Source organism: Rutidosis leptorrhynchoides, chromosome 10, assembly GCF_046630445.1.
Source record: "Rutidosis leptorrhynchoides isolate AG116_Rl617_1_P2 chromosome 10, CSIRO_AGI_Rlap_v1, whole genome shotgun sequence".
NCBI lineage: Eukaryota > Viridiplantae > Streptophyta > Magnoliopsida > Asterales > Asteraceae > Rutidosis > Rutidosis leptorrhynchoides.
This window is the reverse complement of record NC_092342.1, coordinates 263,970,558-264,042,646: the sequence shown is the minus strand read 5'-3', so window position 1 is coordinate 264,042,646 and position 72,089 is coordinate 263,970,558. Positions and strand designations below refer to the sequence as shown.

At 35.3% G+C, this 72,089-nt stretch overlaps 3 protein-coding genes across 21 annotated transcripts; 2 read left to right on the top strand and 1 right to left on the bottom strand.

Annotated features, from left to right (window-relative positions):
* The first annotated feature begins 10,739 nt into the window (after positions 1–10,739).
* LOC139872513 (rac-like GTP-binding protein ARAC3) lies at positions 10,740–13,564 on the top strand. The gene is made up of 7 exons (XM_071860404.1): positions 10,740–10,852; positions 11,488–11,575; positions 11,769–11,878; positions 12,468–12,535; positions 12,609–12,687; positions 12,807–12,872; positions 13,439–13,564. The coding sequence occupies exons 1-7, from the start codon at positions 10,754–10,756 to the stop codon at positions 13,541–13,543; spliced, it is 615 nt and encodes a 204-aa protein (XP_071716505.1). The 5' UTR covers positions 10,740–10,753; the 3' UTR covers positions 13,544–13,564.
* A 28,600-nt stretch (positions 13,565–42,164) lies between these two features.
* Positions 42,165–43,103, top strand: LOC139871015 (protein ALP1-like). The gene has a single exon (XM_071858767.1). The coding sequence runs from the start codon at positions 42,165–42,167 to the stop codon at positions 43,101–43,103; it is 939 nt and encodes a 312-aa protein (XP_071714868.1).
* A 1,632-nt stretch (positions 43,104–44,735) lies between these two features.
* On the bottom strand, positions 44,736–53,952 carry LOC139873565 (uncharacterized). 19 transcript variants are annotated; one of them, XM_071861498.1, is made up of 14 exons: positions 53,572–53,952; positions 53,356–53,500; positions 53,129–53,246; positions 52,869–52,919; positions 52,780–52,792; positions 52,606–52,681; positions 49,848–52,328; positions 48,506–48,571; positions 47,850–48,357; positions 46,676–46,808; positions 46,502–46,594; positions 45,802–45,969; positions 45,432–45,581; positions 44,736–45,113 (listed from the first exon to the last, which is right to left on the bottom strand). In XM_071861498.1, the coding sequence occupies exons 1-7, from the start codon at positions 53,589–53,591 to the stop codon at positions 52,314–52,316; spliced, it is 438 nt and encodes a 145-aa protein (XP_071717599.1). In that variant the 5' UTR covers positions 53,592–53,952; the 3' UTR covers positions 44,736–45,113; positions 45,432–45,581; positions 45,802–45,969; positions 46,502–46,594; positions 46,676–46,808; positions 47,850–48,357; positions 48,506–48,571; positions 49,848–52,313. The 19 variants fall into 19 exon arrangements, with proteins under 19 accessions (XP_071717599.1, XP_071717594.1, XP_071717589.1 ...); XM_071861493.1 differs by lacking the exon at positions 44,736–45,113 and having other exon boundaries at positions 45,336–45,581; positions 47,850–48,143; positions 48,248–48,357; XM_071861488.1 differs by lacking the exon at positions 44,736–45,113 and having other exon boundaries at positions 45,336–45,581; positions 49,848–49,909; positions 50,000–52,328.
* Positions 53,953–72,089: the final 18,137 nt, after the last annotated feature.

The window sequence follows — 72,089 nt, the reverse complement described above, 5'->3', positions numbered from 1 at the left end:
ATTCGGCGGTATGAAAAGGTGCCATAGGGATACGTGAAGGTAGTCTTTTCTTGATCCTTGGGGGAGATGGGAATTTGAAAGTATCCCGAAAAACCATCTAGAAAACAATAAAAGCTATTTCCTGCTAGTCTTTCTAACATTTGATCAATGAATGGTAGCGGAAAATGGTCTTTTCTTGTGGCATCGTTTAGCTTACGATAATCTATACAAACTCACCACCCCGTGACAGTTCGTGTTGTGATAAGCTTGTCTTTATCATTGGTGATAACAGTTATACCACCCTTTTTAGGAACACAATGGACCGGGCTTATCCATGGACTGTCTGAGATTGGATAGATTAGACCTGCATCTAGCAATTTAATGGTTTCCTTTTTGACAAAATATTGCATATGAGGATTTAGTCTCCTTTGACGTTGCACCACTGGTTTGGAATTTTCTTCCATCAAGATCTTGTGCGTGCAATAAGAAGGACTAATTCCTTTTATATCATGGATTTTCCATGCAATGGCCGGTTTGTGGGCCTGTAGCAAGGAAACAAGACGTTCTTTTTCATGTTTAGAAAGAAGTGAGGAAATAATTACCGGAAGCTTCGAATCTTCCTGAAGGAAAGCGTACTCAAGATGATCAGGGAGCGGCTTAAGCTTCAAAATTGGAGGTTCCTCAACTGAGGATTTACTCCGGTACTCGTTATCCTTGTTCAGTTGTTCTATCTCCTCCTCAGTTGGTTCATATCCATTTGCCATCAAAGTGGCCATCACATCCATTTCTTCAATGGGAAATTCTTCATCTCCACTCGCAAAATCGTATACACCTGTTTCATCCGATTCGGGAAATTCCTACAAGAACTCATAATGCGAATCTATGCTTTGCATAAAATAACAAGTATCATCTGAAGATTCGGGATATTTTAATGACTTGTCAATTGCAAAAGTCGCACTAGCTTCACCAATTCTAAGGGTCAACTGCTAGTCATAAACATCAATGACACATCTAGCAGTATTCAAAAATGGTCGACCCAAAATAATTAGTATTCTTTCATCAACTTCCATGTCTAAAACCACAAAGTCTGCCGGAAAAATTAGATTCCCGGTCTTAACTAACAAATTCTCTATTATTCCTCGAGGGAATTTTATAGAGTGATCGGCTAGTTGAATAGCCATTCGTGTGGTCTTGAGTTCCCCAGGGGCTAATTTAAGGTAAATCGAATAGGGCATTAAATTGATACTAGCCCCCAAATCGGCCAATGCCCTCATACAGTCGAGGTCACCCATTAGATATGAAATAGTAAAACAACCTGGATACTAAAGCTTTTTAGGAAGTGTGTTGGACACCAGCGTTGAACATCTAGCATTTAAAGTGACTGATGAAACGCATTCCATCTTTTTGCGGTTAGTAAGTAAGTCTTTTAAGAACTTAGCATACTTGGGCATACCTGAAATCACATCAATGAAAGGCATATTTATGTTAATTTGTTTAAACATATCTAGAAATTTTAACCTTTCGGCTTCGAGCCTTTCTTGTTGTTGCTTTCTTGGGTATGGGAGCGGTGGTTGATATGGCTTCACTACGGGTTTCTCCCGTTCTTCCTTCTCAACCACTTGTTCCGGCTCCTTAACTGGTTCATCATTTTTGTTCAACGGAACACTGAAATCAGAATCTTCGGGCATTTTTGGAACTTCGTATGCTAGACCACTCCGTGTGGTGATAATATTGGCGTGTTCATTTCGGGGGTTCTTATTATTATCCCCCGGTAAACTCCCTGGTTTTCTTTCGCTAAGTAAACTAGCTAAACCACTCATTTGCTTCTCCAGATTCTGAATTGCAGCTTGTTGGTTTTTAAATTGGTGTTCATTTTTCTCGTTTGTTTGGCTTATATTGGTGACAAGCTGGGTCTGAGATGAAATTAACTTCTCCAACAAACTCTCCATATTTGACTTTTTCTCTTCTTGTTGGGGTTTTTGATAAAAACCCGGAGTTTGTTGTTGGAACCCACTACTTGACCCTTGTTGGTAATTGGAATTTTGACCTTGAGGGTTGTAGGGGTTGTTGAAGTTTCGGTTAAATTGGGCTCTTCCTTGAAATTGATTATTATTTCTTTGGCTTATGAAAGCCACTTCTTCTTTTTGAGCCATTGTTAAACCGGCATCACAATCTTTTCTTAAATAGAGACCACCACAGTATTCACAACCTACTTTCATACTATGAATTTCCTTGGTGATTTTGTCCATGTTTCGAGCAACACCATCTATTTTCACACTTAGGGAACTAAGGTCATCATAAGCACCGGCGCTATGGACTTGAGCATTACGAGTAATTGGTCGTTCTTGATGCCACTCATGAGAATAATCGGCTTGCTTCTCGATTATCTCATAAGCCTCTTGCTCGGTTTTGTCCATGAGTGAACCTCCGGCCGCTTGATCAATGGAAATCCGGGTTGCAACATCATAACCCTTGTAAAAAATTTGAACTTGTTGGAAGGTATCCAGACCATGGTTTGGACAACCTCTTAGCATTTTGGAAAAACGATTCCATGCTTCATATAAGGTTTCCATCGGCTTTTGACAGAATTGGGAAATTTCTTGTTGGATTCTCGCGGACTTAGAAGCTGAAAAATATTTCTTAATAAATTTTTCCATCATACCATCCCAAGTTTCTATCGTAGCCTCGGCCAATGAATCTAACCAACTTCGTGCTTCCCCGTGGAGTGTCCATGGGAAAAGTCTTAAAAATATGGCTTGATCAGTGTCTGGTTTAAGTTTGAAAAGAATACATATCTCTTGAAAAAGACGAATATGTTCGTTTGCATCTTCATTCGGACCACCACCAAATTGACACATGTTGTTAATCATTTGGAGAATAGGTCCTTTTATTTCAAATTTTTCCTCACCTGTGGGTGGAGTAATGGCATTACCTTGTCCGGTTTGGGTTGTTTTCATCTTGGCCGCCATTGATTGTCTTGGTACCACCTGCCTTGCCTCTCCTTCCATTTCAAAATTTGGAGGATGAACGGTTTCACCAAATTCAGAGTATCTTGGCTTGGTTGTACTTGATTCTGAATCAAAAGTTTCTTGCTTTGATGAAGATTCAAAAAGTTCAAGTACTTCTTTTGGGATTCTACCAAGCTTTCTATCAGGTTCTGTAAGCGGTGTAAGTAATGGAGAATCTGAACTTCGGGTATGTGGCATATGCAACCCAAAATCTGTCAATCACACAACTAACAAAACTATTAAACACAAAGATTCTATAAGTTTAACAATCAAAGACTATTAATAATTTAAAATAATTAGAAGCTACTTAATCACAAATTAGTTAACAATTCTATTTTGACACAAAACTGTCCCCGGCAGCGGCGCCAAAAACTTGATGTGCAAAACGTGGTATATGATTTGTTGTATGAAATTATATGGAAAAATACCGATTAAAGATTGTTACACACTAACGGGCAGTGTACCCGATCGTGTAGTAGTATAAATAATGGTTTAGTTCCGTGTATCATTCCAAGGACAGTTGTATTAGTCAAACTATAATTAGAAACTATATTGTGATTAACTAAGTAAATCAAACTTAAATGTACAAGATATTATGTTTTTGTGGCTATTTAACGATTTAGCCAAATCAGAGAAGATTAAAAGTAAAAACAATATTTTTGGTCTTTTAAGTTTATATAATGAAAACAAGTGCAAAGAAAGCAAATAAAATAGTTTGATTAAGATCAAAGATACGAAATGTTCATCTAGATATTTTACCATCGGTATTGGATGTAAGTTATATAGTTAAGACCCGATTGAATGAATATGTGTGTAAGTTACCTAATAGATTTACCAAGAGTTCTCTTAGTAAACACGCAAACTCGATTACAAGATCAAGGGTTGCCTTTTCTCTATAGTTCTCGTGTTTGTAACCAAATAACTATGATATATATGCTAATCACCCAAATCGACTTGCCAAGAGTTCTCTTTAGCAAGTACTCAAACTAGAATTACTAAGTGGAGGGTTCCCTATCACCTAGACCTTTTCGTTTGTGACTAGTTGATTAGCTAGATCAAAGACTTGAATACCAATTGTCTTTTGCGTTCGCTCTACACAATTCATCCCTATACCGTCTAATCATTTTGATCTAATTTACCCCCTTGGTCCGGTTTAGTAAACAATCAATATAAGACAAGTTGATTGTAAATCAATATGATACATCAACAAGAGTTCTCTTTATCAACAACATATCAATTAACTAGATATAAATGATTTGACATCAATAAGCATGGTTCTTTAATTCAAGCTTTAATTTATCACACATAATACATTCAATCAATAAGATTACATCCAATACCTCAGTTATTAATATAGACAAACATTATAGAGTTTAGCCAATAATCATATTAACAAACAAAATAGCAATCAATTAATAAGTAAAATTCATTGTTAAGAACAAGAAATCAACCTAATAGAGAATGAATCTTGGATGGAGAAGGATTGGTTTCTTGATTCTTGGATGTTAGATCACTTGCAAGCACTTGGAGTTCTCCAAAAATGCTCCTAAAATCGTCTTCTAACTCCTCTGGTCCGTACCTGTAGTTTCTGATCGTATCTCCCTTTTTTAAAGTAGTTAAAGTTAGTCAAAAAGCAAAAGTAGACTGAAACCTACTTCTATCTGGACGCCGTCCAGTTGTGCTGAATTTTACTGTCTCGTTTTTTCCAAATCTCCCTTCATTTGGACGGCGTCCCAATCATTTTGGACGGCGTCCAACATATCTGCAGCCTCGTTTTATCATTTTAGAGCGCTAATTTGACCATAACTTGTATCGGAATCAACTATGATGAAATCACAACTTATAGAACGGTCATAATTCACCAAAACTCTTTATAAACCACTTTCCGATACACTTTACATAACTTTATGTATTACTTGTAGAAACCGCCTTAACTGTCCTTGATTCGAGAGTATTTCACACGATATTGCGAGATATATATATATGATGTATTTGAGCAATATCATATACCCTCTCTATTTTCTACACTACTCCTCACAAGAGTTATTATTGAACTCTTTCAAGTATGTGTTTTTGATATGAGATTTTGTGATGTGAAGAATGGGATGATTCAAATGAAGCTCCAAGCATTGCCTTTTATACTTGAGGTTAATCCATGTGAATGCAAGTGTAGCCTACCTTCATTTGTTCAAAAAACCATATTTTAAACAAAGCCATCAAACCAATAGTGTATGGCTCCTTTCTTTGACTTCAACTCTTGCAAGATAATTCAACCATGTGAATGGTAGGTGGCCAAACTTTAGAATTCAATTTGGAATTGAGTCACATGAATTACCGTCCAACAAAGCTCCACCTTGACGAACATTCCATTCCTTTGCTATCTGTTCTTAATCTCTGCTTCCTGTCAGCCCTCCCAGGCTCATTACTTTCTTTGAACGCCAACCAAGTCCAAACAATGTTCGAACTTGTTTGTAGTAACTGGCTTAGTCAACATATCTGCTGGATTATCTGATGTACTGATCTTTCTCACAATTATAACCCCTTTAGATATTACTTCACAAATAAAGTGATACCGTACATCAATGTGTTTGGTTCTCTCATGATACACTTGGTTTTTAGTCAAATGTATGGCACTCTGGCTATCACAATGCACCACAGTTTCATCCTATTGCAAACCCAGATCACCAACCAAACCCCTCAGCCACTTTACTTCTTTCACACCCTCAGTCAGAGCCATGTATTCCGCTTCAGTTGTCGACAAAGCAACAGTTGATTGTAATGTTGCTTTCCAACTAATAGCACATCTTCCGAGAGTAAAAACATACCCAGTCTGAGACCTTCTCCGATCCAAATCACCAGCATAGTCTGAATCAACGTATCCGGTAACATTAGTATTACCACCGCTATCAAATACTAAGCCAATATCAGTTGTCCCTCTGAGGTACTCGAAGAATCCATTGCCCCGCTTTCCAATGAGCTTTCCCTGGACAATCCATATATCTACTCACCACGCTTACCGCCTGTGCAATATCCAGCCTAGTACATACCATAGCATACATGATGCTACCCACAACACTAGCATATGGAACATGTAACATATGCTCCACCTCCTCCTCAGTTTCCGGTGACAACGCCGATGAAAGTTTGAAATGTGCAGCAAGTGGAGTACTAACCGGTTTGGAGTTATCCATCCCAAAACGCTGAAGAACCTTCTCAATATATTTCTTTTGTGACAAATACAATTTTCCTTCACGTCTATCTCTGATAATCTCCATTCCCAATACCTTCTTAGCTGTACCCAAATCTTTCATCTCAAACTCACTTTTGAGTTGAGATTTTAACTGATCGATCTCAGACATGTTTTTCGAAGCAATCAACATATCATCCACATATAATAGCAAATAAATGTACGAGCCATCAGGAAGCTTCTTGTGACATACACAACTATCATAATCACTCCGCGAGTAACATTTACTAGTCATGAATACGTCAAATCGCTTATACCATTGTCGAGGTGATTGCTTCAAGCCATATAATGACTTTTTCAGTAAACAAGCATAATCTTCCTTTCCTTTGACCACAAATTCCTCTGGCTGGCGCATAAAGATCCGTTCCTCCAACTCACCATGTAAGAATGCCGTCTTGACATCTAGTTGTTGCAGCTCCATATCAAGTAAAACAACCATGACAAGTAACACGCGAATAGATGTATGCTTTACGACCGGTGAGAAAACTTCATTAAAGTCAACTCCCTCTCTTTGATTAAAGCCTTTTGCTACAAGACGTGCTTTGAACCTTCCATCTTCTACACCCGGAATTCCATCCTTCTTCTTGAAGATCCATTTGCATCCAACAATCTTCTGACCTTTAGGCGGTTTCATTAGCTCCCACGTATGATTCTTATAAAGAGACTCCATCTCTTCATTCATAGCTACAGACCACTTTGCAGATTCTGGGCTACTAATAGCTTCACGATATGTAGCAGGTTCTTGGACCTCTATATCTTCTGCCATACTCAGGGCATAAGCTACCAAATCTGCATGCCCGAACCGTTGTGGTGGTTTTATTGCTCATCGTTCTCTATCTCTTGCTAGATTATAATTCTGTAGATCATGTTGCTCATCTGACTGATCTTCTGGTGTCATTTGATCAATACCAGAGTGATGTACGTTTTCTACAACGGGCTGGACAGGAGTATCTTGTACTACTCCTTGTGGAACTTCTATTTCTTGCTCCACCTGGTCTTCAACTTCACGATCTTTTCCAGCAACTACTTGTTCCTCCTCTGTCTTTTTCAACATAGCAGACACATCAAATGTCACATCCCTGCTGATAAGAAATCAGGATGATTTACCATCAGGGCACCACAATCTCTAACCCTTCACCCCATCTGCATACCCTAGAAATATGCATCTTTTGGCCCTCGGCTCAAGTTTACCATCTTTCACATGAGCATAAGCAGGACAACCAAATATCTTCAAATCACTGTAACTTGTAGGGGAACCTGACCATTTCTCCAAAGGAGTTTGACAATCAATTGTCGTTGATGGAGATCGATTTACCAAATAACAAGCTGTGTTGACAGCTTCAGCCCAAAACAAATTTGGTAATTTTGCATTTGAGAGCATACACCTCGCTCGCTCAAGGAGCGTTCTATTCATTCGTTCTGCAACGCCATTCTGTTGTGGTGTAAACCGCACTGTGTGGTGTCTCACAATGCCTTCGTTCTTACAGAACTCATTAAATTCGCCTTTGCAGAATTCCAGTCCATTTTCAGTTCTCAAGCGCTTGATGAACTTTCCAGTCTGCTTCTCTATCATCATCTTCCATTGCTTGAAATTGACAAAAACTTCATCCTTACGTTTAAGGATATAAACCCACACTCTTCTCGAATAATCATCAATAAAGGTTAACATGTATCTCGCACCACCTTTTGAAGGAACCGGAGATGGACCCCAAAGGTCTAAATGGATATAATCCAAAGTACCTTTCGTCCTATGAACAGCTGTGCCAAACTTTATTCGGCTTTGTTTTCCGAATACACAGTGTTCGCAGAATTCCAATCTTCCTATATTCTGCCCGCACAACAAACCTCGTTTACTAAGCTCCATCATTCCTCTCTCGCTCATGTGCCCAAGGCGCATGTGCCATAACTTGGTGGTATCTACATCTTTAGCCGATGAAGAAACTCCAGCCGCTCCAGTAACCGTTCTACCCTTTAATAAGTAAAGGCCATTACACCTTTCACCTTTCATCACGACAAATGCACCTCTAGAAACTTTTAATACTCCACCTCGAGCTCGATACTCGCAACCTTTGGAGTCCAGCGTACCTAAGGAAATAAGATTCTTCTTCAATTCTGGAACATGCCTGACATCTGTCAACGTCCTCACCGTGCCATCATACATCTTGATTTGGATCGTTCCTATGCCAACAACCTTACAAGCTACATCATTTCTCATAAGGACTTTACCACCATCTATTTGTTGATAGGTAGTAAACCAGTCCCTAATAGGACACATATGATAAGAACAACCCGAGTCAAGAATCCACTCATTACTTGAGCTGCCATCGGTAACACTAAGAACATTTGTACCATCAGAATCATTTTCTGCAACTGCGGCAACTTTATCGGCTCCCGCTGCATTCCAAGTCTCTCTTTTTCCTTTTAAGTCTGGACAGTCTCTACGCATGTGACCTTCCTTGTGACAATTGTAACACTTGATCTTTCTATATCTTGGTTTCGATCTAGAACGACGTTTGTTGTTACTACTTGATGCTCTATCATTACTTCTTCCGCTCACCACCAAACCATTTGCACTTTATTCCACACAATCCGTCGAGGATTTCTTCCTTAACTCAACAGAGTTCAAGGTAGATTTGACATCCTCCATGGAAATAGTATCTTTACTATATAGTAGAGTTGTAACCAAATGCTAGTATGATTTTGGCAAGGAACATAAGAAAATTAATGATTGATCTTCATCGTCAATTTTCACACCAATATTATTCAAGTCCAAAATTATTTTATTGAGCTCATCGATGTGATCATTTAATGAACCTTCTTTCATCCGAAGAGTATACAACCGTTGTTTCATATACAACCGGTTCATGAGACTCTTAGTCATGTATAGAGATTCTAGCTGTTTTCAAAGTCCAGCCGGTGTGATTTCTGCCGCAACTTCTCTAAGCACACAATCGGCAAGATTTAGAATAATCATGCCGTGTGCCTTTTCCAGAAGTTCATCCTTCTCTTCATCTGTCAACTTTTCGGGTAGATGTTCTCTCCCTTTCAAAGCCAACAAATAACCTTGTTGGCTCAGTAGAGCCCGCATCTTCATTCGCCAAAGGCCAAAATCGTTCTGGCCATTAAATTTCTCTACGTCGGACCTTATTATTGTCATCTTGAATATTTAATCACAGCTACGCTCTGATACCAGTTTGTTGTGATTTAGCGCACTTTCAAGACCCGGGAAATTAATAGAACAATTAAGCAGTAAATAAAGACACAAGTATTTACGTGATTCGGCGTGAGGCCTAGTCCACGGGCGGAAGCAGAGATGGATTTTACTAGCAAATATGGCAAACCCGAGGTTACAATGTATCACTCTAATCTAGGCTCCGAAAATACTAACAAAGTATTTGGACCACTCACTAGATTATAACACTTCTCTCGTAACTCACTCGTATAGAATTTTATTTAACAATTCTATACTCTCTCTATTTTCTACACTACTCCTCACAAGAGTTATTATTGAACTCTTTCAAGTATGTGTTTTTTATATGAGATTTTGTGATGTGAAGAATGAGATGATTCAAATGAAGCTCCAAGCATTGCCTTTTATACTTGAGGTTAATCCATGTGAATACAAGTGTAGCCTACCTTCATTTGTTCAAAAAAATCATGTTTTAAACAAAGACATCAAACCAATAGTGTATGGCTTCTTTCTTTGACTTCAACTCTTGCAAGATAATTCAACCATGCCAATGGTAGGTGGCCAAACTTTAGAATTCAATTTGAAATTGAGTCACATGTATTACCGTCCAATATGTTCGCAGTTCTGTTGGAACTTTGAAGTAAAGTAGTAAAGTATGATTCAGTGTTCATGTGTATAGGTGGATTAATAATAAGAATAAGGAAAATGAATTAAAAAAAAAACATAAAAGGCTAGATTTCAGCAAAACCGACATCCAAATTCCACGCTCGGCCCGAAACGCTGGTGAAACGAAGTCAGTTGTGGCTGAACGTCGATAACCCGACTTTCGGTGTTGAACGACAGAAAAAATCAATCACTCCCGCGGTGCTCTTACTGTAAAAAGTGAAGCTAGTAAATAATTTTTATATATTTAATCAATTTTAACGCATTTTCTAAATCAAAACTTAAAATTAGACAAATAGTAGTCACTCCGTAACAATTAAACAATAAATAATAAAAATAAACTATTAGCTACAGCCTACAGATATACCTACAAGTACAGCTATACCTGTCCCCCAACCAAAACAAACCTACTCTCTTTCTCTCTCTACTTGCAGAGTTGATGAGGTGCTTCCTTCATTCACAATTGAAATCATAGTTTGCATCTGTACAAGAATGCATCGATTCTAATTCGATTTTTCTTTCCTTGTGCAGTTTTATCCATTCTAGGGTTTTCAATTTTGGGGGAAAAACTTGAAAACCATTTGACTTGAAAATTTGAACTAAAAACAATAAGGGTTTCATTTTTAAAAGTCAAAATTGAAACTCCGGTGACCGGAATTGATTAAAATGAGTGCATCAAGGTTTATAAAGTGTGTGACAGTTGGTGATGGAGCTGTTGGCAAGACTTGTATGCTCATTTCTTACACCAGCAACACTTTCCCCACTGTAATAAATCATTACTCAACTCTCATTTTATTACTTTCATTTTTTTTTTATAATTTTGAATTATTGTTATGTTGTATTATTGTATTATATAGTTATATTGACATTTTCTTGTAATAAAGATTCTGTCTTTTGTGGATTAATCAACTCTTGAATTTGATATTCTTATCAATGTGATTTAAGTATATTTATATTTATAATTTTTTTTTTATTTTTCTCATGTTCTTCCCCAAATTTAATTTGTAATTAACTTTTATCTTATTGGAAAATAAAAAGATAGTGGGTGTCATTTTTGTCTCCTTTCTATATGCAAATCTTTGTAACTAAGGTTCTTTTTTTTTTTTTTAAATCTCAGTAAAGCTATTTACTTGATCAAAACAGGAATATTTTGGTTTTCAAATTTTTTTACTAGCTTTTTTATTTTACTTGATTTAAAATGCTGTTTGTATTTTCATTTGTTTTTCTTGAAATCTGATTTCTTTTATACACTTTTGATTTGGTAGTGTATTCTATGAATTAAATATTAAGGTTTACATCTTATCCAGTTTTGTTTTCAATTCTGTAATCTGTAGAATGTGTTGAGATTTTGTTTACACCTACTCCTAATACTTTGTTGAATGTGTACTTTATGTTGACAGGACTACGTACCAACTGTTTTTGACAATTTTAGTGCAAATGTAGTAGTTGATGGGAGCACTGTTAATCTAGGATTGTGGGATACTGCAGGTTAGTTTGTGTAAACGATTAGTAGTTATTGCACGAGTTTTAGCTATCAATCACTTGTATTCGTTGTTAAACAACACCATGTGAATTTTACTCCAAAAATTCGTGCAACGGTTGCTTACGGTATTTTATTCGTCTAGTCTTTCATCTTCTTGTTGTTGTTGATGGGCTAAAGTTGTGTTATTGGTTGGAACAGGGCAAGAAGATTACAATAGATTAAGACCTTTGAGTTATCGTGGTGCCGATGTTTTCATACTTGCTTTTTCTCTCATTAGCAAGGCCAGCTATGAAAACGTCTCTAAAAAGGTAATTCAGTTTTTCACTAATGCATCAATCTTTTATATTCGATTTTTAAACAATTCTATGACCAATTCTTGACTCGAATGTGGCAAGAATACAAGACTAGTGATTTAAAGATAAGTTTCTATAATGTTATCTCCCTGAATTCCAATAAAAGAGATGTTAGTGTAACTAACTTTTTGAGTTAATGTGTAACCTTCGTATCTCAATTGATATCACTTTGGTTATCAATACATCTTTAACGATATTTTAGCCAAAGTTTTTGTTTCGAGGTTGTATGTGGATATCGACTTTTAATAAAATTACTTAGTCATAGATGCTATGTGTTAGTGTTGGCAGTTTAACGTTGTCATATTGCGTCTCAATGTATTGAGAAGATAACAATATGTGAATTTGCTTGGGTCTTTGTGGGTCTTGTTTTACTTGACCTGAAAAAGAATGGTTCATGGAGGAACATTATAATATGAATGATTTCATATTGTGTTTAAAGTTAGAACTAGATCACTTCGACTAAAAAAATTCAAACTTTTTTAGTTCTCACTACTTAGTGATGTACTAAGCAAAGCACTCGTTTAATGTTTGTTGCATTGTGCAGTGGATTCCTGAATTGAGGCATTACGCACCTGGGGTTCCAATTATCCTTGTTGGAACTAAACTAGGTTAGATTCTTACGCACGATTAATTGAAATTATGGTATTTGATACTCTTTTATTCATTGTAAATGACAATTAAATACTTTTTCTTTTGTAGATCTTCGTGATGATAAGCAGTTTTTTACAGACCATCCTGGTGCAGTGCCAATTACAACGGCTCAGGTGAACCCTATAGCCCATCTTATATCCTTATTAGTTATAATTATGCATGAATTTCATATATAAACGTTAATCTTTATTTTCACTGAAAGATTCAACTAATGTGTTATATTTCTCAATAGGGTGAGGAGTTGAAGAAGCTAATTGGTGCGCCTGCTTACATCGAGTGTAGCTCAAAAACACAGCAGGTGACGTAATACTTCTCATATTTTGGCTTCTATTTACTCCATATATTCTAATTTATAGGTTCCTAGGTTAAGTACGTTTTATTCTGTCAATTCGTTTTATTATCCTTTGACCGATTGTTTCTTATTCATTGTTATCATATGTTTAGATAGTGAAAGTTGATAGATGACCTTAAAAATTTGATTGTTGTACTTTAAAGTTCTCAACCATGATCATCTTTAGTAAAAAGTGAAGACCCGAGTAACTTTTTAGTATGGGTCGCGTTAGGCTTAGTGGCTTACCTCTAACCACTTTTTACCTGTATTTTAATTATAGCTAATCTGATCTGTATCGTTAGTGATAAAGTATAATCAAGATCAACGTACTAGTGGCTTCCCTATATCCACTTTTTCTCTGTATTATATTAGAGTAATAGCTAATTGTTAAATTTGATTATTATGAAACTTTAATATTAAAAAATTTAATGTGCTACCGTTAGCGATAAAGTGTAACCAAGATCATCCTATTTGTATGTATGGTTGCCACCTCTAGTTATATTTTAGCTAAAACTTTGCTATTGCATCTACAGAATGTGAAGGCCGTTTTCGATGCAGCCATTAAAGTGGTTTTGCAGCCACCAAAGCAAAAGAAGAAAAAGAAGCGAAAGGGTCAAAAGGCGTGCTCGATATTGTGATTTTGCAGGTGATTTTAGCCTACTTGAGGGAAGTGAAAAATCAACCATGCCGTGCTAATTTCCCTTCTACCCTTTTTAAAGTATCTGATAAAATGCTCACTTTTCCTTTCTGTCTCAAGAAACCAACATGTGTAATGACAAATATGCAAGTAGATTGGAGGTGTTTGTAATGTATATTGTTTTCTCTCTTTAACACCAAAAATAGTTGAGGCTATTTTGGGTATTTTGATATTAATTTGGTTTGGTACTTGTAGCCCTAATTATATGTTTAATGTTGGTAGTTATCATGTTCTATTTAAACTATTAGTTATTTTACATAAACACCATTACTCAAATCCAACCAACCCTCAGTACATAAAGTTTCAAGGTTTTTTCCTATTCAGGGTTATCTGAGAGGGCTCCTACCGTTCTCTTGCCACCACAAGATTCGATCTTTAGACCTTTTGCAATGATATGAGAGCCTTAACCATTGGCTACCTTGTGATGGTTTTCCTTTCGCCGATTCGTGCGCGCTAGCATGTCTTTAAACGGAATACTACAACGAAATGATATAAACGATGCATGTACTTGACTTGGTGTAGACAAAATTACTGAAACTGGTAAATTTTATCATTTGTAGTTGTGCTTGATTGACATGTGTAATGGCAGATAATAAACTCGTGTGAGCATGTTTAACTAAAAACCATAATAGTCGCGGTCTACTTACATGTGATGAACACGAGTTTATTCTTTGTCATAACTAGGGGTGTGCATGGTTCGGGTAGAACCGAAAAAAAAAAAACTGAGAACTGAAGAGGAACCGACCCAAAACCGAAGTACCCGAAGTTATTTGGTCCGGTCCTTGGTCCATAAATTTCTATTTTTTCAGGTATCGGTCCGGTCCGGGCCAAAGCCGAAAAACCCATGGTTTTGGACCGAACCGGATGATGTAAATATATGTGTGATATTCTTTGGTGATTTGAAGAATAATATCCATGTTAGGCATTGCACATAGCCACATACCATATTACATTTAATCTAGAGACTACATTTATACGTATTACGTATACTTGGATAAAAAAGAAACTAGATAACTTTAAAAAGTATTTTAATATTTAAGATGAAGTTAACGATAAACTTTCAATCTTTAATCAATAAATATGCTTGCTTATTTTTAGTATGTATATAACTAATAGTCAAAGTGATTATAATTGATAAATAATACAAACCTCTTATTTAGCGATATGTCGATAGTCTAATAATACAGAACTAGTTTTCGAACCCTCGTTTCTCGTCGGGGGTTCGGTTCTCAATGTATTTTATTACGTTTAGTTTGTAAAATTATTTCGTGGCTAACGATAATGTCGTTGAAGCCCAACTCGAGTCAAACTAAAAGGTATAACCCGTGAAAGATTTAAATGTTATCTTAAATTAACAATATATGTGCATCTCCGCGTTTCGCTATGGAATTGTCGACTTTTAAAAATTTAATGCAAAATCAACGTGTATAAAAAGTACCCCAAATATTTAGCGTTTTTAAAAAGAACCCGTTTTACGTATAGTTAGTGACGTTGTGTTCTTAAAATTAGTTCGAGTTTAACGATAATGCCAGAAAAATTTAACTCGTTGGATATGACCTGTTGAATATTTGGGTGGAGTATATTTAAGATTTTTTTATGAAAATATTGTTTTGGCACTTTATCCCCCTGTTTGGGGGACCTGTTTTAATGTTTGAACAGGAGGAGGAGGAGGAGGAGGAGGAGGAGGAGGAGGGGGAGATATTTGGCAAAGTAGAAGTAAAAAATAAAAATAAAAAAAAAATACCTCTGATGCTATTGATAAATAGTGCTACGTGGTTTTGTCTAATAGATAGTATATTAATATTAATTTGTATACAGTGAGAAATTGAGCGAATTATTTAGTCAATATTTATTATTTGATATGTATTCTTATTGGTCATCATCTTCACTATTAAGTTTTACTTTAATATGATCAACTCCATGGTAATTCATAATTTATTACTCATTAACATTTTCAATTTGTTTTATTTATGCATTTCTATCATTTGAAGTCATGATTACTACTTTGTTTTTTAATTAGAATTAATTTGATTAATTTTTTCATGTATGCATATTACTCTATATATATATAAAAGGCATAGTACAAATGAATAGTGACCTTAACACAATGTAAAAGTTCATTGGGCAAAGTCACAAGTGAAATTACAAAGGTCTGGGTAAATAGCAGAGAATCAACAACCTATAAATGAGAGGTCAAGTTCTTTATTTATAGTTTCCAGAATATTCGCGGTGTGCGGATTGTCTAATCATCCGCGCTGATTTAGCGGAAGTAATTTGCAGTCTTTTATTAACGCGCCATATTACCGCTATCTTAACTTTTAACGGATATGAAAAGTCCTTTAGATATTATTCGCGTAACTTCTGTTTTAAGGCCTTAGCAATTAAAATATACATATACAATGCTATGTATATGATCAGCCAATAAATCGACGCTTGCTATCGACTCAATAACTAGTTTTGAACTGACAATATGAATACTAAACAATATAATTGAGACGAGCCTAAATATGAGTAAAAGATTAATTTGTTTCTTACTTTGTAAGCCCTAAACTATTAGACCACCTTTAACGGTGGCGTGTTGCCACCGGTGTTGGCCAACACGAGGTGTAATGGTACCGTGTTCCACCATCTTTTGTCGGCGTGCTTCAAGTTTGCATCGAAGCCTTCGTACGCGTGTTGGAGTTTTGGTCTACGTGTCTGCTTCCCAACCGTATACAATGCAACGGTTCTTTTATTTTTATTTTTTATTTTTATTTATTTCTCAAGTATATTTTTTTTTGGTGGAACGGTTTATGGAGGTTTGCCTGATGAGGATGACGATAACGTGGTATAAATGATTGATATCGCGGATGATAACGTGAACGTGCTTTTAGGTGATGATCCGATTGAAAGGCCGATGGAAAGGAATCGAGCAAAGAAGGTTGCTAGGACTTCCGCATCTTCCGACGAAACGCAAAGCTCTCGTTCAACAAACTCTTCAAAGTTTGAAGAGTTATGTGTAAAAGTTAACGAGTATAGGTCCGAAGTTGCACAGAAAAAGCTTGAACAAATGGACGCAATCACCAAAGCGGAACGTATGAAAGCCGCACTCGAAGCCGAAAAATTTCTGTCGAACTTGGACATTAATAACATCGCGAACCCGAGAGAGAGAAAGCGTTGCATGAAGATGAAGAAGAACTTGCTCCAAGAGTACGGCGACTTGATTCAGTTTTCGGATGAAGACGACGAGTAGTAGTTTAAATTTTTAGGACTTTTTAAAAAAAAAAATAAAGTAACTTTAGGTCATCTTTTTATTTATTGTAATTTTCTATTTTTAGGATTGTAATCGTATTTTTAATATTAATTTTAGTGTGTTTTATTAAATTAATTTGTTATTATAATTACAAAATAATAATATAAACTAATTAAACAAAATAAATTAAATGTTAGAAAAATGAAAAATAAAAATAAAAAATACCCCAACACGCCACTCAGCACGACACCCATTACCCAGCAGTCTGGCAGCACGCTCATCAAGCACCCCACTCCACCGAGCAACACGCCCATCATCCCCTTCAGGGATAAAGATGGTCTTAGTATGCCATTTAGGTTTCTATATTTGGACATCCTTTTACTCCGTATTTCTTTATTTACAAAATAGATTTTTTACATTAAGTATCAAACGGGTTATCGTGATCACAATCTTTGATTGCATGTCTTAGACCAATTTTAACGCGGCGTCAGAGGGGTTCCGTCAGACCTGCTGGCATCGGGTGACGCCCCCTGACGCCTCTAGTGGGGCGTCACCGGTGACGAAACCGGGGCGTTAGTCAAGTTTTTCACGGAAGAGAGATGAAGCGTCAGGGATACGTGTCAGATGGGTATTGGTGTGTTCATTTCTATCAATTATATCATACAATTTATATAATTTCATGGCATCATATTTACTTAGTAACGATTCCGATTCGGAAGACGAGCGTATTATTGCACCAATTCAACATTTAGAAGATGAGGATGACGAAGTCGAATCTGAGCTTGTTCCAAGATCCCTAATTTATATTGTGATGCCCCGTACAAAACTATCGTGTACGAATCATCAACAACAGGATCATTACAAGGTTAAGTACTATATGCTGTAATAAAAGAAGTTGCATTCACGATAAAAAGATGACGTCATAACCGACGTCAATTGTTTTACACCAACAGTATGCTTCTACGAATAGCAAGCATGAATAAATGTATGTGACCCTTAGGTCGTTACAAAACATAGTTCAAAAGTATTAAAGTTTGAATGCAAGATAAACAGTTCATGCGGTGATAACACTATAGCAGCGGGTGTCTACGGCAAGACTAGCACGACAGCGGAAGCAAATAACCTTAAGCACTTGAGAAAAATATGCTTAAAAACGTCAACACAAAGGTTGTTGAGCTATAGTTTAAGTATAACAGTAAGTAAGGTAGGCCACGAGATTTCAGTGCTACAAAGAGCGTTTCAAAATAGTATGATAAAGTATATGTTAACCATGGGCACTTGGTAACTAACTTAACGTTTATACCCCCTGAAAGTACACTTGGCAAGTGCGTATGTCTACGAAGTATTAAACACTCATTAAATGCTAGCGCGACTAGCCCGAGTGGGGATGTCAAACCCTATGGATCCATATCTAAGATTCGCGTTCACGGTTCAAAAACCAATGATTAAACGTTACCGAGCTAAAGGGAATGTTTATGCCGTTGTATAACCCACACATATATAAGTTTAAGTACTCGTGCCTAGTATGTAAAACATAAAATTCGCATGTATTCTCAGTTCCCAAAATAAGTTAAGGTAAAAAGGGAATGCTATAACTCACAATGATAAAGTGGCGGTAAAGTATGACTCGGAAAGTAAGCAAGTAATGAAGGTCGTCCAAACGGGTCCTCAACCTAAGTCAAATAGTACTAAGTCAGTAAATCGTCCGAATATGTTTAAAAGTATGTAAATAAGGTCTTAAGGGTCATCATCATTCATCATCAAACAAAAGGCGTAAAATAAGTTTCGTTTATGAAAGTAGTTTAAAACAAGGGCTGACTTTGATCAGTCACCACGGCCTCTACCCTTACTGAATTAAGGTGAGACCAGTCGTCATGGCTCTGTATATGAGTCCTTTAAGTGTGGTAAAATTTACAGAAGCAAAATCGTCTTCGTTTGACCGTGGCGACGGTCTAAGTGCGAGTAGGTCAGAAATTTCTGCACATCGTTAAAAGGACATAGTGACGATCGGAGGGCCATAAATCCTAAACCGTAACTCGGATTAAGACGAGTCCTATATGAAAAGTTATCTACTCGAACAGAACTATTTGAAAATCATAATCACAACAGCCCAGGTCTTACTGATCAGACCCAGAATACAGAAAACAGACAAGTCAGTAGGTTCCGGTGGTTCTTGGTGTTCGATGCTTATCACGGTTCTCATCCTTGATGCATGTAGCTTCAAGTGTACAACTCGTTGATGTGTTTACCTCATATTGACCAAGTTTTGACCATCATAACTCTTGTGTAAGTCTAAGACATGAAGCACAACTCACTTAAGAGTTGTATGTAGTTTGATGAACCAAAGTTACATCAAAGTCTTAGGCTTGTCACATACATGAACTATAAAAGTAATATTAACCAAGTTTTGACTATTATGACACAAGTGCAGGTCTAAGACATGTAGCACAACTCACTTAAGAGTTATATGAAGTTTGATGAACCAAAGTTACATCAAAGTCTTAGATCTAACACATACATGAACTTTAAAACTAATAATAAGTTACAAACTTGAAAGTAAACTTATGAAATCAAGATCTTGAGTTGTAGAACATAGTTCTTTAGTTTGATCTTGAAGATCCAAGACTCAAAGGTCTAGATCTAACATAAGTGTACAAAGTTATAATTAAAGAAATCTTACTTACATGTTCTTGAACTATTAAAGTTAACTTTTAGTTCAAGATTAATGAGATCAATGTTAACTAGTAACACTTGACCAACAAGAACATAAATCATGAAATTAAAGTGCAAGTAAATGAAGTAAATAAGCTAAGTAAACAAGTAACTAGTAACTAGTTCATGGGTTGTTCATACTTTAAAGATTCAAACCAAAGTTTGATCTTTAAGAAAGTAAACTTTAAAGTTTACTAACATGAATTACAAGTATGATTTACAACACATGAACTTTAAATCTTTTGAAACAATAAATGTAGAATCATAAACTAGTAAGTTTATATTCTTGTGTTCTTGAAAATACAAGATATTATGAAGAATCAAACTAAAGAGTTGATTCTTGAAACTAATAAAGAACAATAACAACAACTAGTAATTAATTAACAAATAACAACATGAACCAAGTAACAACAAACAACAAAGAATGATGATGATAAAGGGTGTCTTGGTTTCGGTTTTACAAGAGAAAAAGGAAGGAGATTAAGTTTTGTTACTTACAATTTTAGAGAGAAAAGAGAGAAAAAGTTTGAAGTGAGATGAAGTGTGTGAAGAGTGAATGAAGATACAAGTGAACAAGTAAACAAAATTTGAAAGCAAACACTCCCTTGTGAGCCTCCTAGCCGATGGTCTGCAGTCCACAAGGGGGAAGGGAAGAATTTGTTGGTCACTAGCATGAAAAGCTCTTTAAAGTTGGTTATTAGGTGTTAGTTCATGGGGATTATGTGCAAGTAACATGGTAACTAGATTCCATACAAGTTAAGTCATCTAGTTAAGTCTTAGGAGTAATACTTACATACAAAAATGGGCTAACTAATTCCTTTAAGATGTAGGGTGGGCTTATAAGCCCATGTTCAAGAGTCCATAACATTAATCAAGCCCAAGTTCAAGTAGTTTAACAAATAAATCCAATTAAAGCCCAAATAACTAACTAATCACCATAGTTAATTAAAATGATTAATAAAATCAATCATGAATGTAAATAATACTCTAAAAATATTATTCGTGAAAGTTTCGTGTGTCACAAAGACGTTTCGAGCAATTAAAGTCAAGTTCGGGCAATCATGGCAACATGTAAATTTAATAACATACATTCGTTTTATCACACATATTAATAATAACAATTATTAATAAATAAACGTTGGATAATCCAGGGTTGTTACATTACCCACCTGTTAAATAAAATTTCGTCCCGAAATTTAAGCTGAGGTAGATGGAGGAGTCGGGAAAAGGTGAGGATACTTCCGCGTCATTTGATCCTCTCGCTCCCAAGTAAACTCAGGTCCTCGTTTGGCATTCCATCGTACTCGGATGATCGGAAGCTTGTTGCGTTTCAAAGTTTTGATCTCACGATCCATAATTTCAACAGGTTCTTCCACAAAGTGAAGTTTGTCGTCAATCGTAAGTTCTTCCAGTGGTATGATAAGTTCCGGTGCCGCAAGGCACTTCTTCAAGTTTGACACGTGGAAGGTAGGATGAACTGAGCTCAATTGTGCTGGTAGATCCAAACGGTAAGCAACGGGTCCAACACGTTCCAAGATTTCAAAAGGACCAATGTATCGTGGGTTTAACTTTCCACGTTTTCCAAAACGGATCACACCTTTCCAAGGTGCAACCTTCAACATTACACGATCACCAACGTTGAATTCAAAGTCTTTACGTTTGAGGTCTGCATAACTCTTTTGAAGATCGCGAGCAGTCTTAAGTCTAGCTTGAATCTGAGCAATCTTCTCCGTGGTTTCGTGGACTACCTCGGGTCCGGTGATTTGCTTTTCGCCTACTTCAGCCCAACAAATGGGAGATCGGCACTTGCGGCCATACAACGCTTCAAAAGGTGCAGCATTAATGCTCGAGTGATAACTGTTGTTGTAAGAAAATTCGGCGAGTGGCAAATGCCTTTCTCAGGCCTTTCCGAAATCGATAACACATGCACGCAACATGTCTTCCAAGGTCTGAATCGTTCGTTCACTTTGGCCGTCATTCTGAGGGTGATAAGCAGTACTCATGTCAAGAAGAGTTCCCATGGCTTCTTACAAAGAACGCCAAAATCTAGAAGCAAAACGGGGATCGCGATCTGAGATGATCGATAAAGGTACACCATGACGAGATACAACCTCCTTGATGTATAATTGAGCAAGTCTCTCCATCGTATCCGTTTTTCAAGTAAACACGGTCGAAGTCCAGACTCACTAATGCATCCTAACAAGCTCGATAAGACACACTAATGCAAAATTCTGGTTCTCTAAGACCAACGCTCTGATACCAACTGAAATGTCCCGTTCTTATTGATTAAAAACGTTCCATATTAATTGATTTCGTTGCGAGGTTTTGACCTCTATATGAGACGTTTTTCAAAGACTGCATTCATTTTAAAACAAACCATAACCTTTATTTCATCAATAAAGGTTTAAAAAGCTTTACGTAGATTATCAAATAATGATAATCTAAAATATCCTGTTTACACACGACCATTACATAATGGTTTACAATACAAATATGTTACAACAAAATAAGTTTCTTGAATGCAGTTTTTACACAATATCATACAAGCATGGACTCCAAATCTCGTCCTTATTTAAGTATGCGACAGCGGAAGCTCTTAATAATCACCTGAGAATAAACATGCTTAAAACGTCAACAAAAATATTGGTGAGTTATAGGTTTAACCTATATATATCAAATCATAATAATAGACCACAAGATTTCATATTTCAATACACATCCCATACATAGAGATAAAAATCATTCATATGGTGAACACCTGGTAACCGACATTAACAAGTTGCATATATAAGAATATCCCCATCATTCCGGGACACCCTTCGGATATGATATAAATTTCGAAGTACTAAAGCATCCGGTACTTTGGATGGAGTTTGTTAAGCCCAATAGATCTATCTTTAGGATTCGCGTCAATTAGGGTGTCTGTTCCCTAATTCTTAGATTACCAGACTTAATAAAAAGGGGCATATTCGATTTCGATAATTCAACCATAGAATGTAGTTTCACGTACTTGTGTCTATTTTGTAAATCATTTATAAAACCTGTATGTATTCTCATCCCAAAAATATTAGATTTTAAAAGTGGGACTATAACTCACTTTCACAGATTTTTACTTCGTCGGGAAGTAAGACTTGGCCACTGGTTGATTCACGAACCTATAACAATATATACATATATATCAAAGTATGTTCAAAATATATTTACAACACTTTTAATATATTTTGATGTTTTAAGTTTATTAAGTCAGCTGTCCTCGTTAGTATCCTACAACTAGTTGTCCACAGTTAGATGTACAGAAATAAATCGATAAATATTATCTTGAATCAATCCACGACCCAGTGTATACGTATCTCAGTATTGATCACAACTCAAACTATATATATTTTGTAATCAACCTCAACCCTGTATAGCTAACTCCAACATTCACATATAGAGTGTCTATGGTTGTTCCGAAATATATATAGATGTGTCGACATGATAGGTTGAAACATTGTATACGTGTCTATGGTATCTCAAGATTACATAATATACAATACAAGTTGATTAAGTTATGGTTGGAATAGATTTGTTACCAATTTTCACGTAGCTAAAATGAGAAAAATTATCCAATCTTGTTTTAGTTATATCTTCTTCATTTTAAATCCGTTTTGAGTGAATAAAATTGCTATGGTTTCATATTGAACTCTATTTTATGAATCTAAACAGAAAAGTATAGGTTTATAGTTGGAAAAATAAGTTACAAGTCGTTTTTGTAAAGGTAGTCATTTCAGTCGAACGAACGACGTCTAGATGACCATTTTAGAAAACATACTTCCACTTTGAGTTTAACCATAATTTTTGGATATAGTTTCATGTTCATAATAAAAATCATTTTCTCAGAATAACAACTTTTAAATCAAAGTTTATCATAGTTTTTAATTAACTAACCCAAAACAGCCCGCGGTGTTACTACGACGGCGTAAATCCGATTTTACGGTATTTTTCGTGTTTCCGGGTTTTAAATCATTAAGTTAGCATATCATATAGATATAGAACATGTGTTTAGTTGATTTTAAAAGTCAAGTTAGAAGGATTAACTTTTGTTTGCGAACAAGTTTAGAATTAACTAAACTATGTTCTATTGATTACAAGTTTAAACCTCCGAATAAGATAGCTTTATATATATGAATCGAATGATGTTATGAACATCATTACTACCTTAAGTTCCTTGGACAAACCTACTGGAAAAGAGAAAAATGGATCTAGCTTCAACGGATCCTTGGATGGCTCGAAGTTCTTGAAGCAGAATCATGACACGAAAACAAGTTCAAGTAAGATCATCACTTGAAATAAGATTGTTATAGTTATAGAAATTGAACCAAAGTTTGAATATGATTATTACCTTGTATTAGAATGATAATCTACTGTAAGAAACAAAGATTTCTTGAGGTTGGATGATCACCTTACAAGATTGAAAGTGAGCTAGCAAACTTGAAAGTATTCTTGATTTTATGTAACTAGAACTTGTAGAATATATGAAGAACACTTAGAACTTGAAGATAGAACTTGAGAGAGATCAATTAGATGAAGAAAATTGAAGAATGAAAGTGTTTGTAGGTGTTTTTGGTCGTTGGTGTATGGATTAGATATAAAGGATATGTAATTTTGTTTTCATGTAAATAAGTCATGAATGATTACTCATATTTTTGTAATTTTATGAGATATTTCATGCTAGTTGCCAAATGATGGTTCCTACATGTGTTAGGTGACTCACATGGGCTGCTAAGAGCTGATCATTAGAGTGTATATACCAATAGTACATACATCTAAAAGCTGTGTATTGTACGAGTACGAATACGGGTGCATACGAGTAGAATTGTTGATGAAACTGAACGAGGATGTAATTGTAAGCATTTTTGTTAAGTAGAAGTATTTTGATAAGTGTCTTGAAGTCTTTCAAAAGTGTATGAATACATATTAAAACACTACATGTATATACATTTTAACTGAGTCGTTAAGTCGTCGTTAGTCGTTACATGTAAATGTTGTTTTGAAACCTTTAGGTTAACGATCTTGTTGAATGTTGTTAACCCATTATTTATTATAACAAATGAGATGTTAAATTGTTATATTATCATGATATTATGATATATAATATATCTTAGTATGATATATATACAGTTAAATGTCGTTACAACGATAATCGTTACATATATGTCTCGTTTCGAAATCAATAAGTTAGTAGTCTTATTTTACATATGTATTTCATTGTTAATACACTTAATAATATATTTACTTATCATTTAACATAATTAACCAAGTGTATCAATATCTTAATATGATTCATATGTACCTAGTAAGACGTTGTTATAACGATAATCGTTATATATATCGTTTTCGAGTTTCTTAAATTAATAGTCTCATTTTTATGTATACAACTCATTGTTAAAATACCTAATGAGATACATACTTATAATAAAATCATGTTAACTATATATATAACCATATATATGTCATCGTATAGTTTTTACAAGTTTTAACGTTCGTGAATCACCGGTCAACTTAGGTGGTCAATTGTCTATATGAAACATATTTCAATTAATCAAGTCTTAACAAGTTTGATTGCTTAACATGTTGGAAACATTTAATCATGTAAATATCAATCTCAATTAATATATATAAACATGGAAAATTTCGGGTCACTACAGTACCTACCCGTTAAATAAATTTCGTCCCGAAATTTTAAGCTGTTGAAGGTGTTGACGAATCTTCTGGAAATAGATGCGGGTATTTCTTCTTCATCTGATCTTCACGCTCCCAGGTGAACTCGGGTCCTCTACGAGCATTCCATCGAACCTTAACAATTGGTATCTTGTTTTGCTTAAGTCTTTTAACCTCACGATCCATTATTTCGACGGGTTCTTCGATGAATTGAAGTTTTTCGTTGATTTGGATTTCATCTAATGGAATAGTGAGATCTTCTTTAGCAAAACATTTCTTCAAATTCAAGACGTGGAAAGTGTTATGTACAGCCGCGAGTTGTTGAGGTAACTCAAGTCGGTAAGCTACTGGTCCGACACGATCAATAATCTTGAATGGTCCAATATACCTTGGATTTAATTTCCCTCGTTTACCAAATCGAACAACGCCTTTCCAAGGTGCAACTTTAAGCATGACCATCTCTCCAATTTCAAATTCTATATCTTTTCTTTTAATGTCAGCGTAGCTCTTTTGTCGACTTTGGGCGGTTTTCAACCGTTGTTGAATTTGGATGATCTTCTCGGTAGTTTCTTGTATAATCTCCGGACCCGTAATCTGTCTATCCCCCACTTCACTCCAACAAATCAGAGACCTGCACTTTCTACCATAAAGTGCTTCAAACGGCGCCATCTCAATGCTTGAATGGTAGCTGTTGTTGTAGGAAAATTCTGCTAACGGTAGATGTCGATCCCAACTGTTTCCGAAATCAATAACACATGCTCGTATCATGTCTTCAAGCGTTTGTATCGTCCTTTCGCTCTGCCCATCAGTTTGTGGATGATAGGTAGTACTCATGTCTAGACGAGTTCCTAATGCTTGCTGTAATGTCTGCCAGAATCTTGAAATAAATCTGCCATCCCTATCAGAGATAATAGAGATTGGTATTCCATGTCTGGAGACGACTTCCTTCAAATACAGTCGTGCTAACTTCTCCATCTTGTCATCTTCTCTTATTGGCAGGAAGTGTGCTGATTTGGTGAGACGATCAACTATTACCCAAATAGTATCAAAACCACTTGCAGTCCTTGGCAATTTAGTGATGAAATCCATGGTAATGTTTTCCCATTTCCATTCCGAGATTTCGGGTTGTTGAAGTAGACCTGATGGTTTCTGATGCTCAGCTTTGACCTTAGAACACGTCAAACATTCTCCTACGTATTTAGCAACATCGGCTTTCATACCCGTCCACCAAAAATGTTTCTTGAGATCCTTGTACATCTTCCCCGTTCCAGGATGTATTGAGTATCTGGTTTTATGAGCTTCTCTAAGTACCATTTCTCTCATATCTCCAAATTTTGGTACCCAAATCCTTTCAGCCCTATACCGGGTTCCGTCTTCCCGAATATTAAGATGCTTCTCCGATCCTTTGGGTATTTCATCCTTTAAATTTCCCTCTTTTAAAACTCCTTGTTGCGCCTCCTTTATTTGAGTAGTAAGGTTATTATGAATCATTATATTCATAGATTTTACTCGAATGGGTTCTCTGTCCTTCCTGCTCAAGGCATCGGCTACCACATTTGCCTTCCCCGGGTGGTAACGAATCTCAAAGTCGTAATCATTCAATAATTCAATCCACCTACGCTGCCTCATATTCAGTTGTTTCTGATTAAATATGTGTTGAAGACTTTTGTGGTCGGTATATATAATACTTTTGACCCCATATAAGTAGTGCCTCCAAGTCTTTAATGCAAAAACAACCGCGCCTAATTCCAAATCATGCGTCGTATAATTTTGTTCGTGAATCTTCAATTGTCTAGACGCATAAGCAATCACCTTCGTTCGTTGCATTAATACACAACCGAGACCTTGCTTTGATGCATCACAATAATTCACAAAATCATCATTCCCTTCAGGCAATGACAATATAGGTGCCGTAGTTAGCTTTTTCTTCAATAACTGAAACGCTTTCTCTTGTTCATCATTCCATTCAAATTTCTTCCCTTTATGCGTTAATACAGTCAAGGGTTTTGCTATTCTGGAAAAGTCTTGGATGAACCTTCTATAGTAACCAGCTAGTCCTAAAAACTGGCGTATGTGTTTCGGAGTTTTTGGGGTTTCCCACTTTTCAACAGTTTCTATCTTTGCCGGATCCACCTTAATACCTTCTTTGTTCACTATGTGACCTAGGAATTGAACTTCTTCCAACCAAAATGCACACTTTGAAAACTTAGCGTACAATTCTTCCTTCCTCAATACTTCTAACACCTTTCTCAAATGTTCACCGTGTTCTTGGTCATTCTTTGAGTAAATAAGTATGTCATCAATGAAAACAATGACAAACTTGTCAAGGTATGGTCCACACACTCGGTTCATAAGGTCCATAAACACAGCTGGTGCATTAGTTAAACCAAACGGCATGACCATAAACTCGTAATGACCGTAACGTGTTCTGAAAGCAGTCTTTGGAATATCATCTTCTTTCACCCGCATTTGATGATACCCGGAACGTAAGTCAATCTTTGAATAAACAGACGAGCCTTGTAGTTGATCAAATAAGTCGTCGATTCTCGGTAGTGGGTAGCGGTTCTTGATGGTAAGTTTGTTCAACTCTCGGTAGTCGATACACAACCTGAATGTACCATCTTTCTTCTTGACAAACAAAACAGGAGCTCCCCACGGTGATGTGCTTGGTCGAATGAAACCAAGCTCTAAAAGTTCTTGTAATTGGCTTTGCAGTTCTTTCATCTCGCTGGGTGCGAGTCTGTAAGGAGCACGAGCTATTGGTGCAGCTCCTGGTACAAGATCTATTTGAAATTCAACGGATCGATGTGGGGGTAATCCCGGTAATTCTTTCGGAAATACATCGGGAAATTCTTTTGCAATGGGAACATCATTGATGCTCTTTTCTTCAGTTTGTACTTTCTCGACGTGTGCTAGAACAGCATAGCAACCTTTTCTTATTAGTTTTTGTGCCTTCAAATTACTAATAAGATGTAGCTTCGTGTTGCCCTTTTCTCCGTACACCATTAAGGGTTTTCCTTTTTCTCGTATAATGCGAATTGCATTTTTGTAACAAACGATCTCTGCTTTCACTTCTTTCAACCAGTCCATACAGATTATCACATCAAAACTCCCTAACTCTACTGGTATCAAATCAATCTTAAATGTTTCGCTAACCAGTTTAATTTCTCGATTTCGACATATATTATCTGCTGAAATTAATTTACCATTTGCTAATTCGAGTAAAAATTTACTATCCAAAGGCGTCAATGGACAACTTAATTTAGCACAAAAATCTCTACTCATATAGCTTCTATCCGCACCCGAATCAAATAAAACGTAAGCAGATTTATTGTCAATAAGAAACGTACCCGTAACAAGCTCCGGGTCTTCCTGTGCCTCTGCCGCATTAATATTGAAAACTCTTCCGCGGCCTTATCCATTCGTGTTCTCCTGGTTCGGGCAATTTCTAATAATGTGGCCCGGTTTTCCACATTTATAACAAACTACATTGGCATAACTTGCTCCGACACTACTTGCTCCGCCATTACTCGTTCCGACACCATTTGTTCCTTTCATTCTATTAACCCCTGGTCCGTAGACCTCACACTTCGCCGCGCTATGACCATTTCTTTTACACTTGTTGCAAAATTTGGTGCAGAACCCCGAGTGATACTTTTCACACCTTTGGCATAGCTGCTTCTGATTGTTGTTGTTGTTGCGGTTATTATTGTTGTTGGGATGATTGTTGTAGTTGCTGTTGTTGTTGTTGTTGTTGGGCCGTTTGTTGTAGTTGCGATTGATGTTGCGATTGTTGGGATAATTGTTGCGATTATTGTTGTAATTGCTGTTGTTGTTGTATTGGTGATTCTTATCACCGTTTTCCTCCCACTTTCTTTTGACTTGCTTCACATTGGCCTCTTTAGCAGTCTGTTCTTTAATTCTTTCTTCAATCTGGTTCACTAGTTTGTGAGCCATTCTACATGACTGTTGTATGAAGGCGGGCTCGTGTGAACTTATATCTTCTTGGATTCTTTCCGGTAATCCTTTCACAAACGCGTCGATCTTCTCTTCCTCATCTTCGAATGCTCCCGGACACAATAGGCACAATTCTGTGAATCGTCTTTCGTACGTGGTAATATCAAATCCTTGGGTTCGTAACCCTCTAAGTTCTGTCTTGAGCTTATTGACCTCGGTTCTGGGACGGTACTTCTCGTTCATCAAGTGCTTGAATGCTGACCACGGTAGTGCGTACGCATCGTCTTGTCCCACTTGCTCTAGATAGGTATTTCACCATGTTAACGCAGAACCTGTGAAGGTATGTGTAGCGTACTTCACTTTGTCCTTTTCACTACACTTACTTATGGCAAACACCAATTCGACCTTCTCGGTCCACCGTTTAAATCCGATCGGTCCTTCGGTTCCATCAAATTCCAAAGGTTTGCAGGCAGTGAATTCTTTGTAGGTGCATCATACACGATTTCCTGTACTGCTAGATCCAAGGTTATTGTTGGTATGTAGCGCAGCCTGTACTGCGGCTATGTTTGAAGCTAGAAAAGTACGGAATTCCTCTTCATTCATATTCACGGTGTGTCGGGTAGTCGGTGCCATTTTCTTCAAAATAGTCAAATGGAACAAGTTAATTATACAGAATATTAAGAGTAGTTAATAGTATTTCGTAGCATAATATGAACTCATTTATAAAAGCTTTTTCTTCATATTAGCGTTTTATAAGTTTAAATTCGGGTAGTACCTACCCGTTAAGTTCATACTTAGTAGCTAATATACAATTCAACTACTACAATTCTATATGAAAAACTGATTATAATAATATTTCGCGTTCAAACTTTTACACAATATTTTACAAACTTACAATACCGCTTATTTTACATATAGCATGAAATATAGCACACAATAAATTTGATACAAGATGGTTGTGAAGATAATTCTAGCTAGTACACAAGTCGTTCAGCAAAGGCAATAAAGACACGTAATTCATACGTCCAGAAACAAGTCATGCATTCTGGTTTTACTAGGATTACTTCCCATCCTTGGTCTTGTGAAACATAACCGTTATGGCCGTTGATAAGACAGCGTGTTGTAACGTCGTCAAAGGGACGAGGGTTACGTAATGTCCAACAGTCCCGTAACAATCTAAAAACCTCATTTCTTACCCCAATTACCGACTCCGTCACTTGTGGGAACGTTTTGTTTAATAGTTGTAGCCCGATGTTCTTGTTCTCACTTTGGTGAGAAGCGAACATTACTAATCCGTAAGCATAACATGCTTCTTTATGTTGCATGTTAGCCGCTTTTTCTAAATCACGAAGTCCAATATTCGGATATATTGAGTCAAAATAATTTCTTAACCCATTGCGTAAAATAGCATTTGGGTTCCCCGCAATATATGCGTCAAAGTAAACACATCGTAACTTATGGATTTCCCAATGTGATATCCCCCATCTTTTGAACGAAAGCCTTTTATAAACCAAGGCATTCTAGGAACGTTCTTCGAATGTCTTACAAACTGATCTCGCCTTAAATAGTTGTGCCGAAGAATTCTGACCGACTCTAGACAAGATTTCATCAATCATGTCTCCGGGTAGGTCTCTTAAAATATTGGGTTGTCTATCCATTTTGTGTTTTTATACTGTAAAATAGACAAGAGTTAGATTCATAAAAAAATACTTATTAATACAAGCAATTTTTACATATATCATAAAGCATAAGCACACTATATTACATATATTACACCACACGAATACAACTATCTTATTCCGACTCGCTTGTTTCTTCTTCTTCGGTTTTGGTTCGTTTTGCCAAGTTTCTAGGGATATATGATGTTCCCTTAATACGAGCTGTCGTTTTCCACATTGGTTTAGAAAAACCTGGTGGTTTAGAGGTTCCCGGGTCATTGTTACAACTTAAGGACTTCGGGGGTTGACGATACATATAAAGTTCATCGGGGTTGGAATTAGATTTCTCTATTTTTATGCCCTTTCCCTTATTATTTTCTTTTGCCTTTTTAAATTCAGTTGGGGTAATTTCTATAACATCATCGGAATTCTCGTCGGAATCCGATTCATCGGAGAATTGGTAATCCTCCCAATATTTTGCTTCCTTGGCGGAAACACCATTGACCATAATTAACCTTGGTCGGTTGGTTGAGGATTTTCTTTTACTTAACCGTTTTATTATTTCCCCCACCGGTTCTATTTCTTCATCCGGTTCCGATTCTTCTTCCGGTTCCGACTCTTCTTCCGGTTCCGACTCTTCTTCCGGTTCCTCTTCGAGAACTTGTGAATCAGTCCACGAATCATTCCAATTTACATTTGACTCTTCATTATTATTAGGTGAGTCAATGAGACTTGTTCTAGAGGTAGACATCTATCACATAATATCAAACGCGTTAAGAGATTAATATATCACATAATATTCACATGTTAAAAATATATAGTTTCCAACAAAATTTGTTAAGCAATCATTTTTCAAGTAAACACGGTCGAAGTCCAGACTCACTAATGCATCCTAACAATCTCGATAAGACACACTAATGCAAAATTCTGGTTCTCTAAGACCAACGCTCTGATACCAACTGAAATGTCCCATTCTTATTGATTAAAAACGTTCCATATTAATTGATTTTGTTGCGAGGTTTTGACCTCTATATGAGACGTTTTTCAAAGACTGCATTCATTTTAAAACAAACCATAACCTTTATTTCATCAATAAAGGTTTAAAAAGCTTTACGTAGATTATCAAATAATGATAATCTAAAATATCCTGTTTACACACGACCATTACATAATGGTTTACAATACAAATATGTTACAACAAAATAAGTTTCTTGAATGCAGTTTTTACACAATATCATACAAGCATGGACTCCAAATCTCGTCCTTATTTAAGTATGCGACAGCGGAAGCTCTTAATAATCACCTGAGAATAAACATGCTTAAAACGTCAACAAAAATGTTGGTGAGTTATAGGTTTAACCTATATATATCAAATCATAATAATAGACCACAAGATTTCATATTTCAATACACATCCCATACATAGAGATAAAAATCATTCATATGGTGAACACCTGGTAACCGACATTAACAAGTTGCATATATAAGAATATCCCCATCATTCCGGGACACCCTTCGGATATGATATAAATTTCGAAGTACTAAAGCATCCGGTACTTTGGATGGAGTTTGTTAAGCCCAATAGATCTATCTTTAGGATTCGCGTCAATTAGGGTGTCTGTTCCCTAATTCTTAGATTACCAGACTTAATAAAAAGGGGCATATTCGATTTCGATAATTCAACCATAGAATGTAGTTTCACGTACTTGTGTCTATTTTGTAAATCATTTATAAAACCTGTATGTATTCTCATCCCAAAAATATTAGATTTTAAAAGTGGGACTATAACTCACTTTCACAGATTTTTACTTCGTCGGGAAGTAAGACTTGGCCACTGGTTGATTCACGAACCTATAACAATATATACATATATATCAAAGTATGTTCAAAATATATTTACAACACTTTTAATATATTTTGATGTTTTAAGTTTATTAAGTCAGCTGTCCTCGTTAGTATCCTACAACTAGTTGTCCACAGTTAGATGTACAGAAATAAATCGATAAATATTATCTTGAATCAATCCACGACCCAGTGTATACGTATCTCAGTATTGATCACAACTCAAACTATATATATTTTGGAATCAACCTCAACCCTGTATAGCTAACTCCAACATTCACATATAGAGTGTCTATGGTTGTTCCGAAATATATATAGATGTGTCGACATGATAGGTCGAAACATTGTATACGTGTCTATGGTATCTCAAGATTACATAATATACAATACAAGTTGATTAAGTTATGGTTGGAATAGATTTGTTACCAATTTTCACGTAGCTAAAATGAGAAAAATTATCCAATCTTGTTTTAGTTATATCTTCTTCATTTTAAATCCTTTTTGAGTGAATCAAATTGCTATGGTTTCATATTGAACTCTATTTTATGAATCTAAACAGAAAAGTATAGGTTTATAGTCGGAAAAATAAGTTACAAGTCATTTTTGTAAAGGTAGTCATTTCAGTCGAACGAACGACGTCTAGATGACCATTTTAGAAAACATACTTCCACTTTGAGTTTAACCATAATTTTTGGATATAGTTTCATGTTCATAATAAAAATCATTTTCTCAGAATAACAACTTTTAAATCAAAGTTTATCATAGTTTTTAATTAACTAACCCAAAACAGCCCGCGGTGTTACTACGACGGCGTAAATCCGATTTTACGGTGTTTTTCGTGTTTCCGGGTTTTAAATCATTAAGTTAGCATATCATATAGATATAGAACATGTGTTTAGTTGATTTTAAAAGTCAAGTTAGAAGGATTAACTTTTGTTTGCGAACAAGTTTAGAATTAACTAAACTATGTTCTAGTGATTACAAGTTTAAACCTCCGAATAAGATAGCTTTATATATATGAATCGAATGATGTTATGAACATCATTACTACCTTAAGTCATGAATGAAAGTTTTTGTAGGTGTTTTTGGTCGTTGGTGTATGGATTAGATATAAATGATATGTAATTTTGTTTTCATGTAAATAAGTCATGAATGATTACTCATATTTTTGTAATTTTATGAGATATTTCATGCTAGTTGCCAAATGATGGTTCCCACATGTGTTAGGTGACTCACATGGGCTGCTAAGAGCTGATCATTGGAGTGTATATACCAATAGTACATACATCTAAAAGCTGTGTATTGTACGAGTACGAATACGGGTGCATACGAGTAGAATTGTTGATGAAACTGAACGAGGATGTAATTGTAAGCATTTTTGTTAAGTAGAAGTATTTTGATAAGTGTCTTGAAGTCTTTCAAAAGTGTATGAATACATATTAAAATACTACATGTATATACATTTTAACTGAGTCGTTAAGTCATCGTTAGTCGTTACATGTAAATGTTGTTTTGAAACCTTTAGGTTAACGATCTTGTTGAATGTTGTTAACCCATTGTTTATTATAACAAATGAGATGTTAAATTGTTATATTATCATGATATTATGATATATAATATATCTTAGTATGATATATATACAGTTAAATGTCGTTACAACGATAATCGTTACATATATGTCTCGTTTCGAAATCAATAAGTTAGTAGTCTTATTTTTACATATGTATTTCATTGTTAATACACTTAATAATATATTTACTTATCATTTAACATAATTAACCAAGTGTATCAATATCTTAATATGATTCATATGTACCTAGTAAGACGTTGTTATAACGATAATCGTTATATATATCTTTTTCGAGTTTCTTAAATTAATAGTCTCATTTTTATGTATACAACTCATTGTTAAAATACCTAATGAGATACATACTTATAATAAAATCATGTTAACTTTATATATAACCATATATATGTCATCGTATAGGGTTTACAAGTTTTAACGTTCGTGAATCACCGGTCAACTTAGGTGGTCAATTGTCTATATGAAACATATTTCAATTAATCAAGTCTTAACAAGTTTGATTGCTTAACATGTTGGAAACATTTAATCATGTAAATATCAATCTCAATTAATATATATAAACATGGAAAAGTTCGGGTCACTACAGAAGTAACCCAGAAGGTCTCTGATGCTCGGCTTTAACCTTCGAGCAAGTCAAACACTTCCCAACATAAGTTGCAACGTCCTTCTTAAGATTCGGCCACCAATACTGTTCTTTAAGGTCGTGGTACATTTTGCCCGCTCCGGGGTGAATCGAATATCTTGACTTGTGGGCTTCATCAAGTATAAGGTTCCGTAGATCTCCATAAAGAGGTACCCAAATTCTTCCGGCATAACATCGGAGTCCAGACTCCCTAACCTCGAATCGAGAGACAAGTATGTTCAAATGTTCATGAGTTATATTCTCCTTCTTGAGAGCCTCATCTTAGGCTACTCTGATCTGGCTGTTGAGGTTCGAATGGATGGTGATGTTCAGAGCCATAACACGAAGAGGTGCCGTCCTCTCCTTTCGGCTTAAAGCGTCAGCTACAACATTAGCCTTGCCAGGATGATAACGGAGTTCACAATCGTAGTCGTTGAGCATCTCGATCCATCGACGCTATCTCATATTTAGTTGCTTCTGATCAAAGATATGTTGGAGACTCTTGTGATCGGTGAAGATAGTGCTCTTAGTTCCATACAAATAGTGTCTCCATAATTTGAGCACAAAGACAACGGCTCCAAGTTCAAGATCGTGAGTAGTGTAGTTCCGCTCTTGTATCTTCAATTGATGGGAGGCGTAAGCGATAACCTTTGATCTTTGCATCAGTACACAACCAAAACCACACTTCGATGCATCACAATAAACAACAAAGTCGTCACTGCCCTCGGGAAGTGATAGGATAGGTGCGGAGGTTAACTTCTTCTTCAAAGTTTGGAATGCTGATTCGTGTGTGGGTTCCCAAATGAACTTTTTGCCCTTGTGAGTCAGTGCGGTCAAAGGACGCGCAATCAGAGAAAATCCTTCAATAAACCTTCGGTAGTAACCGGCGAGACCTAGGAATTGGTGAATATGCGTCGGAGTAGTGGGGGTTTCCCACTTACTGATAGCTTCAATCTTGGTGAGGTCAACTTTGATACCCTGGTCGCTCACAACATGACCCAGAAATTGAACTTCCTTCAACCAAAATTCACACTTGGAGAATTTGGCGTAAAGTTGCTCTTGTCTCAAGAGTTCAAGCACTAGTCGGAGGTGTTGCTCATGTTCTTCTTCGCTCTTAGAGTAGATGAGGATATCATCTATGAAGACGATAACAAACTTATCCAAGTACGGCTTGCAGACACGATTCATGAGGTCCATGAACACGGCAGGTGCATTTGTCAACCCGAATGGCATCACAAGAAACTCATAATGACCATAACGAGTTCTGAACGCAGTTTTCATCACGTCACTTTCCTTCACCCTCAACTGGTGATAACCAGATCGCAAATCGATCTTTGAGTAGACACTCGATCCTTGTATTTGATCAAAAAGATCGTCAATTCTGGGAAGGGGATACCGATTCTTGATAGTCAATTTGTTGAGTTCACGGTAGTCGATACACATACGGAAGGATCCATCCTTCTTCTTCACAAACAACACAGGTGCACCCCAAGGCGAGAAACTTGGTTGGATAAATCCTCGATCAAGTAGTTCTTGTAGTTGGCTTTGTAATTCTTGCATCTCGGAAGGTGCGAGTCTATAAGGTGCGCGAGCTACAGGTGCAGCTCCTGGCACTAAATCAATCTGAAACTCTACTGCTCTCTACGGCGGCAATCCAAGCAATTCCTCTGGGAAGACATTGGAAAATTCATTCATAATTCGAACGTCGTTCACGCTCTTCACCTCAGTTTATACCGCTTTCACATGTGCTAGGACAGCAAAACGTCCCTTCTTCATAATCTTTTGCGCTTTCACGCAACTAATGAGGTTCAACTTCGAGGTACATCTCTCTCCATAGATGATCAGTGGCTCACCATCTCCTTGCGGTATACGAAGTGCTTTATCTCCGCAGATAATATCGGCTCTTATCTTGCTCAACCAATCCATACCGACTATCACGTCAAAACTTCCCAGTTTGATGGGTATCAAATCTATTTCGAAATATGTACCAGCTATGTTGATAATAGCTCCACGACTAATATGGTCAACCTTTTCAAGTTTTCCATTGGCGACCTTGACAAGCATACTCTCTTTTAACGGGACTAATGACCAATTAATCTTATCGCAAAAATGTCTACATACATAACTTCTATCCGCACCAGTATCAAACAAGACAGAAGCTAAAAGATTGTTGATTTTGAATATACCTGTCACCAAGTCGGGATTCTCGCGTGCATCCCTTGCATTAACGTTGAAGGCTCTACCTCGGGGTGGTCCGCCGTCTTTTAGCTTATTTGGACACGCATTTATGAAATGGCCTGTCTGCCCACATTCGTAACACTTCCTTGGCCCTGTGAGGTTCGGCTTCCCATTCAAAGTGGTGACATTGCAGTCTTTTCCAACATGCCCAGACCGTTGACACTTCTCGCAGACAACATTGCAATACCCAGTGTGGTGTTTGTAACACCTCTTGCATTGAGGTAGGGTTCCCTTGTATTTCGGGTTGGAGTTGGTGTTGTTGTTAGGGTTGGGGTTTCCACCGTTGTTGTTTCCTCTGAAACCCTCATGTCGTTTCGCCGGGTTCTGTTCATAGTTTCTTCCCCTGTTGTTGTTGTTGTTGTTGTGGTTATCCCATGGCGTAGCATACGCCTCATCAATGTCTTGTGCATGTGCCATCGTGTTCCACCACGTGAGCGCGCCGTCAGACAGCGTGCAAAAAGCAAATTTGGTTTTGTTATCCTCCGAACAGTTGCTAACTCGGAATACTGATTCAAGTTTCTCGAACCATCTGGTGAGACCAACTGGTCCCTCAGTGCCGCTAAAGTTATGTGGTTTACAGCTCTGGAATTCCTTGTAAGTATACCCATTTCGAACGGGTTGAATAACCGGTGGTGGTGGCGGTGGCGGTGGAGCTTGGGGTTGCATTTCCGCAATGGCTGCGGCTACACGTTCTTGGATCATCTCTTCAATTTGAGCAGCAGTAGGTGTGGATCGACCGTTAGCCATGGTGTTCTATACAAACATTTTGACTCAAGTCAAAATCCAGCATTCAATATATAATAATATAGTATATAACAACCAACATGTAAACAGCACAACACATGTTAATTAAGTAACGCAAGTTGATACAAGTACCGCAAAACACCATACAGTAACGTAAATAGAACACTTGTGCAAAAAGTAACATCACTAAGTTTCCATTCATTAATAATAAGTTTCATACATTATGATAGATTAGTACAATACATAAGTGAAATATGAAACTACAACTAGATTACATCATGAAATCTAATACAAAAGGTCCTACGGTGAAGGTGGGTGTAGGATGTCTAAAACCTGAGCCAACTGCTCCTCGAGCTCAGTAACCCGAGCTCGGAGGATTCCCACCCCCCTTGTCAATTCCTCGACAGTGGGAGATGATGGGGCAGGTGGTGCTGGTGGTGCAGGTGGTGCCGGTGGTGCCGGTGGTGCGGGTGGTGCAGACCGCACGAAACGGGGAGCAGACGTTCCGGCTCCAGAAATAATCAGTACGTAACGGGGTGTCTTACGCACTTGTGGGTCGGCAGGGTACGACACAATCCGCTTACGAGCAGTAACCCTACGACGTCGACCAAACGCGTCAGTGAAGGCTCGTCCTCTGTTGATCCCCGGAATGATGGTACCGTCGAAGCGATACCGCTTCTTCGGCGGGGTGGAGGGTGGCTGAATAGGTATATCAGCAGGGTCCTCATCATCACTGGAGTCGTCTGAGGAAGAGTCATCTGATGAAGAATCGGCGGATGATGAGTCATCCGAATCATGTGGTGGTGGCACTGGTGGCTGGTCTGGCAGTCCGTGGGCGGCCATCATCTATCTGTATCTGCCTGGCGGAATTGGCACTAAACGTCCATTAGGAGTGCGTCGGCACGGCATGCGCATATGGTTACGGAATGGCCCTTCCCCGAACTCCGCGGGAATCACAACACCGCCGATGCGGGCCTGTTGCTCGGAGGGTCCGGGAGCAGACGGAGCTGGAATCTCCGTAGGGTCCACGTGTCTGTAAATAGTAGCCACTGGTGCCGGCGCACTACTACTAGCTCCGGAAGACGAAGCGCCGGGGTCACTCGTGGGTAGCGGGATCGGTGTGTCGGCAGCAGCAGCAGGTGGGGTGGCTGACGAGTCTAAACTGCCCAAAACGATAGCAGGTGGAACATCCGACATCTGAACAAGGAAGAATAAATTTTCCATGTCAGTAAGTCATAAAGCAAGCACGTATTAGGCCAACAGTTTAAATCATGTATAACAATAAGTAGCATGGCAATAATAACGAATCGTACAGAAGTAGCATGCAATCGAAAGCAAGTAATATCATACAGTAGTGAAATCATGTAATATCATACGGCATATAGCAGTAAAAGTAAGCAGCAGCATGCAGTAAGTTCAGCGGAAACAAGTAAACTAGCAAGTTGTAGATTAGTCCTATTAGTGAATCCTACTCGGGTCAGTCTTAGACTCACTAATGCAACCTAATTCCCTACAACCAATGCTCTGATACCAAATGTGATGCCCCGTACAAAACCATCGTGTACGAATCATCAACAACAGGATCATTACAAGGTTAAGTACTATATGTTGTAATAAAAGAAGTTGCATTCACGATAAAAAGATGACGTCATAACCGACGTCAATTGTTTTACACCAACAGTATGCTTCTACGAATAGCAAGCATGAATAAATGTATGTGACCCTTAGGTCGTTACAAAACATAGTTCAAAAGTATTAAAGTTTGAATGCAAGATAAACAGTTCATGCGGTGATAACACTAGAGCAGCTGGTGTCTACGTCAAGACTAGCACGACAGCGGAAGCAAATAACCTTAAGCACCTGAGAAAAACATGCTTAAAAACGTCAACACAAAGGTTGGTGAGCTATAGTTTAAGTATAACAGTAAGTAAGGTAGGCCACGAGATTTCAGTGCTACAAAGAGCGTTTCAAAATAGTATGATAAAGTATATGTTAACCGTGGGCACTTGGTAACTAACTTAACGTTTATACCCCTTGAAAGTACACTTGGCAAGTGCGTATGTATACGAAGTATTAAACACTCGTTAAATGCTAGCGCGACTAGCCCGAGTGGGGATGTCAAACCCTATGGATCCATATCTAAGATTCGCGTTCACGGTTCAAAAACCAATGATTAAACGTTAGCGAGCTAAAGGGAATGTTTATGCCGTTGTATAACCCACACATATATAAGTTTAAGTACTCGTGCCTAGTATGTAAAACATAAAATTCACATGTATTCTCAGTTCCTAAAATAAGTTAAGGTAAAAAGGGAATGCTATAACTTACAATGATAAAGTGGCGGTAAAGTATGACTCGGAAAGTAAGCAAGTAATGAAAATCGTCCAAATGGGTCCTCAACCTAAGTCAAATAGTACTAAGTCAGTAAATCTTTCGAATAGGTTTAAAAGTATGTAAATAAGGTCTTAAGGGTCATCATCATTCATCATCAAACAAAAGGCGTAAAGTAAGTTTCGTTTATGAAAGTAGTTTAAAACAAGGGCTGACTTTGATCAGTCACCACGGCCTCTACCCTTAATGAATTAAGGTGAGACCAGTGGACATGGCTATGTATATGAGTCCTTTAAGTGTGGTAAAATTTACAGAAGCAAACTCGTCTTCGTTTGACCGTGGCGACGGTCTAAGTGCGAGTAGGTCAGAAATTTCTGCACATCGTTAAAAGGACATAGTGACGATCGGAGGGCCATAAATCCTAAACCGTAACTCGGATTAAGACGAGTCCTATATGAAAAGTTATCTACTCGAACATAAGTGTACAAAGTTATAATTAAAGAAATCTTACTTACATGTTCTTGAACTATTAAAGTTAACTTTTAGTTCAAGATTAATGAGATCAATGTTAACTAGTAACACTTGACCAACAAGAACATAAATCATGAAATTAAAGTGCAAGTAAATGAAGTAAATAAGCTAAGTAAACAAGTAACTAGTAACTAGTTCATGGGTTGTTCATACTTTAAAGATTCAAACCAAAGTTTGATCTTTAAGAAAGTAAACTTTAAAGTTTACTAACATGAATTACAAGTATGATTTACAACACATGAACCTTAAATCTTTTGAAACAATAAATGTAGAATCATAAACTAGTAAGTTTATGTTCTTGTGTTCTTGAAAATACAAGATATTATGAAGAATCAAACTAAAGAGTTGATTCTTGAAACTAATAAAGAACAATAACAACAACTAGTAATTAAGTAACAAACAACAACATGAACCAAGTAACAACAAACAACAAAGAATGATGATGATAAAGGGTGTCTTGGTTTCGGTTTTACAAGAGAAAAAGGAAGGAGATTAAGTTTTGTTACTTACAATTTTAGAGAGAAAAGAGAGAAAAAGTTTGAAGTGAGATGAAGTGTGTGAAGAGTGAATGAAGATACAAGTGAACAAGTAAACAAAATTTGAAAGCAAACACTCCCTTGGGAGCCTCCCAGCCGACGGTCCGCAGTCCACAAGGGGGAAGGGAAGAATTTGTTGGTCACTAGCATGAAAAGCTCTTTAAAGTTGGTTATTAGGTGTTAGTTCATGGGGATTATGTGCAAGTAACATGGTAACTAGATTCCATACAAGTTAAGTCATCTAGTTAAGTCTTAGGAGTAATACTTACATACAAAAATGGGCTAACTAATTCCTTTAAGATGTAGGGTGGGCTTATAAGCCCATGTTCAAGAGTCCATAACATTAATCAAGCCCAAGTTCAAGTAGTTTAACAAATAAATCCAATTAAAGCCCAAGTAACTAACTAATCACCATAGTTAATTAAAATGATTAATAAAATCAATCATGAATGTAAATAATACTCTAAAAATATTATTCGTGAAAGTTTCGTGTGTCACAAAGACGTTTCGGGCAATTAAAGTCAAATTCGGGCAATCATGACAACATGTAAATGTAATAACATACATTCGTTTTATCACACATATTAATAATAACAATTATTAATAAATAAACGTTGGAAAATCCAGGGTTGTTACATATATTCCAAGAAATCGTGAGGAAGCCGGAGAAAACTTATGGAAGGATTATTTTAGTGACACACCCGTGTTTCCGCCATATAAATTTAAAAGGCGTTTTCGTATGCGGATTGAACTATTTCTCCGAATATCGCAAGGTATTTCTAATTTCGATTATCATGATATTCCCGAGCATTTTAGATTTTTTAGGGAACGTTTCGATGCTATCGGTCGGCCGACTTTTACAATATTGCAAAAAATGACTTCGGCTCTACGCCAATTGGCGTATGGAACTGCCGCCGATATGTTTGAAGAATATTTAAAAATGAGTGAGCAAACCTCAATACATTGTTTAGATAACTTTTGTAAATGTATTATTACATTATACAAAGAACGTTACATGAGATATCCCAATGCATACGATGTTCAACGATTATATAGTAAACATGAGGAGAAACATGGTTTTAAGGGTATGCTCGGGAGTATTGATTGTATGCATTGGGAGTGGAAGAATTGTCGCGTTGCTTTGAAGGGACAATACACTAGGGGTGATCACAAGAAACCTACCATTATGCTTGAAGCAGTTGCTTCGTATGACTTGTGGATTTGGCATGCATTTTTTGGAATGATGGGTTCCAACAATGATATAAATGTTTTGAATCAATCCTATGTTTTTTATAAACTTAAAAAGGGAACATCTCCACTAGCATCATTTGAGGTAAACGGTAATCAGTACACAAAAGGCTATTACCTAGCTGACGGTATATATCCTGACTGGGCTACTCTAGTCAAAGGTTTTGTGTGTCCGACAGATGATCCAAGGATTAAGTTTACTAGGTTTCAAGCTAGTGCCCGAAAGAATGTAGAGAGGGCATTTGGGGTTCTTCAAGGTCGATTTCATATTTTAAGGTTAGCAGCACGCACTATGTCGGTAAACAAGATGCGGAGAATTATGGACTGTTGTATCATATTACATAATATGATTTTGGAAGATCAAGGATTTGCGTTAAGTGATTGGGAGGAAGAGTTCATTACCGAAGATATGGAGAATCGTCCAGAACGGATACCGAATAGAGGACGGGATCGAGACATTATCATTCGAGAAATAAGAGATAGGACGGTGCACGACCAACTAACCGATGATCTAGTTGAGCATATTTGGAACCTTCCGTCCACATTCCGCACCATGAATGGTTAAATTTATGTAATGGTTAAATTTTATGTAATGGTTAAATTTTATGTAATGGTTAATTTTTATATGTTTTTAATTATATGTAATATAATTTGTATTGAAAATAAAATAAAAAATAAAAAGAAAAAATAAAACTGTGGGACCTATTTGACACTGGAGGGGCGTCAGGGTTATTTTGGTGTCAAAGGCTGACACTGCCACGTCACAGGCAGATTGCATTTTTTGGCCAAAAAGTGAACAATCTGCCTGTGACGTCACATGGTTATTCATGGTCTTACGATCATGAGTATTGCGAACGTGTCAAGCATATGTAGGCTTTTACAAGCAAAGGATTGTGGTCAAGATCAACATACGATCTGATCATGATATACTAGTCCAATTTTCCTTTAGTTAATTTTGATTGGGAACATTTTCCTTGTAATGTTTTCATATATTAATATAACTAGATTTTGAGCCCGCGCGATGCACGGCTACTCAAAAACTTCATGTACATAGATTTTGATTACGTCGATTTCATATAGACCTGCTAATTTGAATAACTACATGTTGATCTCAAAACACACATGGCTAATTTGGATCACGACTGGAGGCACATTTAGACTTAAATGTATCATTTTATAAAATAAAAAACAGTAATAAGCAGTGAGATAAAAACGAATGTACATAGTTTTGATAAAGGGGTCATGTAAACCCAAACACAAGAAAAAGAAGCCGAACAATAACTCCCATTATGGCAATTAATTGAATATATCAAAAGTAAAACATAGAAAAGTATGTAACAATATGGTCTCGATCTTTAAGCATGATATGGTCTTATTCTAAACATCCCAAAACCTCACGTGTATATCTTACCTGCAACATGAATATGACTAAATCTTGAAGGGGATGGAACATCCTTGAATTTAAAGCAATTAATTTTGTGTTCGCGAACCTTCAATTGGCCGCTACCCGTTGGCTATCTTCATCAACTGGTATAAATATTCTCCTTTCCCTGATGTCGTTTTTGATTTTGAAAGTAACCGTCAATTTGTTCAACCTATGTTTTTAATTTTGTATTCTTATTGATATAATTGAACATTTATTATACTATTATCTGGTTAAAATACCTAAAACATATGAACAATCAAATTAAGCCAAAAGTAATATCTTTATAATTTACAACTAAAAAAAAAACCGTACATAATATAATAAAATCTCACCGTTAGCCGTTTTTGGTTTATTAATAAAATATCACCGTCTAAAAAAGTATATGTATATATGTACGTGTATATATACACACACACGTATAGGAACATTAGGCTACCTAGATGGGTACATCTTATAGTGTGTCAACTAATGAAAGTTTTAAAAAAACGTACAACAAAAAAAATAATATAAAAGATAATATTTTTAATAACTTACACTTATGATAATGTGCAGAAGGGAAAAAGATGGATGATTTGAGTAAATGTGATGAAGATGACCACTGTATATATAGTTGAAATACATAGCTGGTTTAAATCCTGATAACACACGTTTATAATTATAATTATCTTAAATTTAAAATTTGATAGAATACAATACTCCAGAATTTACGGATCATCTTAAATTCGTGGTTATTGTTATGTGTTTTTCCTTTTTTTTTATTCAATATTCATTAAGCTTAAATGTTGTTCACATTTAATCCCATCCTAATAATATAATACGTATTTATATTTAATACGCCTTTTAATCACACTTGACACCTGGAATTAACAGTTGTCAGTGATCCCGAATTTAACTCTTCTGCTGACAATTAGGCTAATTACAACTCTCTATTATATTAGTACTAGATTTATGAGCCCGTGCGTTGCACGGGGACTAATCCGCAAACATTATTGTTTTATATAGAAAAGCGCGTTTATAAATACTTACATAGTTGAGTACACTCACGTGCGCATTTAAACGATAGCTTCAAGTCAACATAATACCATACCAAGCCATAAAGATGTATAACACTGAAAAGGCTTGTATTTAGATTTGCACGACTGCCCAAACCTGTCAATGATTTGAACAATTGTCATATTCGACCTTATTATTATAATCGATTAAATGGTTGACTTAAGTAGTCAAATCCATTTATTGAATAAGTAATGATCAAACCAAACACACAACATAATTCATACAAAGAAGGTATATTAAACATTTAAGTTAGTTTCAGAGATTATGGTGTTAAACACAGTTCTCACTTCCTTTTCAGGCTGCTATGTGCTGATAATATCAGTAAACGCATAGGTTATTAGATTAGGTGTATGTATGTATACACGTAAAAATATATTTGCAGTTACAAATATGAATATTGTGCCATTTGCATACCAAAGCAGTTCTTCCATGAGGGTATTGTAGTGAAATGATCTACTAACATGAGTTGACGGTTATGACGACTGGGTTTCTAACGAGTGTTACATGTCTTTGTCAAAAATCGTAGCTTATTCATTTCAGAAAGTTAATTCGAAGACTCTGTCACTGCATAAGACATAAACAATGTTTTTAGTATGAAAAATTAATTACATATATTTAACACTTCAACCACACTTCCATATTTTTACTCAGCAATGCATAGAAGAAAAAAATGGTTAACAAACCTACTGGAATTTAGTAAGACTAAAAAGTTAATGTGCAAAACATTGTTATATATATATAAAAGTTATACCAACCTAAATTTAATTGAATATATATTTCAGACCTGATTACGCATCTACACGCTGCTGCACATGTTAAATTCCAATCATAGTTCAAATACAGTGGGCTAATCAAAGTATTCGATCGCTATCGAGTCGTTACATGTTTTGTAAAACCAATCTCTGTTCAGTCCGATCAGTTCAATGGTCTCGTCGTAGGTGCAAATTACCGACTGCAAACAGTATATGCAATGATAATACTGTTGAAGTAACTGTGAGTGGTTGTGTTCTATGTATGGAAAAATTTATTTATTTTTATGTATCAGTAAAGTGCCTTAATATACCTATTCTGTTAGAAGTTAGTTCTGTTACTGATAACAGTTTTAGATATGTAATGTAAATGTTGGTTAAGTAATACAAAGTGAGTCTGGTGGTACTTTGATTGTAAAGTAGCTGGTACAGTATGTGCATCAAAATCGATCATTTTGTGATAGACAAACAGCTGAAAAGGAATAGAATAAAAAAGAAATAGCAAATGATGCTTGTTACATAATTCGGAACAGAAATAGAAAATGAAATCTTTAGAAGAAAAATAGGCAAGTCCTTTACGTTTTTTGCAAAATGATGGGTATTAAAGTTTATTAATAGTCAAATACATAGGTGATCACGGGTAGGTTCTCATTTATCGTGTGGGCTTCCCTAACGATTTGGGACAATAAAGAGACATTATGCTTAAATCATGTAGGGTATAGATATGTGGCATACCGAGTTCGTAAGGTTTTCCCACGCTGCTACCATCATATTTCAAGGCCACAACAACTACAGAAGCAACATTTGAATCCATAATCAGGTTGAATTCTGAAAATAGCATATGTATAGCAAAGTGATTAAAATTAACTTGAATGGAATTAGATTAAAGGGAGGGAAATTACATCATACTTGGTAGATCAACGTTGACAAGTGGAAGAAACTTATACAATATTATTTAGCAAACTGAGCCCATGAATTCAAGAATAAAGATCCGGCCTTATGTGCCAAGCATCACAACAGGTTGCAGTCTTAATATGTAGGCCTGAAATGAAGATGATAATTAGTTAATTACACTATGTTTACTCGAGTTATGCTTTATCTCTAATGGGTACGAGTAGATGTGATAACTGTTTAAATTGGGTGAACATGTATGAAGTTGCTAAAGTGTATTATAGACTCAAAAAGCTAACAAAGATTCTAATACATATTTAACCCACTTTATTTATGAAAAAGCAGTCATATAATTGACCACCCGAAGGTAAAACACAACAAAGTTATGTTATACAAAGTCATCTCTTTTCAAAAGACGATCAAGTAAATTAAGTGTGTAATTTCTGTTTTTCTTATCTTTCATTGATAGATATTTTCATCAATTCATGATTCTCAATAATCAACCCCCAGTTATTAGGTGTTTTTTAAAAGCATAATCAAAATCTTGCTAAAAATATTCAAATTGAAATTTATAGTAAATGTTGTTCATTGTTGCAGGGACTAAACAGGCCAAGTACCAATAAAACCAAGCTAAATTAAATGATGTAGAACCTTTATGCACCAACATTTTGGGCAAAATTTTGACAACCAATCTGACCCGTTGCAAAATAACAAAAATGTAATAAAAAAAAAAGTTTAAAATAACAAAACCAATCTGACCCGTTGCAAGGAAAAAAAATCAAAAAAAAAAAAAAAAAAATCATCTGTTGCAAAATAACAAAACGAATATGAAACTTTACTTTTCAAAACAAATCTATACATATAGATAAACAAACAACAAATGTTCATTTGCTACTTTCAGGCAGACAACTTAGATCAATAAAAAAAAAAAAAAAGATTATTAATCAATTTTTTTTTTTTTTTTTTTTTTTTTTGCTAAAACACCTAGCTATGAAATTGGAAGGAATAAATCACATGTTTTGTTCTTTGTATACTTTCAAAGTCACAAATTATAGTAAAATAGCATACAAATTTGTAGAATATAAAGCAAAAGAGCGTAAAATTTAGTTTCAATTGAATGATGATAGAAACCATACAATGTAAACTTCTATGGTTGAATATGTAATGTTCAAATCAAAAACAGATTAGGTACCTTAATGACGAGTGGTAATATGTTATTGCAGTCTATCACTGTCAATCCTTCACTTTTTTGACTGTTTTGTCGCCATGGCCTTAAATGAAGAGAGGTGTAAGTGATAAAATTCGTTGTGTTATTAACGGTCCGTAAATTTTATCTTCGTCTGAAAAAGGAATCATTTGGTTTTGGATCGAGAAGTGGTGGACTTGACCGATGTTGCTTCGTCCGGCTAGTTTATTTCTTGTGTTCCTGTTATTAGACTATCTTCGGTAAATCTGGTTGGTGGTGAAGTTGTTAAGACCCTTGTACCTGCATATTTACATTTTATACTCGCAACAAATAAGAATCATAACAATGCACTAATGATTCTATACTACTTATTTAATGGCAGCCTTGAACTGCTCATAAGTGACCTTTTCTCAAGTCTGACAATCAAGTCTACAACTGATACATCCATTGTTGGTACACGGAAGGCCATTCCGGTCAACTTTCCGTTAATGGCCGGCAAAACCTTGCCAAAAGCCTACAGAAACAGGAATAAATTACATTCGTAAACTTAGATCAGCATATAGATCCTCCACCCTATTTCCTAACCAGCCAACTTTGTAAACTGAAAAAGAAAGTGGCATGAAGTAATAAACTGCTGATATAGTCAATGTCAGTCTATTTACCTTGGCAGCTCCAGTGCTTTTTCAGTCACGTTAACTGTTGTTATAGAATCATCAACAATGCCAAACCTGTCATTGATATACAAACCAAAAACATAAGAAATGGAATCATAAGTTTATATAAATCACATAAGTATGCTGGCACCACCCTGATCATACATAACCAATCCAAATCAGTTTATCTTCTTACATAAAAACCAAACAAACAGATACGTAAAGCAACACCTAGGATGTAATTGAAGGGTAAGTAAATGACAAAATGAGTATGATTCCTTACACAAGTTTTTGTTTATCGTAGACTGAAGATATGGTTAGGCAGCTAAATGGAAAAACACAACTAAAATATCCACAATACAACAACAACAACAACAACAACAACAACAACAAAACCCAATACCACAATGAGTGGTGTATGGGGAGGTGAGATGTAGACAATCCTTCCCCTATCCGAGAATAGAAACAAGTCCTTTCTCTACCCAGAAAGTAGAGAAAGTCATCCCTCTCTCTATTCGACGAATAAAGAGATTGCTTCCGAGTGGACCTCCGGCCAATGAGTAAAAAGTTTTTTTTTTTGAGAGTATAAAAAAAAAATTAAAATATCCACAATAGAAAAGGCAAAAATCCAAACAGACCTTCAAGTGAGCAGCTGCCTTGTCCTTGTCTGTAAACACTCCAGTGGACTCAACCTTTAGGGAAAAATCCCCATTCGAAAATGACTAACAACTACATGATCTAAAACAGACATCATGTGGATCAAGTGCAAAGTGCATTTTAAATGAAGTAAACATCCTAAAATCATGCTTTTGAAAAAGTTAGCATGTTATTAAATTACTATTAATATAGATCCCATGATCATAGGTGACAATAATTTATATTAATATAATTTTAGTGTCAATCCAACCCGTTTTGATACATGCCAAAAATATTAGCCATTTTGTCCCAGTGCCATAAGTGCATGACCCACCCATATTACCCACATTTAGTAGATTCAATATCCAAAGATAAGCTTTCATGGAAAGTGGGCAGGTAGAAATATGCAAGTGTAGTCGTAGGACTATATGAGATGTGTCTATTTCATCATTGTAGATGTAATGAAAAGAAAAAGAAAAAAAAGCCACATATTTTTAACTTGTAACAGTTGTGAATCCTTTGTAATAGACATGTTGATCAATCTATAGGAGGAGGATTAATATATATATATATATATATATATATATATATATATATATATATATATATATATATATATATATATATATATATATATATATATATATGAGAATTTATTAAACTTGTAGTCTTTGCTAATCATGATATACAATATAAAGAGAGCCTGAAAAACAACCTATAGATTCAACGGCATTGGATACAGGTAAACCTTTTGTTCTTCGATCTTGGTTTATTAAACTATTAATGAAATGTGTAAATGTTAAACAAACAAAAAAGCTGATTTAAATGATAAAAATTAAAACTAAACAACAGAAGATCGCAGCTAACCTGGGGCAAATTACCTCAACATCGTTGCCCCAAACATTCCTTGTGCAGCCCCAAAAGGAGCCCGTGTGTTGCACCTTCAAGTAGCCTGTTTGTTGCTACTAAAACAACCCGTGTTCAGCCCCAATTGTAGCCCGTGTGCTGCACCTTCACGTAACCCAATTGTAATCCAGTTACATGATCATCTTATCAAAATACATCACAACAAATAACAAAATGCAAATAATCATTTAATTAAATAGTTCATGATTATTAATTTTAAATCGGTTGATGATAAACATCGATTTATATTTCGCATACCTCGATTTAGAAATAACAAACCTTATAATCGACAACAACATCACGATTTTAAGATTCATCAAAGCAATGGCCTGTTGTAAGAAAAACAACATGATTAAAAATAAGCAAATACGCACAATAATACAAATAATCATCTAACAAACATGATTTACTTTTACAAATATCAGTACTTCTTTGTAATTAACATGACATGAATAAAAAAATTGACACTGCAACTATACTGACATGTTTTTTGTATCCAAACCGATGAAAAAGCAGAAAAATAAAAAATAAAAAATAAAAACTGAAAATAACTGCATCATTGTCCCAATCGGGAACCAAGACATACCTTTATTCAATCGTGTTCATAACGTTTCGAGTTGAGCGTATCTGCCATGTTTGTTTAAGCATCATCGGTGAAACTCAGGAAAAAAAAACTAAAAATAACTGCATCATCGTCCAAATCGAGAACCAATATGATTTTTTTATTCATCCGCAATCGCATCAGGTTTTCTCGCCATTCACATCACCAATCGCGATTCACATGATTAAACCTTCCGATGACTGTTGATCTTTTGATTAATTCATAATAGCATCTTTTGATTGTATTGGTGATTTGACGATTTTGGGTTTGAAGATGAGGCGTGTATGTGGACGATTTAGGGTTTTGCTTATTGAAGATGCGTGATTTAGGGTTTGAATTTGAGTTGTAAAAGAGGGAAAAAATCATAAAATGGTGCGGGCAGTTAATCTGGATTCAAGATGCGTGATTGAAGATGCGTAATTTATTGTCTTGTTTTTTTTGTTGTTGTTGTGTTGGTTAATCAATTGCAGGAGAATTGGAATTCAATTGAAGAAGGAGAATGAAAAGGGTTTAACCCTAATGGAAAACTTGAAAGTTCTAGTGATTAATTTGGGACACGTGGCAGTAGAAGGTAATTAGTGATTTATTTAATTCAAAATTCTGAGAAAATTATAAATGCTGAGGAGTAACCAGGAAGCGCTATGTGTATTTAACTTACCGGTTTAGTAATATAGAAGATATATAGAATATATAGATATAGATAATATTAATAATAATAACTAGCCTTTAAGAGCCCGTGCGTTGCACGGCGAGCCCTAATAAAACTAAGTATAAAATGAATACGAACTTATGAAAAATGAACACAACAACGTCAATATAAAACATCACACTTGATATGTAAACAAACAACGTTTGTAATTAAACCAATGCATTCAAGTACATGACAAGTATGACAAGTATTTATCATAAGCTAAATATGACAAGTATATTTGTACATCTAATAAACTAAAAGTTGCTATATTGTTTAACAGTATTATAAGCTCACTTTGATAAATACATAGTGAAATCGACCCGTTCAACCTCATTTCCCAACCTAACCGACCCGTTCATGTTGACATAAACAGCCATAACAATTTCAATTCAATCACTTAAAACTGAAAAGCATTCTTACAAATTAAAACAACTTACATGTTGGTTTTTGGTAGAGAGATGACCGAGAGTTAAATCGTAAAGTACACCCATCACCTTCGGGCAGAAGTGCATAAGAGAAGTCAGAGAAGAATTGAGCCCGACACCCCAAACCATTGGCAGTGTTGATAACATTTGTACTAAAAAGTAATGTATTGAAACGATTGGTATTGTATATGCTATTAATGAATACAATTACAATGTATCTTTCGATTGTTCATAGTCAATTATTTCTTTTCTTCTCCGGGTTGTGACCGTTACCATATGCAAACCAAATTCATTCTCCATCTGCCTTCACAAATCACTTGTGTTGAAAATAATATAGAAAATAAATTAAATGATAATAACTTTTGGATAGAATAAGTGATATAGAGTAATAGTCTATAAGTACATGGTCAGAAAACCCCCATATTCCTACACCCATAACAACCATTACCTAGAAAAAAGGTGTGAAGCTTACTGCATAGTTTATTGCAAAATAAAAGCTCACCAGCGCAAACCTTTACACCATTTCGTGATCTCAAAGCCTCAAACTGATCCGAAATCTCAATTGCAAGTTCCCTACAACACCATGAACCAAACATGTAACTAAATACAAAATAATGAAAACAATTTGAAGTAAATGTATTGAAAGTATTAGATTCGTAAACGCTAATAATGAATACAATTATGAATATGCGTAGTAGTTGTTTCGTTGAAAAGTTAAACACAACATTTCGAGTCACAGCATTGCACTAAGTGATCCTAATATTTGCTACTTGCATTATGATATAAATATGACCGTATCTGGGGAAAAGTCGTCTATGGTGGAGAATGAAGCTAATAAATGAGCATGTACCTGCAAGATTGCCCATCCAGTTGGCATTATTTGCAAGTAAGCTTGCGAAGATGTCCACAACAGTAAGTGCAAGAAACTGAAAAAGGATCACGAGCGTGACAATGAATCCGACAAAAAGGAACAACTTAAGGAGTCTCTACATAACCAGGATATCAGCACTGAATTTCTTCTGACCAATGGATACGATCTGAAATCACAAACAATAAAATGATTTTGTGTAATTTTACACTATATACGTAATGAGAGTGATTAGGCTTCAGTACCTTCAAGATAATTATAACAACAATAATTACCAGCCAAAATAGACCATAGACCTGTGATTGTTGAAGCTTTTTATTAATTAGTATATAAAAATAATAAAAGTAGAGTGAAAATGCATATTCCGTAGAGGTCGCGGTAGGCAAGTGGTTAAAATAACATGTTAACGGCCAAAATGTTTTCATTATTAATTTTATTGATTATTGTTATTACAATAGTAGTATATACCAAGTACAAACTTTTGGGCGACTTTCACCCGTTCAACCTATTTGAGATGTTCTCCTTTTGTCCAACTTGTCGAAATGGGAATTATCTAAAGCGGAAGAAAGTTCAATGTTGTATCCTGCCTTTCTGAACTCAATATCACGTGTGCGTTCTGATGACTGAAATAACATAATTTCGAAGAATAATGCAAAGAAGTACATTGCAAAAGCAATATATCTAATTAACTTAAACATAATACCCATAGAAGTAAAATTTTGTATGCATTACCCCCATCAACACTTTGGCACGGTTTTTATGTGTTGCCCCAACATCTGCCCAAATAAGACAAATTATGTATGAAGTTTGTTGTTCCACAACAGAAGAACTCAATCTTTCCTGGTTAAGATCATTTTTGCAGCTGGGAGACACCACTCTGCGTGAAAATCATAATTTAGATTTTTATATTACCATAACAACGAATGAAACTGAAATAAAAAAACTTACAGATAAAAAGTTGAAGCCATCACTCAAATTTAATCGAACACCTAGTGTGCATCCAACACACTAACAAAATCGCAATCTGTAATTGCATCAAAACAATACAAACACCGATTGAATTACAAACAACATCAGACGTTTAATTACATACCTGCTTACACAGATTCACCGATTGAATTTCCGTTTCAAACGTTGACGAAGAACTATGTGAAATTTCGCGATAATTTAAAAACTTTATCGATCGTAGCTTTTATGTTTCCGAATCAGATATGTATTGATTTTGGCTGGTGTATCAATCGAGTTATTAGGGTTAAAGCAGATCAATCGGAGATCAGAGTAGGAGAAGGACGATTTGGATTAGGGCTTGGAAGCGTTTGATTTTTTGCAGTAGCGGTTTTTTTTGCGTTCGATATAGTTTTAACAAAAAAAAAAATAAAAAAAAAATGATGGATTATTGTGGTGAACAACACGTGGAGGTTGATTAGAGAATCTCTATCTTCTCTCTCTTATAAACCTTATAAAACGAGAGACTTACATCTGACGTGTCACTCCACTAATTACTCTCATTAATCTAATCCACGTGTTAATTAACTAAGTAATCAAGATTATCCCACTTGATCACAACAAAATTACACGTGTACCAATTGTCTATACAATTAACCAGGGAAAAAAACATAAATTAAAAGTCAAAACCTGCAAATCCTTATTTCTCTCTCCATCGTTCATGGAAAAACCCTAAAAAAAAAACTTCGCCGATTGTGTACGGGTAAGGCAATAAAAAACACAGCCGCTATCCCTCAATTATCCATCATAATTTTTTACACACATCGGTATCAATTTTATAGATTTCACACATTTTCCTTATACACCAGCAGATTTTTACGACGAAAATATCCGCCGTCCAACGACTGCCATTCATACCGATCATAACGTATACAATAATTACACTTTTTCGTAATTGATTCAAGTCGCTTGAGAAGTTTTTTTGTTCATATCATCGGTAATCGGATGGACTTCCGTCTCATCATATTCAAAGGTCCATGAATGGCTAATCAAATTATATTGAGTGGTAATAATTTTGTATATTACGTTTGATAAGGTAATGGTACTGTTATGGTATTATTTCATAATTCATAATTTTGGTTGTTAATCTTTGGTTTTCTGGATTACCAAATTCAATATTCAAGATTGAAATCACTCTATCATGCCTGAATCATTGACATAATTTCATAAATAACAAAATTGAAAAAGTTCAATGTTTCTTATGCAAAGTGTGCATATAATTAACCAATCATAATCTGTCAATTTAACATTGCAACAAGACGATTATCTACAGGTATGTTAATATTTGCCACAAATTCGAATTTTTCTACATTTTTTTTTGCTACCAGTCAACCAGTCGTCAATCCTGTTTGATTTTTCTGCTACCGATTCGATTGATTTTAAGTTGTACGATATTTTTGTGTTTTATTATGTTTTGTTGATGTTTGTTAATATAATTAAACTTTGTTATTTAATTATATCACGATATGTAGTGATTTGTAGTTTATTCGCTCGCTAACAAATTGATTTGTAGTGTTTTAACCGTATGATTTGTGACTTTTTAGGTTTTAACCATTGTTTGGCTTCAGTAAGAAACCACACGATTGAGCCTATACTTTTTCTACCTCATTTACTGAAAACTTTTTCTACCTCAATTTTGTTTTGCTACCAGTCAACCAGCCGCTATCCCTCAATTATCCATCATAATTTTTTACACACATCGGTATCAATTTTATAGATTTCACACATTTTTCTTATACACCAGCAGATTTTTACGGCAAAAATATCCGCCGTCCAACGACTGCCATTCATACCGATCATAACGTATACAATAATTACACTTTTTCGTAATTGATTCAAGTCGCTTGAGAAGTTTTTTTGTTCATATCATCGGTAATCGGATGGACTTCCGTCTCATCATATTCAAAGGTACATGAATGGCTAATCAAATTATATTGAGTGGTAATAATTTTGTATATTACGTTTGATAAGGTAATGGTACTGTTATGGTATTATTTTGTGACGATCGCTCCAAATTCATATGGACGAACACGTCATTTATCGATTTCATTGCGAGGTATTTGACCTCTATATGATACGTTTTGTAAACATTGCATTCTTTTGAAAAGGCACACCATAAATGAATATTTAAATCAAAGGTTTTCGACATCTGATGATTTCTACATATAGACAATCACCATAAATAATAGTTTACAATAGTACTTTCGTTGACAATGCAGTCAAAATAAGATACATGGTGATGATTTGGTGAATGCAACGTTTTCTTGAAAAAATATGTCATGTAAGACTCCATGCACATAGCTTGTGTAATGAAATGTCCCGTTCTTATTGATTAAAAACGTTCCATATTAATTGATTTCGTTGCGAGGTTTTGACCTCTATATGAGACGTTTTTCAAAGACTGCATTCATTTTAAAACAAACCATAACCTTTATTTCATCAATAAAGGTTTAAAAAGCTTTACGTAGATTATCAAATAATGATAATCTAAAATATCATGTTTACACACGACCATTACATAATGGTTTACAATACAAATATGTTACAACAAAATAAGTTTCTTGAATGCAGTTTTTACACAATATCATACAAGCATGGATTCCAAATCTCGTCCTTATTTAAGTATGCGACAGCGGAAGCTCTTAGTATTCACCTGAGAATAAACATGCTTTAAACGTCAACAAAAATGTTGGTGAGTTATAGGTTTAACCTATATATATCAAATCGTAACAATAGACCACAAGATTTCATATTTCAATACACATCCCATACATAGAGATAAAAAATCATTCATATGGTGAACACCTGGTAACCGACATTAACAAGATGCATATATAAGAATATCCCCATCATTCCGGGACACCCTTCGGATATGATATAAATTTCGAAGTACTAAAGCATCCGGTACTTTGGATGAGGTTTGTTAGGCCCAATAGATCTATCTTTAGGATTCGCGTCAATTAGAGTGTCTGTTCCCTAATTCTTAGATTACCAGACTTAATAAAAAGGGGCATATTCGATTTCGATAATTCAACCATAGAATGTAGTTTCACGTACTTGTGTCTATTTTGTAAATCATTTATAAAACCTGCATGTATTCTCATCCCAAAATATTAGATTTTAAAAGTGGGACTATAACTCACTTTCACAGATTTTTACTTCGTCAGGAAGTAAGACTTGGCCACTGGTTGATTCACGAACCTATAACAATATATACATATATATCAAAGTATGTTCAAAATATATTTACAACACTTTTAATATATTTTGATGTTTTAAGTTTATTAAGTCAGCTGTCCTCGTTAGTAACCTACAACTAGTTGTCCACAGTTAGATGTACAGAAATAAATCGATAAATATTATCTTGAATCAATCCACGACCCAGTGTATACGTATCTCAGTATTGATCACAACTCAAACTATATATATTTTGGAATCAACCTCAACCCTGTATAGCTAACTCCAACATTCACATATAGAGTGTCTATGGTTGTTCCGAAATATATATAGATGTGTCGAAATGATAGGTCAAAACATTGTATACGTGTCTATGGTATCTCAAGATTACATAATATACAATACAAGTTGATTAAGTTATGGTTGGAATAGATTTGTTACCAATTTTCACGTAGCTAAAATGAGAAAAATTATCCAATCTTGTTTTACCCATAACTTCTTCATTTTAAATCCGTTTTGAGTGAATCAAATTGCTATGGTTTCATATTGAACTATGTTTTATGAATCTAAACAGGAAAAGTATAGGTTTATAGTCAGAAAAATAAGTTACAAGTCATTTTTGTAAAGGTAGTCATTTCGGTCGAAAGAACGACGTCTAGATGACCATTTTAGAAAACATACTTCCACTTTGAGTTTAACCATAATTTTTGGATATAGTTTCATGTTCATAATAAAAATCATTTTCTCAGAATAACATCTTTTAAATCAAATTTTATCATAGTTTTTAATTAACTAACCCAAAACAGCCCGCGGTGTTACTACGACGGCGTAAATCCGGTTTTACGGTGTTTTTCGTGTTTTCAGGTTTTAAATCATTAAGTTAGCATATCATATAGATATAGAACATGTGTTTAGTTGATTTTAAAAGTCAAGTTAGAAGGATTAACTTTTGTTTGCGAACAAGTTTAGAATTAACTAAACTATGTTCTAGTGATTACAAGTTTAAACCTTCGAATAAGATAGCTTTATATGTATGAATCGAATGATGTTATGAACATCATTACTACCTTAAGTTCCTTGGATAAACCTACTAGAAAAGAGAAAAATGGATCTAGCTTCAACGGATCTTTGGATGGCTCGAAGTTCTTGAAGCAGAATCATGACACGAAAACAAGTTCAAGTAAGATCATCATTTGAAATAAGATTGTTATAGTTATAGAAATTGAACCAAAGTTTGAATATGATTATTAACTTGTATTAGAATGATAACCTACTATAAGAAACAAAGATTTATTGAGGTTGGATGATCACCTTACAAGATTGGAAGTGAGCTAGCAAACTTGAAAGTATTCTTGATTTTATGTAACTAGAACTTGTAGAATTTATGAAGAACACTTAGAACTTGAAGATAGAACTTGAGAGAGATCAATTAGATGAATAAAATTGAAGAATGAAAGTGTTTGTAGGTGTTTTTGGTCGTTGGTGTATGGATTAGATATAAAGGATATGTAATTTTGTTTTCATGTAAATAAGTCATGAATGATTACTCATATTTTTGTAATTTTATGAGATATTTCATGCTAGTTGCCAAATGATGGTTCCCAAATGTGTTAGGTGACTCACATGGGCTGCTAATAGCTGATCATTAGAGTGTATATACCAATAGTACATACATCTAAAAGCTGTGTATTGTACGAGTACGAATACGGGTGCATACGAGTAGAATTGTTGATGAAACTGAACGAGGATGTAATTGTAAGCATTTTTGTTAAGTAGAAGTATTTTGATAAGTGTATTGAAGTCTTTCAAAAGTGTATAAATACATATTAAAACACTACATGTATATACATTTTAACTGAGTCGTTAAGTCATCGTTAGTCGTTACATGTAAGTGTTGTTTTGAAACCTTTAGGTTAACGATCTTGTTAAATGTTGTTAACCCAATGTTTATAATATCAAATGAGATTTTAAATTATTATATTATCATGATATTATCATGTATGAATATCTCTTAATATGATATATGTAGTGACCCGAACTTTTCCATGTTTATATATATTAATTGAGATTGATATTTACATGATTAAATGTTTCCAACATGTTAAGCAATCAAACTTGTTAAGACTTGATTAATTGAAATATGTTTCATATAGACAATTGACCACCCAAGTTGATCGGTGATTCACGAACGTTAAAACTTGTAAAAACTATATGATGACATATATATAGATATATATATATAGTTAACATGATACTATGATAAGAAAACATATCATAAAGTATATTAACAATGAACTACATATGTAAAAACAAGACTACTAACTTAATGATTTTTAAACGAGACATATATGTAACGATTATCGTTATAAAGACATTTAATATATATATATATATATCATATTAAGAGATATTCATACATGATAATATCATGATAATATAATAATTTAAAATCTCATTTGATATTATAAACATTGGGTTAACAACATTTAACAAGATCGTTAACCTAAAGGTTTCAAAACAACACTTACATGTAACGACTAACGATGACTTAACGACTCAGTTAAAATGTATATACATGTAGTGTTTTAATATGTATTTATACACTTTTGAAAGACTTCAATACACTTATCAAAATACTTCTACTTAACAAAAATGCTTACAATTACATCCTCGTTCAGTTTCATCAACAATTCTACTCGTATGCACCCGTATTCGTACTCGTACAATACACAGCTTTTAGATGTATGTACTATTGGTATATACACTCCAATGATCAGCTCTTAGCAGCCCATGTGAGTCACCTAACACATGTGGGAACCATCATTTGGCAACTAGCATGAAATATCTCATAAAATTACAAAAATATGAGTAATCATTCATGACTTATTTACATGAAAACAAAATTACATATCCTTTATATCTAATCCATACACCAACGACCAAAAACACCTACAAACACTTTCATTCTTCAATTTTCTTCATCTAATTGATCTCTCTCAAGTTCTATCTTCAAGTTCTAAGTGTTCTTCATAAATTCCAAAAGTTCTAGTTTCATAAAATCAAGAATACTTTCAAGTTTGCTAGCTCACTTCCAATCTTGTAAGGTGATCATCCAACCTCAAGAAATCTTTGTTTCTTATAGTAGGTTATCATTCTAATACAAGGTAATAATCATATTCAAACTTTGGTTCAATTTCTATAACTATAACAATCTTATTTCAAGTGATGATCTTACTTGAACTTGTTTTCGTGTCATGATTCTGCTTCAAGAACTTCGAGCCATCCAAGGATCCATTGAAGCTAGATCCATTTTTCTCTTTTCCAGTAGGTTTATCCAAGGAAATTAAGGTAGTAATGATGTTCATAACATCATTCGATTCATACATATAAAGCTATCTTATTCGAAGGTTTAAACTTGTAATCACTAGAACATAGTTTAGTTAATTCTAAACTTGTTCGCAAACAAAAGTTAATCCTTCTAACTTGACTTTTAAAATCAACTAAACACATGTTCTATATCTATATGATATGCTAACTTAATGATTTAAAACCTGGAAACACGAAAAACACCGTAAAACCGGATTTACGCCGTCGTAGTAACACCGCGGGCTGTTTTGGGTTAGTTAATTAAAAACTATGATAAACTTTGATTTAAAAGTTGTTATTCTGAGAAAATGATTTTTATTATGAACATGAAACTATATCCAAAAATTATGGTTAAACTCAAAGTGGAAGTATGTTTTCTAAAATGGTCATCTAGACGTCGTTCTTTCGACTGAAATGACTACCTTTACAAAAATGACTTGTAACTTATTTTTCCGACTATAAACCTATACTTTTTCTGTTTAGATTCATAAAATAGAGTTCAATATGAAATCATAGCAATTTGATTCACTCAAAACGGATTTGAAATGAAGAAGTTATGGGTAAAACAAGATTGGATAATTTTTCTCATTTTAGCTACGTGAAAATTGGTAACAAATCTATTCCAACCATAACTTAATCAACTTGTATTGTATATTATGTAATCTTGAGATACCATAGACACGTATACAATGTTTCGACCTATCATGTCGACACATCTATATATATTTCGGAACAACCATAGACACTCTATATGTGAATGTTGGAGTTAGCTATACAGGGTTGAGGTTGATTCCAAAATATATATAGTTTGAGTTGTGATCAATACTGAGATACGTATACACTGGGTCGTGGATTGATTCAAGATAATATTTATCGATTTATTTCTGTACATCTAACTGTGGACAACTAGTTATAGGTTACTAACGAGGACAGCTGACTTAATAAACTTAAATCATCAAAATATATTAAAAGTGTTGTAAATATATTTTGAACATACTTTAATATATATGTATATATTGTTATAGGTTCGTGAATCAACAGTGGCCAAGTCTTACTTCCCGACGAAGTAAAAATCTGTGAAAGTGAGTTATAGTCCCACTTTTAAAATCTAATATTTTTGGGATGAGAATACATGCAGGTTTTATAAATGATTTACAAAATAGACACAAGTACGTGAAACTACATTCTATGGTTGAATTATCGAAATCGAATATGCCCCTTTTTATTAAGTCTGGTAATCTAAGAATTAGGGAACAGACACCCTAATTGACGCGAATCCTAAAGATAGATCTATTGGGCCTAACAAACCCCATCCAAAGTACCGGATGCTTTAGTACTTCGAAATTTATATCATATCCGAAGGGTGTCCCGGAATGATGGGGATATTCTTATATATGCATCTTGTTATTGTCGGTTACCAGGTGTTCACCATATGAATGATTTTTATCTCTATGTATGGGATGTGTATTGAAATATGAAATCTTGTGGTCTATTGTTACGATTTGATATATATAGGTTAAACCTATAACTCACCAACATTTTTGTTGACGTTTAAAGCATGTTTATTCTCAGGTGAATATTAAGAGCTTCCGCTGTTGCATACTAAAATAAGGACAAGATTTGGAGTCCATGTTTGTATGATATTGTGTAAAAACTGCATTCAAGAAACTGATTTCGATGTAACATATTTGTATTGTAAACCATTATGTAATGGTCGTGTGTAAACAGGATATTTTAGATTATCATTATTTGATAATCTACGTAAAGCTTTTTAAACCTTTATTTATGAAATAAAGGTTATGGTTTGTTTTAAAAATGAATGCAGTCTTTGAAAAACGTCTCATATAGAGGTCAAAACCTCGCAACGAAATCAATTAATATGGAACGTTTTTAATCAATAAGAACGGGACATTTCAGTTGGTATCCGAGCGTTGGTCTTAGAGAACCAGAAAATTTGCATTAGTGTGTCTTATCGAGTTTGTTAGGATGCATTAGTGAGTCTGGACTTCGACCGTGTTTTCTTTAAAAATGATTGCTTAACATTTTTGTTGGAAACTATATATTTTTAACATATGAATATTATGTGATATATTAATCTCTTAACGTGTTTGATATTATGTGATAGATGTCTACCTCTAGAACAAGTCCCATTGACTCACCTAATAATAATGAAGAGTCAAATGTAAATTGGAATGATTTGTGGACTGATTCACAAGTTCCCGAAGAGGAACCGGAAGAAGAGTCGGAACCGGAAGAAGAATCGGAACCGGAAGAAGAATCGGAACCGGATGAAGAAATAGAACCGGTGGGGGAAATAATAAAACGGTTAAGTAAAAGAAAATCCTCAACCAACCGACCAAAGTTAATTATGGTCAATGGTGTTTCCGCCAAGGAAGCAAAATATTGGGAGGATTACCAATTCTCCGATGAATCGGATTCCGACGAGAATTCCGATGATGCTATAGAAATTACCCCAACTGAATTTAAAAAGGCAAAAGAAAATAATAAGGGAAAGGGCATAAAAATAGAGAAATCTAATTCCAACCCCGATGAACTTTATATGTATCGTCAACCCCCGAAGTCCTTAAGTTGTAACAATGACCCGGGAACCTCTAAACCACCAGGTTTTTCTAAACCAATGTGGACAACGACGGCTCGTATTATGGGAACATCATATATCCCTAGAAACTTGGCAAAACGAACCAAAACCGAAGAAGAAGAAACGAGCGAGTCGGAATAAGATAGTTGTATTCGTGTGGTGTAATATATGTAATATAGTGTTCTTATGCTTTATGATATATGTAAAAATTGCTTGTATTAATAAGTATTTTTTTATGAAACTAACTCTTGTCTATTTTACAGTTTAAAAACACAAAATGGATAGACAACCCAATATTTTAAGAGACCTACCCGGAGACATGATTGATGAAATCTTGTCTAGAGTCGGCCAGAATTCTTCGGCACAACTATTTAAGGCGAGATCAGTTTGTAAGACATTCGAAGAACGTTCCAAGAATGTCTTGGTTTATAAGAGACTTTCGTTTGAAAGATGGGGGATATCACATTGGGAAACCCATAAGTTACGATGTGTTTACTTTGACGCATATATTGCGGGGAACCCAAATGCTATTTTACGCAACGGGTTAAGAAATTATTTTGACTCAATATATCCGAATATTGGACTTCGTGATTTAGAAAAAGCGGCTAACATGCAACATAAAGAAGCATGTTATGCTTACGGATTAGTAATGTTCGCTTCTCACCAAAGTGAGAACAAGAACATCGGGCTACAACTATTAAACAAAACGTTTCCACAAGTGACGGAGTCGGTAATTGGGGTAAGAAATGAGGTTTTTAGATTATTACGGGACTGTTGGACATTACGTAACCCTCGTCCCTTTGATGACGTTACAACACGCTGTCTTATCAACGGCCATAACGGTTATGTTGCACAAGACCAAGGATGGGAAGTAGTCCTAGTAAAACCAGAATGCATGACTTGTTTCTGGACGTATGAATTACGTGTCTTTATTGCCTTTGCCGAACGACTTGTGTACTAGCTAGAATTGTCTTCACAACTATCTTGTATCAAAGTTATTGTGTGCTATATTTCATGCTTTATGTAAAATAAGCGGTATTGTAAGTTTGTAAAATATTGTATAAAAGTTTGAACGCGAAATATTATTACAATCAGTTTTTCATATAGAATTGTAGTAGTTGAATTGTATATTAGCTACTAAGTATGAACTTAACGGGTAGGTACTACCCGAATTTAAACTTATAAAATGCTAATATGAAGAAAAAGCTTTTATAAATGAGTTCATATTATGCTACGAAATACTATTAACTACTCTTAATATTCTGTATGATTAACTTGTTCCATTTAACTATTTTGAAGGAAATGGCACCGACTACTCGACACACCGTGAATATGAATGAAGAGGAATTCCGTACTTTTCTAGCTTCAAACATAGCCGCAGTACAGGCTGCGCTACATACCAACAATAACCTTGGATCTAGCAGTACAGGAAATCGTGTAGGATGCACCTACAAAGAATTCACTGCCTGCAAACCTTTGGAATTTGATGGAACCGAAGGACCGATCGGATTGAAACGGTGGACCGAGAAGGTTGAATCGGTGTTTGCCATAAGTAAGTGTACTGAAGAGGACAAAGTGAAGTACGCTACGCATACCTTCACAGGTTCTGCGTTAACATGGTGGAATACCTATCTAGAGCAAGTGGGACAAGATGATGCATACGCACTACCGTGGTCAGCATTCAAGCACTTGATGAACGAGAAGTACCGTCCCAGAACCGAGGTCAATAAGCTCAAGACAGAACTTAGAGGGTTACGAACCCAAGGATTTGATATTACCACGTACGAAAGACGATTCACAGAATTGTGCCTATTGTGTCCGGGAGCATTCGAAGATGAGGAAGAGAAGATCGACGCGTTTGTGAAAGTATTACCGGAAAGAATCCAAGAAGATATAAGTTCACACGAGCCCGCCTCCATACAACAGGCATGTAGAATGGCTCACAAACTAGTGAACCAGATTGAAGAAAGAATTAAAGAACAGACTGCTGAAGAAGCCAATGTGAAGCAAGTCAAAAGAAAGTGGGAGGAAAATGGTGATAAGAATCACCAATACAACAACAACAGCAATTACAACAATAATCGCAACAATTATCCCAACAATCGCAACATCAATCGCAACTACAACAAACGGCCCAACAACAACAACAACAACAACAACAGCAACTACAACAATCATCCCAACAACAATAATAACCGCAACAACAACAACAATCAGAAGCAGCTATGCCAAAGGTGTGAAAAGAATCACTCGGGGTTCTGCACCAAATTTTGCAACAAGTGTAAAAGAAATGGTCATAGCGCGGCGAAGTGTGAGGTCTACGGACCAGGGGTTAATAGAACGAAAGGAACAAATGGTGTCGGAACGAGTAATGGCGGAGCAAGTAGTGTCGGAGCAAGTTATGCCAATGTAGTTTGTTATAAATGTGGAAAACCAGGCCACATTATTAGAAATTGCCCGAACCAGGAGAACACGAATGGACAAGGCCGTGGAAGAGTTTTCAATATTAATGCGGTAGAGGCACAGGAAGACCCGGAGCTTGTTACGGGTACGTTTCTTATTGACAATAAATCTGCTTACGTTTTATTTGATTCGGGTGCGGATAGAAGCTATATGAGTAGAGATTTTTGTGCTAAATTAAGTTGTCCATTGACGCCTTTGGATAGTAAATTTTTACTCGAATTAGCAAATGGTAAATTAATTTCAGCAGATAATATATGTCGGAATCGAGAAATTAAACTGGTTAGCGAAACATTTAAGATTGATTTGATACCAGTAGAGTTAGGGAGTTTTGATGTGATAATCGGTATGGACTGGTTGAAAGAAGTGAAAGCGGAGATCGTTTGTTACAAAAATGCAATTCGCATTATACGAGAAAAAGGAAAACCCTTAATGGTGTACGGAGAAAAGGGCAACACGAAGCTACATCTTATTAGTAATTTGAAGGCACAAAAACTAATAAGAAAAGGTTGCTATGTTGTTCTAGCACACGTCGAGAAAGTACAAACTGAAGAAAAGAGCATCAATGATGTTCCCATTGCAAAAGAATTTCCCGATGTATTTCTGAAAGAATTACCGGGATTACCCCCACATCGATCCGTTGAATTTCAAATAGATCTTGTACCAGGAGCTGCACCAATAGCTCGTGCTCCTTACAGACTCGCACCCAGCGAGATGAAAGAACTGCAAAAGCCAATTACAAGAACTTTTAGAGCGTGGTTTCATTCGACCAAGCACATCACCGTGGGGAGCTCCTGTTTTGTTTGTCAAGAAGAAAGATGGTACATTCAGGTTGTGTATCGACTACCGAGAGTTGAACAAACTTACCATCAAGAACCGCTACCCACTACCGAGAATCGATGACTTATTTGATCAACTACAAGGCTCGTCTGTTTATTCAAAGATTGACTTACGTTCCGGGTATCATCAAATGCGGGTGAAAGAAGATGATATTCCAAAGACTGCTTTCAGAACACGTTACGGTCATTACGAGTTTATGGTCATGCCGTTTGGTTTAACTAATGCACCAGCTGTGTTCATGGACCTTATGAACCGAGTGTGTGGACCATACCTTGACAAGTTTGTCATTGTTTTCATTGATGACATACTTATTTACTCAAAGAATGACCAAGAACACGGTGAACATTTGAGAAAGGTGTTAGAAGTATTGAGGAAGGAAGAATTGTACGCTAAGTTTTCAAAGTGTGCATTTTGGTTGGAAGAAGTTCAATTTCTCGGTCACATAGTGAACAAAGAAGGTATTAAGGTGGATCCGGCAAAGAAAGAAACTGTTGAAAAGTGGGAAACCCCGAAAACTCCGAAACACATACGTCAGTTTTTAGGACTAGCTGGTTACTACAGAAGGTTCATCCAATACTTTTCCAGAATAGCAAAACCCTTGACTGCATTAACGCATAAAGGGAAGAAATTTGAATGGAATGATGAACAAGAGAAAGCGTTTCAGTTATTGAAGAAAAAGCTAACTACGGCACCTATATTGTCATTGCCTGAAGGGAATGATGATTTTGTGATTTATTGTGATGCATCAAAGCAAGGTCTCGGTTGTGTATTAATGCAACGAACGAAGGTGATTGCTTATGCGTCTAGACAATTGAAGATTCACGAACAAAATTATACGACGCATGATTTGGAATTAGGCGCGGTTGTTTTTGCATTAAAGACTTGGAGGCACTACTTATATGGGGTCAAAAGTATTATATATACCGACCACAAAAGTCTTCAACACATATTTAATCAGAAACAACTTAATATGAGGCAGCGTAGGTGGATTGAATTATTGAATGATTACGACTTTGAGATTCGTTACCACCCGGGGAAGGCAAATGTGGTAGCCGATGCCTTGAGCAGGAAGGACAGAGAACCCATTCGAGTAAAATCTATGAATATAATGATTCATAATAACATTACTACTCAAATAAAGGAGGCGCAACAAGGAGTTTTAAAAGAGGGAAATTTAAAGGATGAAATACCCAAAGGATCGGAGAAGCATCTTAATATTCGGGAAGACGGAACCCGGTATAGGGCTGAAAGGATTTGGGTACCAAAATTTGGAGATATGAGAGAAATGGTACTTAGAGAAGCTCATAAAACCAGATACTCAATACATCCTGGAACGGGGAAGATGTACAAGGATCTCAAGAAACATTTTTGGTGGCCGGGTATGAAAGCCGATGTTGCTAAATACGTAGGAGAATGTTTGACGTGTTCTAAGGTCAAAGCTGAGCACCAGAAACCATCAGGTCTACTTCAACAACCCGAAATCCCGGAATGGAAATGGGAAAACATTACCATGGATTTCATCACTAAATTGCCAAGGACTGCAAGTGGTTTTGATACTATTTGGGTAATAGTTGATCGTCTCACCAAATCAGCACACTTCCTACCAATAAGAGAAGATGACAAGATGGAGAAGTTAGCATGACTGTATTTGAAGGAAGTCGTCTCCAGACATGGAATACCAATCTCTATTATCTCTGATAGGGATGGCAGATTTATTTCAAGATTCTGGCAGACATTACAGCAAGCATTAGGAACTCGTCTAGACATGAGTACTGCCTATCATCCACAAACTGATGGTCAGAGCAAAAGGATGATACAAACGCTTGAAGACATGCTACGAGCATGTGTTATTGATTTCGGAAACAGTTGGGATCGACATCTACCGTTAGCAGAATTTTCCTACAACAACAGCTACCATTCAAGCATTGAGATGGCGCCGTTTGAAGCACTTTATGGTAGAAAGTGCAGGTCTCCGATTTGTTGGAGTGAAGTGGGGGATAGACAGATTACGGGTCCGGAGATTATACAAGAAACTACCGAGAAGATCATCCAAATTCAACAACGGTTGAAAACCGCCCAAAGTCGACAAAAGAGCTACGCTGACATTAAAAGAAAAGATATAGAATTTGAAATTGGAGAGATGGTCATGCTTAAAGTTGCACCTTGGAAAGGCGTTGTTCGATTTGGTAAACGAGAGAAATTAAATCCAAGGTATATTAGACCATTCAAGATTATTGATCGTGTCGGACCAGTAGCTTACCGACTAGAGTTACCTAAACAACTCGCGGCTGTACATAACACTTTCCACGTCTCGAATTTAAAGAAATGTTTTGCTAAAGAAGATCTCACTATTCCGTTAGATGAAATCCAAATCAACGAAAAACTTCAATTCATCGAAGAACCCGTCGAAATAATGGATCGTGAGGTTAAAAGACTTAAGCAAAACAAGATACCAATTGTTAAGGTTCGATGGAATGCTCGTAGAGGACCCGAGTTCACCTGGGAGCGTGAAGATCAGATGAAGAAGAAATACCCGCATCTATTTCCAGAAGATTCGTCAACACCTTCAACAGCTTAAAATTTCGGGACGAAATTTATTTAACGGGTAGGTACTGTAGTGACCCGAACTTTTCCATGTTTATATATATTAATTGAGATTGATATTTACATGATTAAATGTTTCCAACATGTTAAGCAATCAAATTTGTTAAGACTTGATTAATTGAAATATGTTTCATATAGACAATTGACCACCCAAGTTGATCGGTGATTCACGAACGTTAAAACTTGTAAAAACTATATGATGACATATATATGGATATATATATATATAGTTAACATGATACTATGATAAGAAAACATATCATAAAGTATATTAACAATGAACTACATATGTAAAAACAAGACTACTAACTTAATGATTTTTAAACGAGACATATATGTAACGATTATCGTTATAAAGACATTTAATATATATATATATATCATATTAAGAGATATTCATACATGATAATATCAAGATAATATAATAATTTAAAATCTCATTTGATATTATAAACATTGGGTTAACAACATTTAACAAGATCGTTAACCTAAAGGTTTCAAAACAACACTTACATGTAACGACTAACGATGACTTAACGACTCAGTTAAAATGTATATACATGTAGTGTTTTAATATGTATTTATACACTTTTGAAAGACTTCAATACACTTATCAAAATACTTCTACTTAACAAAAATGCTTACAATTACATCCTCGTTCAGTTTCATCAACAATTCTACTCGTATGCACCCGTATTCGTACTCGTACAATACACAGCTTTTAGATGTATGTACTATTGGTATATACACTCCAATGATCAGCTATTAGCAGCCCATGTGAGTCACCTAACACATGTGGGAACCATCATTTGGCAACTAGCATGAAATATCTCATAAAATTACAAAAATATGAGTAATCATTCATGACTTATTTACATGAAAACAAAATTACATATCCTTTATATCTAATCCATACACCAACGACCAAAAACACCTACAAACACTTTCATTCTTCAATTTTCTTCATCTAATTGATCTCTCTCAAGTTCTATCTTCAAGTTCTAAGTGTTCTTCATAAATTCCAAAAGTTCTAGTTTCATAAAATCAAGAATACTTTCAAGTTTGCTAGCTCACTTCCAATCTTGTAAGGTGATCATCCAACCTCAAGAAATCTTTGTTTCTTATAGTAGGTTATCATTCTAATACAAGGTAATAATCATATTCAAACTTTGGTTCAATTTCTATAACTATAACAATCTTATTTCAAGTGATGATCTTACTTGAACTTGTTTTCGTGTCATGATTCTGCTTCAAGAACTTCGAGCCATCCAAGGATCCATTGAAGCTAGATCCATTTTTCTCTTTTCCAGTAGGTTTATCCAAGGAAATTAAGGTAGTAATGATGTTCATAACATCATTCGATTCATACATATAAAGCTATCTTATTCGAAGGTTTAAACTTGTAATCACTAGAACATAGTTTAGTTAATTCTAAACTTGTTCGCAAACAAAAGTTAATCCTTCTAACTTGACTTTTAAAATCAACTAAACACATGTTCTATATCTATATGATATGATAACTTAATGATTTAAAACCTGGAAACAGGAAAAACACCGTAAAACCGGATTTACGCCGTCGTAGTAACACCGCGGGCTGTTTTGGGTTAGTTAATTAAAAACTATGATAAACTTTGATTTAAAAGTTGTTATTCTGAGAAAATGATTTTTATTATGAACATGAAACTATATCCAAAAATTATGGTTAAACTCAAAGTGGAAGTATGTTTTCTAAAATGGTCATCTAGACGTCGTTCTTTCGACTGAAATGACTACCTTTACAAAAATGACTTGTAACTTATTTTTCCGACTATAAACCTATAATTTTTCTGTTTAGATTCATAAAATAGAGTTCAATATGAAATCATAGCAATTTGATTCACTCAAAACGGATTTAAAATGAAGAAGTTATGGGTAAAACAAGATTGGATAATTTTTCTCATTTTAGCTACGTGAAAATTGGTAACAAATCTATTCCAACCATAACTTAATCAACTTGTATTGTATATTATGTAATCTTGAGATACCATAGACACGTATACAATGTTTCGACCTATCATGTCGACACATCTATATATATTTCGGAACAACCATAGACACTCTATATGTGAATGTTGGAGTTAGCTATACAGGGTTGAGGTTGATTCCAAAATATATATAGTTTGAGTTGTGATCAATACTGAGATACGTATACACTGGATCGTGGATTGATTCAAGATAATATTTATCGATTTATTTCTGTACATCTAACTGTGGACAACTAGTTATAGGTTACTAACGAGGACAGCTGACTTAATAAACTTAAAACATCAAAATATATTAAAAGTGTTGTAAATATATTTTGAACATACTTTAATATATATGTATATATTGTTATAGGTTCGTGAATCAACAGTGGCCAAGTCTTACTTCCCGACGAAGTAAAAATCTGTGAAAGTGAGTTATAGTCCCACTTTTAAAATCTAATATTTTTGGGATGAGAATACATGAAGGTTTTATAAATAATTTACAAAATAGACACAAGTACGTGAAACTACATTCTATGGTTGAATTATCGAAATCGAATATGCCCCTTTTTATTAAGTCTGGTAATCTAAGAATTAGGGAACAGACACCCTAATTGACGCGAATCCTAAAGATAGATCTATTGGGCCTAACAAACCCCATCCAAAGTACCGGATGCTTTAGTACTTCGAAATTTATATCATATCCGAAGGGTGTCCCGGAATGATGGGGATATTCTTATATATGCATCTTGTTATTGTCGGTTACCAGGTGTTCACCATATGAATGATTTTTATCTCTATGTATGGGATGTGTATTGAAATATGAAATCTTGTGGTCTATTGTTACGATTTGATATATATAGGTTAAACCTATAACTCACCAACATTTTTGTTGACGTTTAAAGCATGTTTATTCTCAGGTGAATATTAAGAGCTTCCGCTGTTGCATACTAAAATAAGGACAAGATTTGGAGTCCATGTTTGTATGATATTGTGTAAAAACTGCATTCAAGAAACTGATTTCGATGTAACATATTTGTATTGTAAACCATTATGTAATGGTCGTGTGTAAACAGGATATTTTAGATTATCATTATTTGATAATCTACGTAAAGCTTTTTAAACCTTTATTTATGAAATAAAGGTTATGGTTTGTTTTAAAAATGAATGCAGTCTTTGAAAAACGTCTCATATAGAGGTCAAAACCTCGCAACGAAATCAATTAATATGGAACGTTTTTAATCAATTAGAACGGGACATTTCAATATATATCCATTAAATGTCTTTACAACGATAATCATTACATATATGTCTCGTTTAAAAATTATTAAGTTAGTAGTCTTGTTTTTACATATGTAGTTCATTGTTAATATACTTAATGATATGTTTACTTATCATAGTATCATGTTAAC

What these genes read in the sequence shown, in the direction of transcription:
- LOC139872513 (XM_071860404.1), top strand. Translation starts at nt 10,754, where the DNA reads ATGAGTGCATCAAGGTTTATAAAGTGTGTGACAGTTGGTGATGGAGCT. An exon ending in CCAGCAACACTTTCCCCACT is followed by an intron (nt 10,853 to 11,487) that starts GTAATAAATCAT and finishes TTATGTTGACAG; the next exon opens with GACTACGTACCAACTGTTTT. An exon ending in GTAGCTCAAAAACACAGCAG is followed by an intron (nt 12,873 to 13,438) that starts GTGACGTAATAC and finishes TTGCATCTACAG; the next exon opens with AATGTGAAGGCCGTTTTCGA.
- LOC139871015 (XM_071858767.1), top strand. Translation starts at nt 42,165, where the DNA reads ATGACTTCGGCTCTACGCCAATTGGCGTATGGAACTGCCGCCGATATG.
- LOC139873565 (XM_071861498.1), bottom strand. Translation starts at nt 53,591, where the DNA reads ATGGCTTCAACTTTTTATCT. An exon ending in GTGCCAAAGTGTTGATGGGG is followed by an intron (nt 53,247 to 53,355) that starts GTAATGCATACA and finishes ATGTTATTTCAG; the next exon opens with TCATCAGAACGCACACGTGA. An exon ending in AAGGAGAACATCTCAAATAG is followed by an intron (nt 52,920 to 53,128) that starts GTTGAACGGGTG and finishes CAACAATCACAG; the next exon opens with GTCTATGGTCTATTTTGGCT.